Here is a 63,419-nt window from a genome sequence, read left to right as displayed (position 1 = left end):
GCCAACCGGGAATTTTCCCCTTTTTATATTATTTTCTCTCTCCTCCTCTCTCTCTCCTCTTCCTTTAATTCCCTCCACTTTCTCTATTTCTCTCATTTCTCTCCTCTCTCCTCTGCATTAATTACTTACTTCCACTCCTTTTCTCTCCTCTTCTCCACGTTCTCCTCTAAGGCCTTTAATGGCTTCCCCATTTCTCTCTTACTTCACTTCCACTCCTTCTCTCTTCTCTTGCCCACTTCTCTTTCTCTCCTCTTGCTTTTGTTTCGATCTTCTTCTCTCCCCACCCCTCTCCTGTCCACTCGTTCTCTCTCCTTTGTTCTATTTCCTCTCTCTCTTTTCCCTTACTGTTCAGCAACTCTGCAATTGCATGTATTCTTCTTTTTTTTTTTTTTTTCTTTCTTCCTTTTCTCTCTCCTGCTTCCTGTAATGGTTTCTTCTCCTTCTCTTACGGCTTCACTTCTTCTCTTTTGTGTGTTTCTTCTCCACTACGCAGCAAACAATCTTCCCCATTTAACTCTCTTAAGTCGGTTAATTATATAATATTTATAATGGGCTTGTGGGCCCGTTGTAATATCTTATGCAGGGCCCACTCTGAGGTGCTAATATTAGTATCCTCCGGGTTTCGAAAATCATGCTGATCATTTCCTCGTTTTCAGTTCAGTCTAATTCCACTATTGTGGGACCCACAAGCGATATCTGACCTTGACCACAATGACACGTTCACCCACAATAATAAAATAATAATAGAAAAAGATGCGGGGTATTACAACCGCCTCCGATGGCTAAGTCAGTCGGTGATCGATTAAGATCCCGTGCATGTGCAACATAGGAATTTGCTAAGAAAGTGTTCGTGTCTTACTGGAGGGGTGAGTCTTCGTTAAGTAGTATGCATGTTACCTTTTTTGTATACCGACAAGATCCCCCGACAATTGGTCCCCCTAATCATCCATAGGGTTGACCTTCCGTATGCGGAAGTGTTGCCATGTAGATCCACCGTGAATGGAACCTTCCATAGATGTTGTGTGATCAGACTGCCTACCCAACTGTGTTGCTAACTTTGTACCCGGTCAAGTCCAGACATAGTCGAGCGCATTCTTCCCGTTTCATGATGTAAAGTAATGTCATTCACATGTTGTTTGTCTGAGGTTCTTTAATAGTAAATATTCGAAAGAAAATAAAAGTGTAGCTCATAATTTGAAATTACAACATGCTATCTATGGTTGGCCTAAATTATAAGGCATACAATCCAACTGTAGTGGACATTGGAATGGTTGAATGTAAATTGTGTCTGTTTGTTGATTATTTAATTTTTAGATTGCTACTTTAGTTTTGCAATTGTGCATATCAACTCCTTTCAAATATAAAGATTCTGTAACTACCTTCGACAAGTTCTGTCACACCCCATGTGCTGGTCTCGGTTACCCGCCTGACAACCCGTGGGTGCGATCCGTCACGAGATCCATGGTCTTACCCATCAATAATAATATATGCAAGAAATAGATAATCAAGAGCAAGAGCAAGAGCAAGTTCAATAATTAATCAAAGGGGTTACAGGAGTCCAAATACTCCAATAAAGAATCAAAGAAAAGAATCAAGTTCAAAAGAATATCGAGTTCAACGAAGCAATAAAATAAGCTAAATTATCTTCTTTCCAGTTTCTTTCTCTAAAACTAAAGTCTTCTCTTCTAAAATAACAAGATATGGAGTCCTCTAGTTCTTCTTTAGGGACTTCTCAAAATGCCTTACGATCTGCCTTCATCGAGGATCAATGGCTACTATAAGCGCACTCCAAGCATCCGCAGGAGGCTTCGTGGACCACATCTCTGTCTCCCACTGACGGTGTCACATCCTCTGCATATGTGAAGTTCAACCATGTGGAACTTCTCCGGTTTCTAACAACATACTATGTCTGTGAAATTTAAAAATAACCGCAAGCACACGGTATCATGTAGCTAACGGGTCGATCTCAAGGAAATATGCCACTTATAATTCAACTTCTTAATAGTAATGCGAGAGTGGAATGATTCAATTTTTGTTAACTAATTAACTAAACCAAACGATCCTAATTTATACGTCTAATGCAATCAAATTGAAACGAAAAATAAATTAAACACAATCAATGCATAAATAAAATACAGGAAAAAAATGCGAACAATAAAAATAAAAAGGAAAAGAAAGTAAAACCAGTTAGTATGTTAAAGCAGTCACTAAAATTTAGTTCATAGCTAAAATATAGATGCAACACCACCCGTCACTAGAAGCAGAGGCACGACTGTAGGCTTGCTCCGGTTATGTGGTCCGAGATGATGAATGAATAGGCAGAAAGTAAATAACATAAAATAAATAACAAAGCAATAAACAAAGCAATAAAAGGAAAAGGAAGCCTTCACCAAAGAGAGGCACGACTGTAGGCATCTCTGATCAAGGATCCAGGGGAAGGGAGAACAATAAATAATGCTGAAAGTAAATCCTAAATTAAGAATATGGAGGGGAAGATAAAAGCGGGAATGGAGGGAGGAGAAAAGATTAATAAAGAAGGTTACTAACTTGCGAATTGAACAAACGATTCGAATCTCAACCAACCCTAACAACTAGATCTAGATCTAGAATGATCTAAATCTACAATTGCTAGACCCAGAGAAAAACGAATCTAAAAAAATTGAAACTTGAACTTGAAGCTTGAACTTGAATTGCATTACATAAAAAGATTAAACCTAAACATTGAATCTAGAAATTTAAATCTCACTAATGCAAGCAAAGAAAACTAGAGAAAACCTAAATAAACTGAAGAGAGAAGAAAGAATGCTTCTACTAAGCTCTAGAACCTCTTCTCCTTTGATGGAGTATGCTCTCCTTTTATAGAGTTTACATGAGATATGAAGCACGGCTGAATTTGAATAAAACTCAGGGTTTCTATCTGACTCAGCCAATTAGGGTTTTGACGTAGTAATCGCGCCGACTTAGAGAGATCAGATGCATAATTCCACCAATGGATTTGAGGTTTAAGTAGTCATGAAGCTCTCCTCCAAAAATCAGCACGATCAGACATCGGATGACCGTTCGATGAAGGGTTTGATCGAAACTGGACAGAGGCATTCAAAAACGGGATTTTTCCTCTTTTTCTTTCTTTAATTAAATCCAAGATAGGAGATAAGATATTGAGGTATGCAAAGACTTTTTTCCATTTGGACTCTCTCAATAATATCTCTGTAGATTTGATTTAAAATCGTAGCCGTATATCAAATTTGCCTTCTTTATCTCTTCAATATTTCGGAGTTGGCCCATAATCACACATCTCTAGCCCATCATGCTCCAGATCAGGCCCATTTTAGCATTTGAGGATTTGAATGGACTTCTTGACATGTAAAATAGCATGATTCAAGCCCAAAACTCCAAATATTTGCTTAAATTTTGAAAAGTCATAAAATCTGCAAAAACAACATAAAACCCAAGGTAACTCCACTCTAAGCATATAAAATGCATGCTTTATGCCCTAAGATTTCACACATAAATGTGCTTATCAGATTCCCCCACACTTAGACTAAGTTTTTCCTCAAGCAAAAATTAAAGAAAAATACAAATGCAGGTAAGAAACTAGTGCAACAAAATAAATCCTAACTCACTTTCGTAGGAATCACGGTTACACTTAGCATGTGCAACAGGCCTTTAAACCACTAGGTTACCCCTAGAGGACGAGTTTTGTCTCGTGGATGTTTGCAGTGAATGTACATCCAAAAATTCCAATTTTAGCTCAAAATAAAACATTGCAAATTCCAACTCTAACAATTGGTAAGTATTCATACAGGATCAATAGCTATAACAATTTTTCTCACCATTGATTTAAGATCCCCCACACTTGAACTTTATTACCCCATATTGATTCTTGAGACTTAGCATATATCTTAATCAAAGACTCACCTTATATCTTTCAAGTACACATCTCCTTTAAGCAAAACCACTCATAAAGTAAGGGGACCAAGGACTAAGGTTTTGAAGTATTTTTGACCAAACAATTTTACCAAGGCATTGATGACACTTGTATTTTTCTCTCTCTTTTCTTTTGAGTAGTGAACTTTACATTACTCCACTACGATTGGCTTGTATGACATGGTGGAGCAAACACCAGAAACCCAAGTTACTTTGTTTTGTAGCTTTGCTTTGCATATGCCCACATAGACAGTGATGCGAGAGTTCTTTTCAATAATCTCATTCCTAAGAGTTTCGATCAAGTCACCTCGATTCCTGAGTCGGAGTGCCCTGTCTAGTTCCAAGGAATTCAACTTTTACTTTCTACTCTTCTTCTTCTTCTTCTCTCTTTTTTTTTTTTTTTTTTTTTTTTCTTTCATGTCATAGACAAAATTGATCTCAACTTCTAGCCAAAGAAACAAGGACCCACAAAACTCATAGATGGTCCAACGCCTTAAGTTAAGGGCCTTTTATTTTTCTAAGGAAAGTCTCATCTCAACATATATACAAGTTACCTTCCTCTCAACAGGGTTTTTATGTGTTCATGATGGGTACCAAAATCACTCTCATTTCACACATCATAGCAATTGAAAGAGTATGTATACTAACCAAAAGTCAAAGTTAAAATCTACAAAGAAGCTATACCCCCCCCCCCCCCCCCACACTTAAGTAATGCAATGTCCTCAATGCATGCATGCTAAATAAGGAAGACAAATGAGGGGTATACCTTTAAGTCAAGATGTGCTTATCATGGGAAGCTTTAGTCTTACCTTCAATATCAATGTATGATGGGGAAGGCACTCCAAATAAGAAAAACCTTGAATCGAAAAATCATCTCTAAAGATCTCAAGAAAAACATTCACAATGTTAAAGAAAATTCTCATCATACGTTGAGGTTCTCTAGAAGGTTTTGCATTTTTCATAAGATGAATATGATATTGTTCAATGGAAGAGCTAAGACCTTTGACATTAATGATAGACCAACTCAATACTTCTCTATTATCACTCAATAGTGTGATCAACTCTTCTACTTTGTCAGAAGTTAAATCAAAGACAACAATGACAGGAAGAGGATTATCTTGTCCCAGGAAAATATACTTCAAATTAGAAAGCAATTCTTTCAATTCTAGCTTTGGGGGGGGGGGGGTCAATTATTGAGGGCTTGGGAATGGAGATGGAGATGGATAGATGTTTAATAGGCTCTAAAGGTGTGTGAAAATTTAAGACTTCAGAAAAGAAAGTTTCACTATCATCATCCAACATATCCATACATTCTTGAAATTTAGAATCAAAATCAATCTCAAAGTTGGTAATCACATCATTAGGAAAATCAAAAGATTCCTCAAGCATATTGATCTCTTCTTCTATTTGTGGTTGTTTCCCTATCCTGAACATATTAAACTCTACAGTTTGATTTCCAAAAGATAACCGTAAGGGGTCATTTCGAACAATTGATTAATGCATTAGTAGTAGCCAAAAATGGTCTTCCTAAAATTATTGGGATTTCATCCTTGATTGAAAAAGGTTTAGTATCTAGCACAATGAAATCAACTGGAAAAATAAATTCTCCCACTTTTAGTAAAACATCTTCAACCATCCCTTTAGGAATCTTAATTGACCTATCTGCCAACTGAAGAGTATTTCTAGTTGCTTTCAATTCTCCCAGTCCTAGTTGCTTATAAACATGGTAAAGCAAAAGATTCACACTTGCACCAAGATCAAGTAAAGCATGTTCAATGTGTTTATTGCCTATGACATAAGCTATGGTGGGGCTTCCTGGATCCTTATACTTGGCTGCTATAGGTTGAGTAATTATAAAACTAATGTTACTTGCCAAGAACGCCTTTTTAGGAATGCTAGTGATTCTTTTATGAGTGCATAAATCTTTCAACACTTTCGCATAGGCAGGGATCTGAGATATGGCATCTAAAAGAGGGATATTCACTTCTACCTTTTTGAAGACATCCAAAATTTTCTCCATAGTTGCAGTCTTCTTCTTATTCACTAGACGACTAGGATAAGGAGCCTTAGGAACATAAGGATTCTCATTTGAATTTGCTCTTTTCTCATAGTTTCTAAAGCAACTGGCTCATCCTCAACTTCTATGAGTTCCTCAGACAATCTTTTATTAGGAGATACTTAAACAGTCTCCTCATCACAGTGGTCACTAATCTCGCTCTTTTCATTAATATGTGACTCACCTGTTAAATACCCTTTCCCACTTCTCAATGCAGACACAAAATTAATTGAAGCTAAAGAAGAATGGGAGGATTCAACTTGGTTGACTTGATTTGATGGTCTTTGTTGAATCTGAATCCTAGGATTTAACTCAGGTTGGCTAGGCATTTTACCTTTTTCTCACTCAGACAAAGCACTTGCAAGAGTGGAAATTTGTTTCTCCATATTATGCATAGAAGTCATGAAGGTGTTAGAACGTACTTCCATATTCTTCTCTAAGGAAGAGAGATGAGAAAACTCGGAATTGTTACCTCTGTTGAAACCAGGTGATGATTGATTTTGTGCAATGTGAGGCATATGAGGCACAATAGGTGGATTGACAGGTCTAGCTAAATTGGCATTCTGGAAATTTGGGGCTTGAGGGAACTGGACATTTGGATTATGAGAAAATTGGGCATTTTGCTTTTGAGGTGCACCAAAGTGATTTTGTGTGGAATAATTGCTTAATCCATTTTGGTTTTGCCCTTGAGACCATAAAAAGTTAGGATGATTCTTCCACCTAGGATTGTATGTGTTACTGTACGGGTTTGGAAACATTGCACTGACATTCTCATGTTGGCCTCCAGAATAGCTAGGACATTCCTCAATTACATGTGTAGGAGATTGACACCATGCACACATAGCAATAGATTTGTCAAATAAATGTGCTTGACTTGGTGGTGGTGGTGCAACTTTAACTACCAAAGTCTCTAACTTTTTCAAAAGACTATCTATTTGTGCTTCCTTATGAACTTGGCAATCAACAAAATATCCCCTACTAGTCCTTTTAGATTCTTGGGTTGACTCCCATTCTCTAGTTCTATCTGCTAGGTCTAAAAGTAATTCCCAAGCTTCGAAATCATCAGTGAACGATGTAAATCCTGTGGGGCACATAGATTCCAAAAGTTGCTTGCTTTGATAATCGATACCCTCATAAATTATTTGACATAAATGCCATAATTCTATACCATGGTGAGGGCATTCTTGGAGAAGGCTTTGAAACCTCTTCATTACCTTAGCAAAAGACTCATTGGGTTTTTGACGAAATTGAAGAATATCATTTCTTATTTTATTCGTCTTAGATTGTTCCCATGTGATAATGCTATCCCTAGGTAAGCTATAAAGCCACTTTTTAGCTTGATCCTTTAATGCAAATGTAATGAACCATAGTCTTACGGCATCATTAGTGAGTTGTTGTACCTTCATAAGGACACAAACCTCCTCAAACTCCCTAAGAAACAAATATGCATCTTGATCAGGTAACCCATGAAATTGGGGTAACATAGACAGATAATGAGATTTGAGCTCAAAATTATTACCCCTCACTTTAGGTAAACGTATACAGGAAGGTTGTGCAGATCGGGTTGAATAAAATCTATCCCTAAGACTCTTAAGTGGAGGTGGTGAGGTAGACCTTCCATGGTCAAGTTAGACACTTAGACAATTCTATTTGTAAAATCACGAGTCCGACACACATGCACTAACTCCCTAATGCAATTATGACTCTTATGAAGAATGAGATATATATATATATATATATATATATATATATATATATATATATACATATATATATATATATATATATATATATATATATATCTCCTCTATTAAGCATGTACTCTACCTTTTTCGAAATCTTTTCTGTCCTTTTCATCCTTATAATTTTTCTAAATACCAATATGTTGTACTATTTGTTATTTCTTTGTTATTTTTGCGGATATTTGGCATTTTAGTCATGATTATTATTAATTTATCATTAATTTTAACTCTCACATAATTTATCTCTCGATTTCCTCTCACCTCTTTCGTCTCTCGTCGTATTCCCTCTCCTTCTCCAACTCTCTCTCAAATCCCACTCTCTCCGAGACCTCTCTCATCTCTCTCAGTTTGTCGCTCTCTATATCCCTCTCCCTCTCGCTCTCTCGATCTCTCTCTGATCCTTCTTGATCTCTCCGAATCCATTTATTTGTTCTCTCATTGCGGAAGATAATTAGGCCGCGTGGTGAGAGGGATGATGGGGTCACCGCTTCCAAGTATCTACCATGGTGGTGGTGACTGGTCGGGCATTCGCAAGTTTGACACTTCTTTTGTTTGTTTTCTTATGTCGAATCTTCATGGTATCTACTACCTCCTAATTTATGTTAGCTTCGGAATATCTCGGTGTTTTTCTCAACCTAGATTCAATTTGTCTGTATTCTAATACATCCAATCAATCGTTTTCCCTCTCTTCGCTTTGAAGTCGACATGCTTTGGGAGGATGTGCCAAGAAAATGCGGGTTGTTAAGTGTTTTCAGGTATGCAATCAATTTGATCACTCTTGTATATTTTTGAATTCTCCTCAGTATAGGAATCAGTGCTTGGGAGGCGGTTTATATCATCGAGCCGGGAGGTTGGGTGCACGAATATCGAGGAGTTGGTCATCCGGGCACTTGTTGCCTCCATGATACACTTGGTGGAACATTCCTTTTACCTCGGATTCCTTCATAATCTTAGTGGGGTGTTTCTCTTCACAACACTATCGGGTTCAATACATTCATCACTTGGTAGGTGTCATTTGCTTAAGACCCTTGATTTACCTTCCTTTTGAGATGGATCAATATGGCGGTTTTAGGTCGACATGTTGCGAGGATGTGCCTGCGGGCTGTCGTGTTTTCAAGGTATGCAATCATTTGATCTCTCCTATATATTTTTGAATTCCCCTCGTTTTTGTGGATGATGTTGGAACTTGATGTGGAGTCAACTTCGATCTCATGGTTCGGCTCTTCTCCGCCGTGTTTAGCAAGGTCTCCCTCTTTTTCTCTAATTCAAAATTCAAATTCAATTCAATTTAAATGGCTCGTTACCTATTCTCCCTTAACTCTATTCCTCTTCCATAATTTTCTACATCTATTCTTGTTGGTTTTGTTGCTTCATGTTTGTTTCGGCGCGGCGGTTTGGTATGCCTCCCTCTTTGGAATTCAAATTCAATTTACATCTCTCTAGGTCCTTATTGTCTCTTTGCTAGGTATTCTAAATAAAATTGGCATTCATTGCATAAGAATTATAAAACTAATAAAACAATAATTGATTCCTATTTATGTGCAAATTTAGATATATTTGCTTTAATAATAATCATCTTTATCTCTTCGTTTTTAGTTTTGATACTATTTCCGTACTTACTCTCCCTCTCACGTTTCCGATTATTCCTCACCTCAAACTTGATTATTTATTTCAATTGTCTTCTTTCTTAATAAAATTTTATTTCGTTTATTGACTCGATATTTTTTCTCTCATATGGCCGTGCATTTGCCGTGTCTTACTTTACTAGTATATATATATATATATATATATATATTAATAAAAATAAATTAACTAAAGAATAAAAGAAAATAACAAAAGCGAAAGGAAAGTAGTGAATTTCCCACCACAAAGATTGAAACAATGATTCCAAAGCTGGAAGGTTGCCGTATAGCCGGGACAGCGCTATAGGTTTGACACAAGGGAATCCGTATAGTCTTCGGGGCCACCTACAATCGAATCCCGGGGATTCCGCGAAAGTGGGGACTACTATACGTTTTTGTTTCTACTTAAGTTAAGAGTAATATCTTTGAATTTTTTATTTTTTATTTTTTTTAAACACTTCGATTTACCTAAGAATGAGAAAAACAAAGTGGACCAATACCTCCCCGATAACGGCGCCAAAAACTTGCCTGTGAAAATAGCATGATTCAAGCCCAAAACTCCAAATATTTGCTTAAATCTTGAAAAGTCCTAAAATATGCAAAAACAACATAAAACCCAAGGTAACTCCACTCTAAGTGTATAAAATGCATGTTTTATGCCCTAAGATTTTACACATAAATGTGCTCATCATACTACCATCTGTGTAGTTTAATATTTCAGTTTTGAAATGTCACAAATCAAATTTTCAATGCAATTCGTATCTTTGAACACCAAACCTCTTTTGAATGGGGGACATATACAGGTTACACAACAATACCATCAATTCAAAAGGCTTTAGTTCAAAACCAAGTGAGACCTCCTAACACTTAGAAAAAATTTCAGAATTTTTCTAAGTATGAGGCTTTGGCTATGCCCGAGTGAGACCTCCTAACACTTAAGAAAAAATTTCAGGATTTTTCTAAGTATGAGGCTTCAGCTATGCTCGAATAAGACCCCTGGCATCGATCCAACATAGAGACCCCCCAGCATTTAGAAAAATTCTTGGAATTTTTCGAAGTATAGGTCTCTGATACACCCGAACATTATTCGTGAGATAAAGGATTCAATGAAGAGTCATTAAGGAAAGCATGAAAAGAATGATTTTAAAGACAATGGAAAGAAAAAGGGGGGAAAAATTTTTCATTGATACTTTAAAAGGCCAGAAGGGGCCAACTCTTACAAAATAAAATAAAATAAAAATAAAATAGATACCAAATGCAGTTGGTAGGAAAAAGGATCTGTTCGGTCTTGTACATGGCTCAGGTTCGGGATTCTCTAGAGGCTCAACAGTCATGACTTGTTCTTGAGGAGGGACCTGATTTTCTTGTACCACTTTGCCCTTGGGAGAAAAAGGAGGAGAGTCACTTAGATAGAACTTGACATTCGGGTCAGTGGCTAGAGGATCATCCTTCGCTTGGGCCCACTCAATAAGTGGCTGGCTTCAAAGAATCAAAAACTTCGGATGATAGACTTCCTCGAAGGGACTGGTGTCAAAGGCTGGGTCGGCTATAAGAATTGCCTTCCAGACCTCGTTCGCCCGTCTCCGAAGGCCTAAGCGTTGAAAGGGACCAACAATTCATTGAAAGGCTTTCTATTCAGATACTTCCGAATGCAAGCCTTCCTGGCCTCAATAGAGATATGTTTGGGCTTAGAAGGTTCAGCTCAAGCCAAGAGATCCTCCTTCTCCTTCATCAGATTTTCAATCTTCTTTTCTGCCTCCATCAGCATCCCTTGAAGGCTTGTCACCTCCCGACCAAGGTCGCCAATTCTCCCTGACAACGACCTCCAAATCTTTACCGGCTTTCCCAAACTTCAGGTTCTCCTCTTTGAGCTGTAAGCTCTCCTCCTTCAGCTGAGTAATTTCAGCCCCCCTCATCCTCACCTCTGCTTCCTGCCGCTTCGACCGAGAGCTGAGACTCCCGATTCGAAGCATAGCCTCCATCTGTTGGTGGAAGCTATCTGCATTTACCCTGATAAAAGTAACAAGGACAGGCAATCGAGTTCGGGAAACTCAATACACTTAGGATTTTCATGGAGAAGAATTCAAGAAGGATCACTTACTTGACCGAGGAATTAACCAATCCCTCATCGCTGATAGACTTGAGGTACTTACTATCAGCAGGCATTTGGGCGAATGTGCCCCACTACAAAGCCTTCTCGTAATCTTGGGTGACACAATCAATCGCCTTCAGCTTCCATGGGGGTATGTAGACCTCCCCTTCCTTAGTTCCCATTCGTTGTTTTTTCGATGCAGCGTCATCGGTGAGGTTGTGTCTCCTTTTAGTAAGGATGACCTCGTCATGGGTGGATTCTTCCACCTCCACATGAGCCTTGCCCTTTCCCAACCCCTCAATAAGAAATTTCAAGACCCCCTTCGGGGCTTGCGCAGTAGACTTCGGTGAGGGGGCAGCAACACCCTCGAGCTCCTTCCCCTTTACCTGATGATTTCGATCCTTTGCTGCCTCCATGCCTCTGGCAGCTAAGGCTTTCACTGCCTTGGGGTTATATCTTGGAGGCACTGCATGATAGAGAAAATGGAGTCAGCAAAACATGTACGATAAACAACTCAAAGTAAAATCTAGCTTAACAAAGCTATAAACAAGTTTGGGAGCTCACCAGGGGCTAGACCCCACATCTAAAGGACAATTCATACTTCATCACTAGACCATGAATCTCCTAACACGCCTTGATGGATTTAATCTTCTTGATGGTGCTTTCATCATCAGGAGTTAATGGAAGAGCCTGATTCGCCTGGATGTTGAATCAAGCCAATTTCAGGCAATTGGGAAATTGAGCTCAGATGGTGGCGCTCGGCAAAAGAAGTATCGATGATGCCTCCCTTATGATTGGAGGGACAGGTACCATTTTAATTCGGTCTTGTGACACTTGGAGTGAAAAACCCAACCTTGAGGGTTAGATTTGCTAACAGAATAAAAATGAGAAAATAAAGTAAGGGAAGGTTGAACTTCTAGTTCGAAGTAGAGCCCGAAAAAGCCTACGATGTGACGCCATCTATTTGGGAGGAGCATCCCTTGGCAAATCTCCTAGTGATTCAGAATCTCAAAGAATAAGGGGGAGAAGAACGGGAACCTAACACCACTTTTTAGGGTGTCTAGGTAAAGGGAAAACTCCTCGAGAGGGTTAAAGTTAACCCTCTCGTTTAGATTGGGAACCCGAAGGAGATATGACGAGGGCATCGAGTAATGGTCAACAACAGATTCTAACTCTTCATTAGTGAAGTGGGAGACAAAGAAAATGGGGCCTTGGGCTGGTCTCCTAGATGGTCGGGAAGCCTTGGCTACTGCTTTGGAAGACTGTGGTTTTCGGGAATAGTAAGGCAAGGTATTCCCTAAGGGTTCCCTAGGGTTTCATTTTGGGCCCATGGAGGCGAGCCAGCGATTGGTAACCCTATCTATTGGGTTTGGGTGTCTTGTATTTTGTGGGTCCATGTAATTATGGTTTTGGTTGTGTTTGTAATTGAAACAGGGTTTGGGTCAATTACTAGTACTGGGGTAAAACTATAATTACATTGGGATTAGGGTTTTAGGTTTCCCTATAAATAGTCTCTGTGGGATAACCTATAGGCATCAATCTCTGTAGGAGATTGGGGAATCAATCCCTGTAGGGGATTGGGGTACCCATCCTGATAAGGATGGAGGGCAAGCAAAGGGTAGCACTTTGTGAGTGTGAGAGTGGTGTGAGGTTTCCTGGAAATAGTGAAACTCTTTTTCTCTTTGGTGGACGTAGGCATGGTTTTGCCGAACCACGTTAAATTTCCCTTGTGTGCTTTGCTTGTGTTCTTCTCTGTTCGTAGTTGTGCATCCATTATCCCTAACAAGTGGTATCGAGAGAGATTCGTTGGATCGTCGTTGGAAGTGTGCGAAGATCCAGGAAGATGATAGGTGCCAGGAGAATGGAGAATGTTTCGACGGATTGATCGAAGTGGAAGTGACGGATCAAGGAGATTTCGCTCTGTTGGTATTGATTTTGTGAGTTCGTATGGAGATCAATGGTGAGGTTCTTTCAGTTGATTGATGGGTACGAAAGCTACAGATCAGGTAAATTGTACAGGCTTGCAGGGAGTGTTGAAACAGGTGGAGCTCCAGTTGACACTTTGGCAAGGGGTATAGTAGACAGAATTTGCAAGTTGTTCAAGCACAAAACAAGGGCAAATTTGGAAAGAAGTGAGTGACTTTCGCTTTGGATTTGGTGAGTGGCAGTGATCTCTCGGAGCCGGCTGTGACAGGAGGGATGGAGCCACGTCACGTCGTATAGCGGTGATGAGCTGTACGAGACACCCCAGGTGGGGGTGTGTGCCATGCTAGTTTAGTGATGGCGATAACAAAGCATTCCTGGAGGGGATGTGGGTCATGCGTGTATAGCGGCGATGAGTTGTACGAGACACCCCAAGTGGGGGTGTGTGCCATGTTGGTTTAGTGATAGCGGTAATAAAAGCATTCCTGGAGGGGATGTGGGTCATGCGTGTATAGCGGCAATAAGCTGTACAGGACACCCGAGGTGGAGGGTGTGCACCATGCTGGTTTAGTGATGGTAGTAACAAAAGCATCCCTGGAGGGGATGTGGCCATGCTATAAGGTGTGGTGGATACACAGAGATAGGTGATTGCAGAGAGACACCATCAACGGTTTTCTTCAAGGTGGTTTGCAGAATTCAAGCCAAGGAGGAGATTGTTGGGTTTGGGTGTCTTGCATTCTGTGGGTCCATGTAATTATGGTTTTGGTTGTGTTTGTAATTGAAACAGGGTTTGGGTCAATTACTAGTATTGGGGTAAAACTGTAATTACATTGGGATTAGGATTTTAGGTTTCCCTATAAATAGTCTCTGTGGGATAAGATTGGGGAATCAATATTTGTAGGAGATTGGGGAATCAATCCCTGTAGGGGATTGGGGTACCCATCTTGATAAGGATGGAGGGTAAGCAAAGGGTAGCACTTTGTGAGTGTGAGAGTGGTGTGAGGTTTCTTGGAAATAGTGAAACTCTTTTTCTCTTTGGTGGACGTAGGCATGGTTTTGTCGAACCACGTTAAATTATCCTTGTGTGCTTTGCTTGTGATCTTCTTCGTTCGTGGTTGTGCATCCATTATCCCTAACACTATCACCTTTGTCACCGGATAACTCAACGAAGGCAGAGGGGGTAGGTTGGTCATCGGAATCCTCTCATCCAACGATATTACCGGCAGAATCATCATTGAAAGTTTTACCACTATCCATTACAGAAAAAGAAAAGGATTTTTTACTAAAAGGAGAAATTAAAATCCCAAAAACAGAGCCCCGAACCCAAAAGAGCAAGCAAAGAAAGAAAGTGAAAGAGACAGTAAGGAAAGATTGAGGAACTTACTTGTTAGAGCTTACTAAAGAAGAGTTGAAACTTGAAGATTGAAAAGCTTGCAAATGTAGAGTAAATGTAGAAAAACCTCACAAACAGACAAGTTTGCAAATGAGAAGGTAACAGTTGAAGTCTGGAAAAGTTTAAATAGGCAAAAGCATTAGATCGTGTACGGTTGAGATGCATCTAGTTCAGCGGTCGAGACCGAGCGACGTTTCGTGATTTGATCCAGTGGATGTGATTAATCCAATCCAACGATTATGAAAGGTTGTCGATTCCTTGGAAGTAATGATGATTATGGCTGATAGAGGCCACGTGGCTTAAAGGGAACGAGTTACGAGAAGTATGGACAGCTCGAGATGTACCGCTACGCAGGACAGTGCAATAAATGCGATATTTGGAGATCGGAAAGATGTTTGGCCTTCTATTTACCTCGTTTCAATGGTCGTAATCGGTAAAAAAAGCAAACCAAGCCATTGGTTATCCCGACCGCTTGGCCTGGGAGGCTCATGATGATGATGAGATACGCTGGGTCGAGTTCAACCATGATCGGGTCACGATTTTTGGTTGAAAATGGGTTCAACCACAGTCGGGTCAAGAAACCCGGTTGGGGTCGGGAGTTTAGATTAGTAACTAACACGAGGATAAAGGGACTTTACGGTGATGAGGATAAGCATGATCCCGAAGAATTTGGGATACATGATCAAATTATAAATAGTAACTACCATTATACGAAGTGGACGATCGTGTTAAGAAAGGTAACTAACTACCTTCATCTCCGGAAAAAAGGTTAAAACCCTAAGATCAAATGGCCGCCAAGAGAAAATGTGATTGAATCCAACGGTCGGGAATGAAAGGTAAATCCTATAAAAACTAAAGGGTTGTACACAACGAAGGTATCTGAATCGTTTCCCTCCATTATCATATTAAATCTAAGCTCTGCATCTAGCCAAAGCTATGTGGTATTTCACTTTCTAACTTAACCTTCAGAGGTGGCTGCCCGATCCTGCGGTCGGCCCACATCTAATTCTATTTTGCAAGCCAACTTCAAGGAATCTGAGGATTAAACCGATTTTGGACGCATCAATATCACTCACCGCCTGCAAGGTCGTCTTCTCCGGCAACGAGGGGCTTCGCTAGACATCTTCCCTGCTGCTACCTTCACCATTTCCTGTCACCTGTGAGCCTTCAATGGGAATCTCCTTAGCTAGCTTCATCAATCTTCCATCAAGCATAGCCACCCGGTGTTCTGCACCTCCCTTGGGTTTAGGAGCCAAAGCACAAACTGCATCCTCTGAACAGCCATGACCACACCAGTGAGCCTTTTCTCTTCAAATGATCCAACACACCTGTTGTTATTGTGTCCCAACGGGCCACAATAAAAACATACACGAGGGAGTTTCTTGTATTTCACCACCACTTTAGCCGAGCCTCCTTCCTGGCACCTTATATTGACAGTGAATCTGAGAGGTTTGCGGATATCCACTCTAACACGGACTCTGAAAAATTGTGTGTTTTTCCCAACTTGAGCTCCTTCTACCTGAAACATCTTCAGTTGGGTACCCACGTTCTTCGCGACCATGAGCATTATCTTACCCTCCAGAAGCTCCTTTGGTATCTCATTTATTTGTATACAAAATTCCGAGTGCAAAAAATCCCATTTCTGGTCACTGTTCCATCTCTCCAAAACCATTAAGTTGTTCACTACCATCCAGGGACCCTCCTTAAGCACGTTCTCAAGATCCATCACATGCTAAAAAGAAAATAAGAACTTCCTATCCTCCACAGCAGTTACATCAACAGGGAAACAAGGGTTCCAAGCTTTAATCACACCTTCAATGACAGGTTGCTTCCTAAGGGATTTCTCTTCAACGATAAGACCCACGAGCTTGGAGTTCCATTGTCTATATAAGGAAGCAACCTCCTCCTTTTTAAGAATTACATCTTCATCGTCATCTTCATCATAGTAACCTATTGGGGTGGAAGGGTTGTTGACGATATTTTTGGAGAATGAAGCCCTCTGGTTAGGGTTAGGAGTGGTGAGATGAGTGGGTGATGGGAGAGGAAGAAGCAGAGGTTTTGGGTTCAGTGAGGCGTGGAGTTTAACCAGCAACATATTGCGATGGCAAGAAATGACGACATTAGCCGGAGATAATCACTCCACAGTGGAGGAGCATTTCAGAATGGTTGTTCAGTTTCACGACACCAAGATTGTTTTGGACACTTGCTTCTAAACATACCTAAAAATCCAATAGTTGTGTATCCTTGTTTTCTCAAGCATTCAATCATTGAATTGAATTTTTTTTCTCTATCTGAGTGGAGGATTCAGTCTTTTGTATAGTTATGGCACAGCAGATTTTATCCAAGGATGACGGTCTTTCTCTAACCAAAGGAAAGTCATGTAAAAGAGAGCGGCTGCATTCTATTCCTTCCTCCTAGGGCATGTTTGGTTGGTTAGGTTGTCCACAATTTCTATTCCTGATGGACAAACTGCGGTTCAGGTTGTCCATGGTGCCACACGGGCTTTTAGGAACCTTTGGAGGGATTAAAAAAATGCAGCACGTCGTGTGAATTCTGATACACATCCACAGGCTTGCAGTCTACCACGGTGCCACCCAAATTTATAGCCGGGACATCTTCTGATATGCTGTAATGCAAGTTATCAGGTATCCCGTTCCAAAGGTGCGCTTGGGTTTACTGTTAAGGATGCATTGAACCAACCAATTCATGCTGTGTCAATTCAATGCGTTTGCCATGGTGTACAAGTGGCTGAGGCATGGGTGACAGTCCTCTAGGCTTTGCAACATGTCTGCTAACTTGGTTATGGGTCCATTTTGGTGGCCTGTTTGCGGTGGAGTTTCTTTGACAACAACGTATTGCTTTTGGTCGTGAGTCAAGGATGGTCTTAGAAGATGTCATAGAATGATTTTTACCATGTTCCAACAGGAGAAAATGGGATTGCTGACTCCCTGGCTAAATTTGCCCTTTAGTGTCGTGTATGACAGAAGGGTCACTAACCACTCCATGCCTCCAAGGTTGGTGGGTCTTTACCATCTATAAGTTTGTCACAACTATAAATGATTACCATTAACACCCCCACCCCCTTTTCTCTTTTCCCAAACACAAAATATAAAAAATAAAAAAGGATCAAAGTTCCAACTGATTGGCATTATCCAAATGGTGCCATAACAAAGGATATTTATCCCCAACCAAACCGTTACATACATACCAAATAATTAACCTTGGGTTTAAAATCCAAAACATCTTCAGAAACTCATGTTAGAAACCATGTTATTCAAAGTATGAAGATCACCCTCATCAAAAAGGGAGTAAGACTCCATCCAGAAATATTGTCAACCAGATATCTCAACAATATCCTTTACATACACCAGTCCTCAAGAGTTATTGAGAAGTAGATAATGCATGTATCTCCCATCTGTACCATACAACCAAGACCTGAGTTCAAGGTTTGTATGAAACAGCATAAAATCGCATCAGCCTTTGTGGGTACTTTATTCAGTTTTCTGGGGGGCACAAATCAGAAAATAATCAGTCTAGAGTATGGTGAGGGTAACATACTCTTTGCACAAAAGGAATTATATTGGAAGTGAGCCACTATCAAAAATAGTATCTGTTCCAAAAACAATGATATAAATAACTTCCAACAATGCATCACAGCTTCCACTTATGGTAATCGCTACTGTCTTGTAGTAAGTTAAATGCTAACCGAAAAAGTAAATGGGTATGAAGCTAGTGAATAGCAATTCCATCAATCTGGCTACTACCAACCAGCAAGTGTGGACAGCAAAACAGTATACAAGAAATTACATCTCAGTGCTTTAATACTAGAAACAGACCCATCTGGCTAAAAGATTATTATTGCTGTACTTAAGGTGAAAATATTTTGAATTCAGGTCATAGAAGACCACATTATATAGTTTGTAGTTCTCATCATATGCATAATTGTGATATGAACCCTGATTAAATTAGTTCAGTCCCAAAGTAAACCTGCTGAAGTCCATTTGCAATTAAAATAAAATACATCAACTGAGATTTACCGGTGCACACTCACAATTTAATTTGAATTATCTTCCAAGTGGGACCCTGTAATGTTGCTAACTCACCCTTAAAATTAAAACACATATAACAGCAGCACAGTTCCAGTGAAATGTAATTCAAACAAATTAGTGAACTTAATAAGTCAAAATGATACAGAGATAGATTCATCTGACGTCCTAATGCTAGAACAGTATAATTGAAAATTCAAGCTTAAAATGGATATCATATGACTATAGCAAAGCTATTGTTGACTGTAGATCTAAATCTAATGATATCACAACAGGCTACTTAGAAACCAATGTTAGGAAGCAATTGTCTGAAATAAGGAATACTGATAAGACCCTGCAGTTCCCCTCTAACCTTCGGCTGCCTCATATGGCAACCCTGATATATCCAGCACTGGTATCCTCCTCACCAAAGCAATTCACTCAATGTAACTGAAGTAACTAAATAAAAATAAAGCAGATGAACCATGGAAATGACATTGCAATGTAAACATGGGAATGCTCAACTATCCCTTAACGATCATCAAATTTCATTACAATATTCTTACCAAAATAATTATTCATTACAATATCAAACCCCTTATACCAATATGAAAATCCTCCTACTGCTACCTATAACTCACCCCAGTTCACTCACCTGAGAGTCCTCCTCTCACCGCGAGCAAGCTTGCCCCAAAACACTATCCAATTCTCCCCCGTTCCCTTCTCTATCCTATTTCCCTCATATAACCCAAGACAAATCCTAATAGACTAGCAACCCCACACTTTACACATAGGACAGCATGGGAGAGGTTGCTCCCGAATAGGATTTTGCCACCTGTCCCTATAGCTGATCCTGTCCCCCACATGTATGGAATTAATCTCCTATAGCTCCCCTACCTCTGTACCCTCAGCTTAGGGTCCTAAAACATACTTGCAATTATACAGTCTTAACCCTTTCTGATAGATTGATGTTTCCAAAAGTTGGCTTTGAAGCTGCCAAAATGACACTTTTCAATGAAAAAAAGAAACAGGAGCTGGCAATATATGCGTTAAGGCCTCAATTTCCGTAGTGGCGGGATGAAGGAAAACTAGCTCAACTTTCTCCATTAGTTTCAAATAAGCATAGCCATAAGCCATGTACCATCTTTTTCGTAGTAGCCATGTACCATCTCTTTTAGTTTTCTCAAATCTAATTAAAATATAACCAACTGACTGAGAAGATAGAGTAAGTGTGGTACTCCTTCGTTTGAAGATAGAGTGAGTGGTAATTCACAATCAATTAGATGTATGAGTAGTAAAACAACACACAAAGCCAAGTGCTGGCCAGAAACACAAGTTTTAGTTGTTCCTTGACACAGGTTAACAGGATGCATATTCACACAAAAAAAATTAACAGATGTAACGGTGTTCCCAGATCTGATAAATGAACTTGATCAGATTATCATAGCCTTCTATAAACAAATGTTCTCCACATTTTAGGATATGACTTATCATAGGCCTTGTTTATCCACTTTGGCTATTGCTACGCTTTCAGTTTAGATCAGTAATGAAGGAAACAATGGGATTAATTAACTGCATTCTTCACTCTTAACCTTGCTCTGTATGATTACTGAATAAAATTGTTCTCCAGAAGACCGATCAATTCAAGAGAGTGGGGGAAGACGATCGATAAATCCATGGTGCTATAAAGAACAAGCGTAACATAATGAAATGCTAATATAGTGTACCTTCGCCGCTTCCTCTGCAGCGGCTTTTTCTTTCTCGGTCTTAAGCTTCAGTTTCTCCATCTTCTCCTTCTCCATTTTCTTTATGAAAAAAATCAAAGGAAATCACCATAGAGAACAGACGTAACCATTAAAATTAGTAAAAGAACCAGAATGAAACCAATTACAGAAATGAACGCACAATAACAGGATTACAGTACCTTTATGTAGATATTTTCTGCAGCCTTTTCTTCTTCCGACAAAATCTTGCCCTTGCTATCGCTGAAGTAACGAGGCAAACTACCTCCTCGCATCGTAATCAAAGGAATACGCCTCACGACAGATCCGATCGCCATTGAATGAGTTTTAAGCAAGCGGTAAACTACAAGAAATGTAAAGGACGAAAGTTGGATCCGCCGAACCCTAGTCTGTATAGCCTGAGTCGGGACAGACCTTTCACCTGGAATAAAAATAAAAGAGGAGATGCAACGCAATTTTTTTTTTTTTTTTAATTTTAAATACGCGATATTTTATATAGTGGGAGCCGTCCGCATTGATGACCTCTTCTTTCAAGTAAATTTTTCATTTAAATTTTTTTTTTCTTGTTTTATTTTTAAAATTGCTAAAATTTTTGTATAATATTTTGAGATTTTTTTATCAAAACTTTATTTTCAACTTATTTTTTCTTCTTAAAATGATTTCTATGATATAACTTTGCTAATAATTGTAATGTGACCATCTAGTGTGTTTTTTTATCAAATCATGTAATTTTTTCCTCTTAAGATTTCTTTCCATATATATTTTTTTATTGTCTATTATTTCTTTGCCTATTTTTTATTGAAAATTTTGATATTTTAATAATTAATTAGTTATCTTTAAAAATTAAGAAGGGAAAATCTTCTCCAAAATTCTATCATTCCATCAATGATTCTTGTTTCCATTTCTCTATTAGAATCTTCGATAAAGAATAAGAATATATTGAGAAGTTAATTAAAAGAAAGAGAAAAAAGAAGAGAATAATAAGAAAAAAATATAGAACCACATAAAGTGTCCATTGATTATCTTATTCTTTGTTTTTATTCAATTCTTTATATTTTTATTTTTATTTAAATTTATAAAATTTAGATAATTAATAATTACCTTTTAAGAAGAAAATTTTCAAAATTTTATGCCAACCTTTTAAGAGAAAGTTGTCTTCAAATTTTATGCTTTCTATGATTTTGGTTTTCTAATTTTTGTTTTAATGAAATTTCAATTCTATTTATTGTTCCCCAAATTAAAAATAAAAATAAAAATATTTTCTAAATTTTATTCAACCCCTAGTGAGTTTAGTTTCATTCTAAATCTAAAATTTTATATGAAAAAATTCTTACGAAAACTTTGAATAAATTTTTTTGGTACCTTGAATAATTTTCTTAAAAAATGTAATTTAATTACTTTTATTTTCTTATGGATTTTCACTAATGCTCTGGCTCCTGCTGGCTTTGTGGGTTCACATGAGTATTTTAAAAGTAGCAGAATGGTTTTCACTAATGCTTTGGTTGCTGAAATCTCTCCTCCTCTCCGATACATATCTTGGGGTCGCTCTCTTTTTTGTGCTCTCATGTGCATATTAACACTGTATGTTCTCTAGGCCCCTCTATTTATACATTCTTTTATATTTTCAAATGTAAGTATTGGAAACAGTGAAAAAAATCAAAATTAACACTTCTTATGAGTCTGGTTTTGTGTGAGTTCTTAGTAGATATGCCTGCTGTTGGTGCTAATTTTGCCGATCACCTTGAACCGCCACCTTCGCACCAAACTCCTCAGATCTCAATTGATCTAGTTGATTTGATCCTTCAGTTAGTCTCTCGTTCACTGATAAAATGAAAACACACCGATTAGAAACGGAGCCGATCATTTTGATCGGTGTCGCGTCTCCGACGATCTAGTTAGGTTTTTGAAGATAGTTCTTCAGAGCTCGAAGGAGCTTCTGAAGTGTTTCCATGGAGTAAACTAAGCAAGAATCCAGTGTTCATGATCTGAGAGACTTACCCTTCTCGAATTCTCCTTTTCCTTTTATATGGATTTTCCCGCTAGTAATACTTTCAATCATGATCGTCGGATCATCGCTCCCTCTTGAATGGTGTTGATCATCTTTTCTTTTTAATCTCGAGTGAACCCATAAGTTCCTTCATCTCATCAATCGAATCCGGTTAAACCTGATTAGACCGGTACAAACCGGAAGTGGATATTTTAGCCACAACACAAGCCCCCAAGCCTGCTGATCAGGTTGGACTTACATGAGACTCTGATTAGCAGGTTTAAACCTGACCATCAAAATCATCCATCATACCCTGTTCAGCTCTTATGTCTTTTCCCAAGGTACTTTTTGATTTCCAAAGAACTATGACGACAAGTCATCATTAACTTGAAAGTTGATTTATGGCTCTCCCCCATATAAAATCATAACTTTTGTAATTGTAGAACCATCTTGCGTGATTATTACATCTCTGTACTCAGCCCCCAAATTATCCTGTAAACCGGCTGAAATCTCTTTTTTGTCAGATCTTTCACAAATTCTTAGATATAACTTTTCATCTTCCTTAACGTTATCGCCGCTTGATCATAAATTTTGTCTCTTCCCCACTTACACTCATCATGTTCTCCCTTACTTTTCATATATCATCCTCGTATTCTCAACCGCAATTTCCCTAAATTCACCGATTGATTCTACGCGTCGGTTATGAAAAGTAATGACCCTTGATCTTGGAACATTGTGTATTTCCCCCCATTTTTCAAGAAATCTCCTTTCGCCTCTCTTTGTTCTTTATATATTTATCTGTCAACTGTCACCTGCTCTCCTCCGTACTCTGTCCTCCTCCTTCGAGAATATCAAATATACTTATTTGCTATTTTTCCCTATCACTTCTCCTCAAATTTTATCATTCGAGTTTTCTTCTTCCTTTCCTGCTTCCACCATGGATCCTACTTCCAACCCTTCAGCACCCAGTACCTCCACTCAGTCCATTATTCCTTCAAGCATCGAACGACTAAAAGATATGTCTGGTGCCTCCTCTTCTCATCAGAATCCTTCAAATTGGAAACCCTCTCCGTAAGCTCACGACAAAGCCATCATTGTTTATACTCCTGTAGACATGTCCAAGGAGAAGATGGACCCAAAATATGTAGGTCCCGAGTGGTATCCAACCAAGGTAAAGAAATCTCACCTGGCTTCTTATTTGGAAAGCTACCATTTCCCTTTTGACGCCAGAATATGGGTTCCTGAACCTTTTGACCGACCTTATACAGTTGATCCAGGAGTCATCACCATTTACCTTGACCATCTCGATTCAGGTTTCAGAATTCCTTTGATCCCAATAGTCTAGTCTTTGTTGGATTATTATCATATTTGTCCCTCTCAACTCACTCCAAATAGTTGGAGATTGATTTTCTGCTTTTTCGCCTTCATTCTCTGAATGAAACGCACCCCTTCTGTCGATCTTTTCAGGAAGTATTACACTCTGAAAGTATCCCGCGAACACGGATACCTTCACTTTGCTAGAAGAACCTGTATTGCAAATGAACTGGGTAAAGAATCCCAGATTTTCATTGACTCTTCTATTCCCCATGATAACAAACAGTGGCGAGAAAAGTATATTTTTTGCGCCATTCCGAATCCAAATTTCCGCTTCTGATGGTGTTTACACTCTTTGAACTCCCTGTCCCCTTTGAAAGTGCGTCCAGAACTCAATGAATATGACCGAGAAACTTGGGGTTTGATTCCTACTAGAACTCCAATTGACGCGGTCGACTTAAAAACAGATGCAGGCCTAATTAATCACGGTCTCTTCCCAGGTAAGGATAATAATAATGATATACCTTTCCTCTCTTTACCACTACTTTTCCTTTAAACCTTGTCTTCATTTTATGCATCTACAGAAACTGTTGCTCGTCCAATTCCTAGTGTCGCTGAACTTCGAAGAGTTGTCTTAGAAGAAAAAAAATCTAATTCAAAAGTTGTGAAGCCCTCCAAGAAAAGAAAGCACACCGCCCTCCGTTCTTCAAAAAGAAAGTCTACTGAGAAGGAAACTTCCCCTGGTCAGAAGAAAGTTGACCAGACGCCAGAAGGTTCCGTCAGATTGATGTTCAAATCGTGAAGACTGTTGCCAGTAAAACACCTGGTCCCAAGATGAGGACCTCCAGAACTTCCAACACCCTGAGATGTAGACTTCGGTCTACAAGTCCAGCTTCTGGCTAGGGGTTATCTTGTTCCAAGAATAAGAAGAGAAAAGAATCCAATTCTGTTCCTATTGAAGCCCCCAATGAGGAAAACAATCCTCCCGAAGAAATCCCTGCTATCATTGAAACTAATGTTGAAGTAAACAGAGAACACACACTGCCAGACATATCAACTGAGTTATCCCATGACACTTCAATCTTCCCAGAAAAGATGGCTGAGGATGAAGGTCAAGGTAAGGAAATTTTTGACTATCCTCTTGAGCATCTGAAGAAAATCGCTGAAGATATATTAATTTATGCTGCATGTGTATTATTGAGGAAATTGTTGATCAATTATGTGATGTGAATGTTGATGTGTCCAATCCTCCCCTGGAAATTGTTGCCGAAGAAAATGTTTCTGCGAATGTTTCTTCTACTTTTGTTTTGCCTTTATCAAACCCTATGTTGGATGATGTCGTTTCATACATCAATATACCCCCTGTTCTTGAAGAAAATAACCAGAATGTTCTTCAATCCCTGAAGTTACCCCTCCAGAAAATAATGCTGCTCTTCATGAAGCTCATATGGCAATTGATCCCCATATTGATCTTGGAGATCAAGAAAATATTTTTATGCAAGATGATTCAAATGATGCTGCCATAAATGTAGATCTTCAGAATGTGACTGAAGTTGCTGATCTCCAACCAATTCCTGGTCAACCAGATGATACCTTGAGTGTTGCCGACTCAGGAAACCCTTTCAACCCTGAATGGCTTTTGAAAGAAAATCATACAACCAGCCGTAATTGGGAGGTTGCCAGAGAATGGGGAACCAAAGGCAGAATTCCTCGTGACAAGAAAGAAACAGCTCGAATGTCTGACTTTGACCTTTACTCTCATGGATGGGGGTAAGAAACAAATCTTTATTCTTTCTTCATTAAAACTGATTTATTATTGATTTTATATATTTATTCTGTTTGGTTTTTATAGATTAATCCACAGATGTTTTGGAACTGCTTTTAATGCATTTTCTGAAGTATTGGAGAGGGAAAAAACTTTATCTCAGGAAAATGACAACTTGATTAAGAGGAATTTTGAGCTGGTTAATGAGGTACAAGAACTTCGAAGAAATTTGAACTCTTCAGAGAGAAAATTAACAGCTGCTGAATTCAGAGAAATAGATTTGATCAATGATTTGGATGATTTGCAAACTGATTATCAACTCTGTTCTAATCATTGTGCTGATTTGCAGGAAGAGGTTTCCATGTTAAGAGATGTTGTTTTGAAATATATGAATGAGCTTCTGCAGCTCAAGATGTTAAAGAATAATGCCCTTGAAAGGGCCAGGATTGCCACTGCTGAGAGAGAGGATTTCAAGGAAAAGTTAACCAGAGCCTTCGCCTAGTCAAGAGATGTTGAAAAAGAGAAGAATGAACTTTTGGAAAAGTTCGAAAAAGTTGAAAATTTGAACACAAATTTGGAGTTGGCTCAGGAGTACCATGTTAAAGCTTTTAACTCAATTTTATAGGAAAAGTCTACTTTAGAAAATTAAAATGATAGTTTGGGATTGAGACTCTGCGAGGTTGCATCAGAAAAAGATAATCTTAAGGTTTCTTTAGGCTTGATTTCAAAGGAAAAAGAGAATCTACATGCTCTTTTAGATGAGACTCTCAGATATAAAGCCTTAATGCATGGAGATAGAAAGAAGACAATTCGAGGTAGAAAAGAAAAGAATACAGAATGAAAATCAGATTGTCCTCATTTCAGTTACCTCATCTATGAAGGAAATTGGAGACAACCCAGCTTTCCTCGGATTTTGCTAGAGTATGGTAAAGGACTGTTCTGACCAAATCTTCTCGGAAATCCTTAAGATTCACTCCAACATAGATTTCAAATTGTTGCCTCCAGAATTTCTCCAATCTGGATCATTTTTTGATCTTAGGAATTTGAAATACCCGAACTCTGATAGCTCGTAAGAAGATGATACTGATAATGATGATAATGAGTCTTCCAGTTCTGGCCATAATCATTATGCTAGTGACCTAAATGATGATGATGATTCACCCTCCCAAGATGATGAAGAAGTTGCCGCTGATGATGCTGCAGATGTTGATCCGTTTGCAAGTTCAAAAATTTAAGAAAACATTTCCTTTGCTTATCAATTTACCTCTTTTTTTTGTCAACCTCTTTAGTATATGAGGTCTTTGACTTTGTCCATCTTTTACATCAATAGAATTTTCTTCTTTCTTCTTTTGCTCCTTTGGGCTTTGACAAAATAGCACTTTGAAGAGATTCTTTATAATATTGGCTATCATCTTCAGGCCATTGCATATCTGATTAGATATACAATTCTGACCAAACCTGCACCCTTCATTAGCTTCTGACGAAATATTCTTGAAGAGAATACAACTGATGAAGCTTTTATAACCGATCAGATATTCTTAGATAATGGCTCGTAGAAAGTCTTTGAGCTTTTGATTAAAATCCTCCACATAATCTGCTTTGTGAGTAATTTTATTGATTAGCTCCATTGTTTTCGATCAAAAGGCTGCCTTCGAAAGATGGCTCCTTGAGCCTGACTTCGGAAAGTCGGAACCATCCTCGGAAGGAATGATCCATGATTAAGCTAGCATGACCTGGCTACTTGAGCCTGATTTACGTAAAGTCGAGACCACCCTCGGAAGGAATGATCCGTGATCAGCTTCGGAAAGCATGACCAGGCCTCGAAAGGCTGGCTACTTGAGCCTGACTAACAAAAAGTCGGGACCACCCTCGGAAGGAATGATCCGTGATCAGCTTCGGAAAGCATGACCAGGCCTCGGAAGGCTGGCTACTTGAGCCTGACTTACGAAAAGTCGGGATCATCCTCGGAAGGCATGATCCGTGATCAGCTAGCATAATCAGGCCTTGGAAGGCTGGCTACTTGAGCCTGACTTCAGAAAGTCGGGATCACCCTTGGAAGGAATGACCCTGGATCAGCGTTGAAAGGCATGATCAGACCTCGAAAGGCTGGCTACTTGAGCCTGACTTCGGAAAGTCGGGATCACCCTCGGAAGGAATGACCCTGGATCAGAGTTGAAAGGCATGATCAGACCTCGAAAGGCTGGCTACTTGAGCCTGACTTCGGAAAGTCGGGATCACCCTCAGAAGGAAAGACCCTGGATCAGCGTTGAAAGGCATGATCTGGAAGACTGGTTCGCCAAAAATATCTTTTGAACTAAATGAAGAAGAATCCTTTGATGACAGCGATTAATAAGATGATTTCTTCAAGAATGCCAGAAAATCTTGTTTCCTTTCCATTGATAATATTTCTTGAGATGAATTACATTCCATGGTCGTTTCAAACTGCTCCCATAAGCATCCTTTAGCCAATATGTATTTCTGCTTACAGTTTTTGTCACCACATATGGTCCTTCCCAGTTTGCAAAAAGCTTTCCACAGTTCCTTGGATCTAATGCTGATTTATTTCTCAAGACCAAATCTCCCACTCTAAAAGATTTAGGTTTGACACGAGTGTTGTAGTACGCCGCTGTTCTCCTTTGGTATTCTATATTGCGGTATAAAGCTCTCTCTGACTTCATCTAAAAATTCAAGATTTGCCCTCAACCCTTCTTCATTAGTCATCGGATCAAATCTTTCTGATCTGTTTGATCCCACCATAACCTCCACTGGAGCCAATGCCTCAGACCATATGCTAGTCTAAAAGGCGTTTCTCCCGTCAGTGTCCTGACTGTAGTCCTATACGCCCATAGTACATGAGGTAATTCATCGATCCATAGGCTATTTGCCTCATCCAGTCTCCTCTTTATTCCTTGCAGAAGTGTTCCTTTGGTTACCTTGATTTGACCATTGCATTGAGGATATGCCACAGATGAGTGTTTGCATTCAATGTGATAATCTGCACAGAATTCTTTGAATCTTTCATTGTCAAATTGACTTCCATGATCTGTCAGTAAAATCTTCGGCAGACCATATCTGAATATAACATGGTTTCTAAAGAACTTCTCAATTTGATTTGTGGTAGTCGTAGCTAAGGCTTCTGCTTCCACCCATTTTGTGAAATAATCAATTGCAGCTACCACGGATTTTTTTCCTCCGGTTGTAACAGGAAATGGACCTAATAAATCCATTCCCCACATAGCAAATGGAAGGGGATTGAGTATTGATGTCAGTTGTTTTGTTGGCTGGTTCTGAATTGGTGCATGAATTTGACATTGATGACATCTCCTTACATACTCAATTGCTTCAGATTTCATGTGTGGCCAATAAAATCCTTGTCTTAGAACTTTATAAGCTAAAGCCTTCCCACCTAGATGACTTCCACAGATTCCTTCATGGACCTCTGCCAAAGCATATTGTGCATCAGATGGTCCCAAACATTTCAAGAGTGGCCCAGAAACTGTTCTTTTATATAATAGTTCATTCTTTAGAATAAACTTAGCAGTTCTTCTTTTCACAGTTTTCGCCTTTTCTCTATCCTCAGGAAGAATACCATCTTTAAGATACTGTATAATAGGATCCATCCAAGATATTTTTGCATCAATTTCCATTATCTTTGGCTCTGAATATGCTGGGATATCCAGCTCTTCAAAATATACAGCCTGCGGTAAAGAAGTAGATTTTGCAGAAGCTAATTTCGCGAGAGAATCTGCTTCATTGTTTTGATTTCGGGATATTCTCATGATCGAGAATTGTGAAAACCACTCTTTGCACTCCCACACCTTCTTAAGATAACTGATCATCCGATCATCCTTCGCATCATACACTCCTGTAACTTGCCTAACCACCAGCTCGGAATCACTTCTTACTTCAATGTTCTGTATACAGAGGGATCTGGCCAGCCGCAAGCCTGCAATAAGAGCTTCATATTCTGCCTCATTATTTGAAGTGTGAAAATTAAATCGAAGTGCATTCTTAATTACAAATCCGAATGGACTTTGTAAAATCACCCTGCTCCTGATCCCTGAGAATGACTTGATCCATCCACATGTAAAGTCCACCCAGAAGACATCTCATTGGAATCTTTTTCTTCCTCTGGTAGTGAAATACTTTCAGCAATAAAATCAGCCAACACCTGTGCCTTTATCGCAGTTCTGGGTTTATAATCTATATCATGTTCTCGTTAACTCTCCCCCCCATGATACCATTCTCCCCGCCAGATCAGGCTTATGCAATATTTTCTTTAAAGGCCAGTTAGTAAGAACAATAATTGGATGAGCCTGAAAATAAGGTCTAAGCTTCCTGACCGCTATTATCAAAGCTAAAGCCTGTTTTTCAAATTCTGGATATCTAGATTTTGCATCTAACAATGTATGACTTACAAAGTAGATAGGATTTTGAACAGTACCTTCTTCTCAAATTAATACTGCGCTTATTGTCGCCTTCAAAGAAGATAAATATATCTGCAAGATCTCTCCTGGCTTTGGTCGAGATAGAACTGGTGGACTGGTCAGCCTCCTTTTTAATTCTTCAAATGAATTCTGACAGTCCTTTGACCATTTGAATTCGTTAAGTGCATTTAAATTTTTCAACGCCTTGAAGAATGGTGCGCATTTATCTCCTGATTTTGATATAAATCTGCTTAATGCCGCAACTCTTCCTGTTAAACTTTGGATTTCCTTCATACTGTTGGGTGTTGTCATATTCAAGATGGCCTTGATTTTCTCTGGATTCGCCTCAATACCCCTCTGTGTAACCATATAACCAAGGAATTTACCAGACAAAATCCAAAACGCACACTTTTCAGGATTGAGTCTCATTCCATTCCTTCTCAGTACATCAAAGCACTCCCATAGATCAGTGAGATGATCAGATCTGAATTGACTTTTTACAAGAAGATCATCTACGTAAACTTCCATATTTTTTCCAATCTGATCAGCAAACAACATATTCATTGCCCTTTGATACGTTGCACCAGTATTTTTTAATCCGAAAGGCATAATCTTATAACATTAGCTTTCCCGATTCGTCATGAATGCTGTGTGGGGTTGTGTCACACCCCACCCGTCGGTCTCGGTTACCCGCCCGACAACCCGTGGGTGCGATCCGTCACAAGATCCAAGGTTTTAGTCTATCAACAATATTTAAGACAAATAAAGATAATCAAGAGCAAAGACTATTCAATAACTGAATTAAATGAATTACAGGAGTCCAAAATACTCCAATGTCAATAAATAAAGGAAAGAAATAATGAATAAAATGGATAAAGGTTTCAGCGGAAGTAAACAAAAAAGGTTATATCAATTTCTTCCCAGTTTCCTTTTCTAAATCTAAAAAATGTATTTCATGGATCTTAAGGTAAGGTGTTCTCCAATTCAACTCTATTTGCCGAGCAAACTTTCTGACCACCCTCCGCCTTTGATCATCAATAGGTGCGATGAGCGCACTCCATGCAGCTACAGGAGCTCCCGCACATGCTATTTCCATCTCCCACTGACGGTGCCACATCTTCTTCATACAGGATGGTTCCTTCATAGGAAACCAGTCCATCTTCCTGTAAAGTTCCTTCTTCTATGCAGGCTAATAAACAATACAAAATAAAGACGTGAGTTCTAGAGAACTCAGTAAGAAACAATCAACATCCCATCAATATATCCAACAATGCCAAGATACATGAATAATATAAATGAATGAAAAATATGAATGATACTATGATTTCTAACTATGCAGGTCTTTAATAGTTGACATGCTTTAAGTTATACACTAGCCCTCCTCTGGGTAAGTCTCATCACTCTGATCAGGCAAGGACTAGCTACCTCTGTAGGGATCTTGGGAAACAGGGGAAAGTCCACACCTGACTCTTTATTCCATGGCTGGGGGTTAAGTCAACACTCTCTTCCCACGACCATTGGTAATGAGTACTGGCGCATGTCGGGGTTTCTAATCCAATGCAAGGTCATATTGATTACATGTCTACATGAAGTCCAGATACATCCCCTATGGCACCAACCAACTTGGTTCAGTATCCTTTGCAACCTAGGAGAGAGAATCCTCACGGACTGGATACCTCTGTTGGACTCCACTCCTTAACCCTATGGTCATCCACATATTATTGGGGCGGATGCTCTCATGATTCCTCACGACACCCGGTCCGATCCTTGGACATCCATGAGCCCAACCCTAACATATGCAACCCTACCATTTATATGACTAACAGTGGACCACCAAGTCACATCACTGTCATCACGGGTCACTCGGTTTCAATCCCCCTACCTAAAGGGTAGTAGCATGTGGGGTACCTAACCATGCAATCTAGACTCTACCTAAATAATGCCATCAAATAGTAAAGACAGTGCTGGAGACATCAACAGGCATGTGTCCCATTCCATAGCCTCTTGATATCCCTAGCTAAGATATCCCAAAATAGATACCTCATCCATCAGAACCATATACCAACTACCATCAATCCATAATATCCATAATCAACACAATATGTATATAAGTAAGACAAACAGCAGTAAAGTAATATGATTTCTATATAAGACATATAAACAACAGCATATATAAAGAAATATGATTTCAAAGATACACTAGATTAACATATTATAAGTCTATTCAAGAGATAGGATGAATTGTCCTTACCTGCATATAATAAGATTGTCCGTAAAATGAAATCCGATAACAATTATATGACTTTTCTTTCAAACAGTGGTTACCTAAATACAGGGTTACAGTAACATATAAGTTAAATGAATCAATTTGAATCAGAACCAAAAACCATTTGGTCTCTGTTTACCAGCCGGTCGCTTGGGCCGGTCGCTTAGGTTGAGCGACCGCCACTAGTGACCGCCCCAAAAACAGTGAGTTTCAATCCGAAACTCAGGCTTCTGATTACTCAATTTCAATATGGATTTCGAGTAATCTTGACCTAAGTCTCGAATCAAACACTCCCTAAGCCAAAAGGGTGAGGGAAAACTAACCATTACCATCAATAGATTACCCATAACCCTCCCCTTGACTGGATTAACCTTCTCACGGAAACAGGGTCTTGTTTACGGTTAATCCATCTCAAGTAGATGAAAAAGAGAGTTAAAAATATCCAAGGGGCTAATCACAAAGACGAGGGAAAAGGGTTAATACTAATTTAACGGACAAAGAGGGTAAAGAACGAAGGATTAATTCAATACCTCACGCCAGAGAGTTAGAGAAGGAAAGGACTGATCTTCCAAGTCACTGCCAGCACTCCAGAGACTCTTTCGGATCTTCCCCGCAGCCGTCTAACCTCCCAAATAAGTAACCACGAATAAAGTATTCGTTAATTAGATGAAGGTTGCCTTTTATAGAAGTCAGGGGGCAAACTAGGGCAAAATCCCCGAAAACGGACCGATCGGGCGGTCGGCTCCAGTGGTCGCTTGGTTTGATCGACCGCCACTAGCAACCGCCCCCATGTAATTTGCCATACAAGGGTGCTTTTGCTAGGGGGTTGATAACCAAGGCCAACCTAGCCCTAAAGAAGAGATGGGGGAGATCTTACCTTCATTCCGGACATCTCCGAACAGCACTTGACTTTCAGAATTCCAAAATCCAACCAAGGCAGGCTCTTCAGATAAAGGATCCAGATCCATGGATCATGGGCTTCAATCCGGACACTCCACAAGTTCACCCGACTAGACCTTCGGGTTCTCGGACCTGGAATACGGATCTAATGTTAGAAATATGGGGGTTGTTACAGGTTGGTCCTCCTTTTTCATAAGAATTTGATTATAACCAGAATAAGCATCCATAAAACTTAACATTTGCTGACCTGACGTAGCATCGATCAACTGATCAATTCGTGGCAAAGGATAACAATCCTTAGGACATGCCTTGTTCAAATCAGTATAATCTACGCACATTCGCCATTTGCCATTATGCTTCTTCACCATTACCACGTTCGCCAGCCATTTAGGACATTCAATTTGCTCAATAAACTTAGAATCTCTGAGCTTTTCCACCTCAATCTTAATCACATCATGCTTTTCTGATGAGAAATTCCTTCGCCTTTGTTTCACTGGTTTGATAGATTTGTCTATCCAGAGACAGTGTTCTGCCACTTCTCTACTTAAGCCTGGCATATCCTGTGTTGACCAAGCAAAGACATCTGCATTTTGCTGAAGAAATTTTTTTAACTGGTCCTTGTCCTGATTGCTCTGATTAGCTCCAATCATGGTTCCTCTATTTGGATTTTCAAGGCCGAAACAAATTCTCTCCAACTTTTCTACTGGTTCACCTCTTTGAATTTTTTCTTCATCCCTGTTATCCATGACCTCCATAGTAAGAGCAAGAGCTTTACCTTGTGCCTTTGAATCTTTCAAAAAAGTTTTTCAGACTTGCATTCTCCAATACCTCCTTCAGTTGGGAATTTAACTTTCAAATGTCTCGTCGAAACTACAGCTCCAATAGCATTCAATGTTGGTCTTCCCAAAATTATATTGTAGGTTGACAGACTCTTTATCAACAAAAATTTAGTAACCGTAGTTACTGTTTGTGGATGTGTTCCCAATGTGATTGTTAACTCCACAGTTCCTTCTACCGAAGTAGATTCTCCAGAAAATCCGAATAATCTTGTCCCACAAGGTTTTATCTTGACCGCATCCAACTTTAACCATTGAAAGGCTTCATAAGACATGATGTTTACGGAAGACCCCGTATCGACTAGAACCCTGTGAATATCCTTGTTTGCCACCTCAATGACTACCACAATGGCATCATCATGTGGTTCCTGAATTCCATCCATCTCCTCTGTGAAGACTATCTCTTTCATCTTTTTGATTCTTTTAGGAATAACATGAGATTTGACAACATTTACATACCTGGCATGTGCCTTAGACTTTGAAATTGAATTCAAATCTAAACTTCCCAAAATGATCATGACAGGAGATTGCTTCTGTTGAACTTGCTGGCTTTCCTGATGCTTAGCATTTTCATCTGAGAGTTATATTGAAAATCTCCCTTCGGCTGATCTTCCCTTGTTGGTGGCTGGTTATTCCATCTTCTTGGCTGATCAGCAACATTTCTCCGGTTACCTCCATTTCTCCTTTGAACGTAATGATCCAGTCTCCCTTGACTGATTAATCGTTCAATCTCATTTTTCAAAATTCTGCAATCATCAGTATCATGACCATGATCCCTGTGATATCTGCAAAATCTGTTTGGATTCCTCTCATCTGCCTTCGCTATCATTGGTAATGGCCACTTTACAATTCCTTGATGTTGAATTCGCATCAGAATTTCCGACCTTCTAGTATTGAGAGGAGTATAATTTTCTTGGAATGGCCTCAGAATATCCCTTCTGAATTGACGATCAGTACCATTTCTTGGAAAATTTCTGTTATTCCTTCGATCCCCTCGATCAGATCTCATGACTCCATCCTCTTTCCTTTTTCCTCCATCGCCATCAGTCTCTTTCCTCGCCTGAAGGATGTCTTTCATATTAGCATATTGATTACAGCAACTTGTCAACTCTGCAATATATGCCGGTTTGTTCATGATCAGGAATTCTAACAAATGATCGTCCGTCAGTCCTCTGAACATAGCATCATATGCTATTGCTTCATTCAAATTCTTAATCTGAATTGATTCTTGATTGAATCTTTTCATACAACTTTGAACTGACTCTCCTGATTTTTGTCGAATTGCAGCCAAATTATCAACAGTTTTGCTACTCTTCATACTACTTTGGAACCTCGACAAGAATATTTTCGTCAAATCTTTGAAATCTCTAATAGAATCTGGTAATAAACTGAAGAACCAAGTTGTTGTAGAACCTTTCAATGAAGATGGAAAGGATCAACATTTTAATACATCAAAGTTACCTGCTAGCATCATAACAGAATTGAACTGAGCCAGATGCACCATCGGATCTGTGCTTCCATCATACATCGTGAATACCGGAAGTTTAAAACTGCGCGGCAATGGTGCTGACATAATATCTTTAGAAAATGGATTTTGATTTATCACTTCTTCCACTTTTTCTCCATTATCCTTGTTTGCCAATCGCTGAATTTGATCGTCCAGGATACGAAATCTTTTGTTGATTTCCAATCCGTGCACTTCAGATTTGCTACCTTCTGACCTCCTTGTTTCTCTTTTATCTCCCCGATCTCCAAGGCTTCTACTCTTTTTACTTTGAATATGACTTAATTGATCATCCCTGGATGATCCTTGGGCTTTAGATTCCAGAGGAATATAATTCGGATCTGCACTTTCTCCTGATCCTTCTTTGAGAATTGATCTTCTTTGGCCTTCTGTTGACCTTTGAACATGAGGATTCGGAACAAAGATCGTCTCAGCTCGAGAAAGAGTTCGAGATCTTCTAGCTGGTGAGATCAGAACAATTCCTTCCGGATGAATTCCAATTTGCTTTATGAACGTTCTCATCAAATTTTGAGTTTCTAGGATTTGATGTTGCATACTTTCGAATCGCTTAGTAATTTGATTCGGATCCAGTTCCTGATGAGATGCCGCCAATGCATCTGCAAGTTGTTTCTCCTGTCTTTCGAACATCTCAGTAGGATGAGGTGAACGATCTTCAGTCATTCTTTGTCTCTACTGAGTCTGCATCGTCGGAATTTGTGGTACTGGAACCGTTTCTCTTGTTTTCCTTTTTGGATTTACTCTCCTTGGTTCCCTCTGGCTTGTTTCTGCCATTTCAGTCGGTAATACCTCCTCTCGCTCAGGTGATTGAGCCATAACCTCTGCTTCAAACTTGTTCAAGTTATAGTTGTTCCCACAGACGGCGCCAAAATGTTGGTGCTAATTTTGCCGATCGCCTTGAACCGTCACCTTCGCACCGAACTCCTTAGATCTCGATCGATTTGGTTGATTTGATCCTTCAGTTAGTCTCTCGTTCACTGATAAAATGAAAACACACCGATTAGAAACGGAGCCGATCGTCTTGATCGGCGTCGCATCTCCGACGATCTAGTTAGGTTTTTGAAGATAGTTCTTCAGAGCTCAAAGGAGCTTCTGAAGTGTTTCCATGGAGTAAACTAAGCAAGAATCCAGTGTTCATGATTTGAGAGACTTACCCTTCTCGAATTCTCCTTTTCCTTTTATATGCATTTTCCCGCTAGTAATACTTTCAATCATGATCGTCGGATCATCGCTCCCTCTTGAATGGTGTTGATCATCTTTTCTTTTTAATCTCGAGTGAAAACCCATAAGTTCCTTCATCTCATCAATCGAATCCGGTTAAACTTGATTAGACCGGTACAAACCGGAAGTGGATATTTTAGCCACAACACCTGCTAAATCAACTAGTTAGCCATTAATAAATCTGATTTTGTGTTTGGAAGAGCTAGGTGTTCTGAATATTCTCCAAGCTCCTGCAGAATATTTGAAACCCATCATTTTCTTCAATTATTTTGTTCCCTTCTCTAGATTTCTTGAAGTTTGGTAGTGAGTCCTCTACAGCATAACATCTATACCATTAGTTCTGGAAAAACTAAAAGGAGAAAAAGAATAACATTGCTGAGAGCTCGAATGCTTGAGGTCTCTAGGGAGGAAGCTGAGCGCAAACGAAAGCTTGACGAGAGGTCCAATTATAGGTTGGCTATCTGAAATCCATTAATTTGTCATCCTCTCTTGTTAATTTCTTCATTGCTTTTTTTAGTATTTCGTCCTGCAAGTGCCCATTTTTTGCATGCCTAAAATTAAAAATGTAGTAACTCTACTGGAGTTTAGTACGCTCACACTATTAAGCAAGTATGTCTTAGTTGTGATGCATGGGAGGGTTAAAGCTTGCAGTGTTATTCAAGTTCTTCGTATAGAGGAGGAAATTGTTCTACTTGTTCTTTGATATTTATTTTTGTTTATCATCATTTCTGATGGGTAGGCACAAACAAGTAATGTTGGAGGCTTATGATCAATAGTGCGATGAAGCTACTAGAATAGTTGCAGAGTATCAGAATCGTCTTCAAACTACGTTAATCATGTTGGCTTGTGGGCTTAATTAACACTGGTCTTTTATCTGGACCCATATTCATTCAAGATTTATTTAGGGGTATTATTGACCTTAACTATTGTTGGATTCTACTAGGAGTTCGATTAGAGTTTGTATTCATGTAAAATTCTATTTCTTATTACCCAGGTAAGGGTATTTATGTAATAGTGTACTTTCCACTTAATTATAAATAGAGGGCTTGAGATCATTGATCACTAAGCCATTCCATCACAATCTACTTTCTCAACATAGTATCAAAGCCTAAGTTCGATTATGATCTTTTTTTTTTTTTTTTTTTTTTTTTTTTTTTTAAAATCCATCGCAAACCATTACAATTGGGTTTACTATTGTTCTTCGGTTCCGACAGGACCACCCTTCTTCTGAATTCTTTTCTACATTAGTCGGAGAAAAGAAGATAACCACGACCGCCGCTGCTTGTCGTTGCTGCATCGCAAACCTCATGTTACTAAACTTGTCGCTGCTGGAAATTCTTTTCAGTACCGTCTCGAGGGAAGATAATAACAAAAAAAAGAGGAAAGCAGAAGAGAAGAAGCTACTCCTGCTTTACTACACTACTGCTGCTGCTTCCTGCTTCAAGAACAGATTCACAGTTGTTGGTTGCTGCTCCCTACTCCTGCAACTGCTGCTTCTAGCTCCAAGAATAGAATTGCAGCCAACAGAATACAAACAGTTCTAGATCGATTGTCTGAATCGCAGAATATCGATCGTCTAATCACACCCAAATCATAGAATATCGATCATCTAATTACAGTGAGTTTTCTCTGGTTTTTTCTTCCTGAAACTCTTCGTCTCCGTCAAATTTTTTCATCTGATTCTTTCTTTTGAACCTTGAATCAAGCCCTAACTTGTATTGAATCAAGCCCCGACTTGTATCGAATCAGTTTCCCCCCTTAGCTACTATTATATTTGCTCAAAAATAGGAATAAACATAATATGCTGGTTGAGGGGCTTCTTTGGTAAGTTTACTTTTTCCCAGGGACCTAATTGCAAATTCACATAATTTCAAGGGTTTAGTTGTAAATTCAGATAATTCTAGGGGTCTATTTGTAAATTCAAATAGTTTCAGGGACCTATTTGTAATTTCAGCCTTTCCAGGGACTTGTTTGTAAAAGAAGAAAAAAAAGAAGAAAAAAAAAAAAAAAAAAAAAGAGAGAAGGAAAGAAAGAAAGAAAAGAAAAGAAAAGAGAGAGAAACATAGTGTTTATATGCATTTTTGAATTGCGGTTTGGCTATTGCATTCTGCGACGTTTCAGGTTTTCAAAGGGTGAAGACTGAAGAACTGCAGACAATCTTTTCAACATGGCAACTACCGATGGTACTACTGCTCCCACTGGCCCGGAACATTATCCCACTCTTCATCCTCTTTCGGTAAGATTTGATGGAACGAATTATTTGATTTGGTCTCGATCTGCTTACCTAATTATTGCCGGAAGAGGACTTGTTGGACACATTAAGGGCACCACTATCAAACCTACTACCACAGGCGTTTTACAGGATAAATGGATCTTGAATGACTCTCTTATTATGTCATTCCTTTTGAATTCCATGCTTCCAAATATTGCCCGTGGATACCTATTACTTGATACTGCAGCCCAAATTTGGAAGGCTACTACTGAAACATATGGACAGTTGGGGAATGATGCACAGGTTTATGAGCTATGAAAGAAGCTTCATGAGACTACCCAAAAAGAACTGACTGTGTCCCAATCACTACAAGAAAAAGGGCCTACGACGGCATTTTGAAAAGGCCGCCGTAAGTCTAAAAGTGCCGCTGTAAACCTTTCCTGGCATTTCAAAAACGCCGCAAAAAGCGCCGGCAAAAGTACTGCCGTATTGTTACCGCAGCACTAAATGCAAATGCCGGTAATGGTGACTTACGACGACACGTTTACCGGCGTTTTCTAAAAACGCCTTTAAAAGTGGTTTATTGCGGCGTTTTCTAAACGTTGTTGTAGGCAATTTTTGCCCGAGTTTTCTAAAAACGCCATTAAAAGTGATTTATTGTGGTGTTTCCTAAACATCGCCGTAGGCTATTTTTGTTGGTGTTTCCTAAACGCTGCCGTAGGCTATTTTTGCCGGCGTTTTCTAAAAACACCGTTATTAGTGCTTTTTTTAATTAAAAAAATTGATCTAAAAAGCCAAATTCAATTTTACAAATGAAGATCCAATTCCATCAATCCAAATTCAATTTTACAAATTCAATTAGGACAATATTAGAAGCACTTCATATCACTGAAGATATACATTCGAGGGGAGGTAGCATACATCATCTAAAATCCTTGTTTAGAGTCTGAAACAAATGCTAAGAATTTCAAGTACCACCACATTGATGGCTAAACCAACCTAGTCATATATACATAGAGACCCAAGTAAGGTCCCTAACATATGATGCATCACTCCTTTTCTTGCCTGCAGTGCTGCTTGTTATGCTTGCACTTCAATCGCACCATCAAACATTAGTCTAGTTCCTTGTGGTCTTGATATATTGATTCAAATTCAGCTTTCCATGCTTGATCATCATTTGGAGATGCGGCTACGAAGGTGTTGTGGACATGAACTCAGTCAAATACTGCTTAAGTACTTTATGTGCAGCTAGTTGTGGTGGACCCAAATCTTCAACACTACTGTACTTGGAAGATGAAGGAGAAGATATTTCCATAGACAGATTTTCATCAAGAACAAAAGGGTCCCTAAAGAATATATCAAGAAGTTTTGATAACCTTCAATACAATGCCATCGCTTGAAGATCCAGAAGCTATATGCCCATTGCTGTCAACACAAATAACTCCCACAGTATCTATAATGTGGTCTTCTTCAGAAGCATTCAACTCAGATTGTTGACCTGTCCCACTGTTGGTTCCTCCAGCAATATCATATGCTTGAACTTCTACTTATGCAAAACAACACACATATGATATATCACTGACAAATAATAATAATAATGTCTCTATTTGATCAGTTTCTGTAGTCATCTCCAAGGAGGTTGTATAAAACTCATCAAAATATTCCTCAGGTTGGAATAGCTGAATTATCTAATATATCCTACATCAAATCCCAGCTAGTGAATACAAGAGAAAAAAAGGCATGCACAGTGCACGACGCTCCCACCAAAGCATGGCCTAATGAGAGTCATAATGTGCATTACCCCCACTTTAGCGAAGGGGCTGTTTCTGTCACATCCACCCAGCCGGTACCCTACCTGGCATACCCAAGTGTGTGATCTACAGCCCCGAAGATCAAGTATCGAGGTAATCAACCTCCTACATAGACAATAACATAATCATGAACATAAATAATCAATGTGCAAAGTATAAATAAGAGATCCAAATAAGGAAGGAATAAAATCCAATATCATCAGAGTACGAAAGACAATCAAGATGTCAAATTCATAAAGTAAAGTGAGGCGAAAATCTCACTCTACCGACAGCTGAATAGTAGTTCAAAAAGTAAAGGAAAAGGGATGAAAACTAATCCTAGTAGCAAGTACAATGAGTAACTAAATTGTTCTCAATCTTATAGACGACATCTCTATAAGTATAAATCTCAAAAATGGCGCAAGGGCGCTTCCACTCTATGGTCAGACTAAGCATCGTACGCAGCATAACCACCCGCGGAATCTTCAGTGTAACTGTCGTAACCGCAATCACCTTCCTGGAGATATGTCTCTTCTCCCTGCACTTCTTCGTACGAGTAGTCATGATACTCAGAACCTGTAGAGAAATCTAACAATACATAGCACAAAAGAAGTGAGTTTCAAAAGAAACCCAGTAAGGCAGTTAATCCATAATAACATAAATAGCAGGATTTCAAAGCAAAGTAAGATGCAATATGATATGAAACATATGATGCAATATGATTCTAACACTATGTATGCTGGTCTCTATTGGCAGACATGCTTTAAGTCATAGCACTGTACTTCTTTAGGAAGGTCTCATCACACAACGCCTTTTGGTAGTGGGTCCGGCATCCCTCGGGACATTCCATGGCTGGGGTTTAGGTCACCGCTCTCTCACATCACCATTGGTCTAAGTACTGGCACATGTCAAGGTTAAAGCCTAGCCAAATGCAAGTCTTCTACTTAGTCACATCAACTCAGATCCAGATACGTCCATTCCTCGCCCCTGGTGATCCTTTCCGGTATCATTCACACTAGAGTCCTCATAGTCCCTAACTACGGACTCATCAACCCTATTGGTTATCCACATATGGTAAATGGGAAGCTCTCACGTCCCCTCACGGGTTGGTTACCGGTCTTGAGCACCCGTGAGCCCAAGTCTATCCATATGCAATCCTCCAATAAATGGCCCCCACAATGTGATTTCTATCCTCTCACGGGTTGGTTACCGGTCTTGAGCGCCCGTGAGCCCAAGTCTATCCATATGCAATCCTCCAATAAATGGCCCCCACAATGTGATTTCTATCCTCTCACAGGTTGGTTACCTGTCTTGAGCGCCCATGAATTCGGTCTCAATACCCTTCCGACTAGGGTCTGATATAACGGGACATCCTAGCCAAACACTACTAGACAGCCCTAGATATGTCAACCAACAGTTTAGGAAGGTGTCCAAAGGGCATCTCTGGAAACATCCCATAATATTCCCGTAGGTGTCCAAGGACAAAAGTGTCAAAAGGACACCCTCCCCTTTCCAAACCATACCTAATCATTCACAACCATAAATCATTTATATCACAAATATAGTAACTTCTTTTATGGAAAGAAATCGATAACAACATCCAACTTGTATATAAATGGTAAGTAAATCATACGTGAACTAATTAGCATAAACAAGTAATGTTACTGTAATCAAAGTAGTTGCATCAGTATTCAGCCAATATAAGAATCTATTTATAGAAGTAAATCAAAGAAATTCAAATATGGAAACTAAATCATGCAATCTATGTAATTATGGAAATAACTATCCTTACCTTAATTATTTCGCATAGGATCTTGGGGATCAAGTAAGATCTTGTCTAAACTTGGAAAGAAAGTCCTAAACAAGTATATATAACATATTAGGAAAGATACCTAGAAGGGAAGAGATCAAATCATCCAAACCAGACCAAATATGAGGTTGCTGTCCTCATTGGTCGATCGATTGGTCTACTGCCTCAGTCGACCAAGCAGTCGACCAACAGAGACAGTGACTGATAAAAATTAGAGATTTCTGATTACAAATCCGAATTTAGTGATTCAAAAGGACTTCAAACAAAAGGGAATATGCAAGGATAGTATGTTGGTATATAGGGGACTTCAAAACCCTAATAATCTCAAGTCTTCAAGTTACAAATTAGGAAACAAAAACTTACCATAATTAGATCAATCATGGTTCTTGAAGAAATCATAGAAAAATCATGGACGAGAAACTATAGGATGATGGATTACTAATCTGATAAAGGATTCATGGAAAGCATGCATAGATCTTCTAGAAAAATAGATCTAAGAACGAAGAACATCAATCTAAAAAAGGAAAGAGGATGAATACATGGTTTCCTTCAAAAGCGAGTGATGATCTTGATGAAGATCATCCACCAAGCTTTAGATCCTTAGGAAAAGAGAGGAGATGAGTAGAGTGATGGTTGCAACAGAGATCCAACATCATCTCTACTGTCCTCAAACAGAAAAGGAAAGAAAAACAATGGAGAATCAAAGATGAAGCATAAAAAAAGATGGTCACATACCTTTCTGTGTAAATGCAAGAGATTTGACGAAGATCCGTCAAGAAAATCACCAAGGATGTAGAGGAGATGACTTGAGGAGGGCTCTGGTTTGTTCCAAATAGTTTGGAGGCACAAAAGACGAATTAGATTCGAAGTTGGGCTTAAATAGAGAAGCCAAGACCTAATTCAACAAAACAGGACCCATTGGTCAATTGATTGGTCGACTGGCCCAGTCGACCAAGCAGTGACTGGGCCAGTCGACCAAGCAGGACAACAATTCCAAAACAAGGAAATGAAGGCTCAAATCAAATCCAAACATGAAGGGGTTTTGCACACACACCAAGTGGCTTATCTAGTAGATAGAAATGCCTTCGAACCAAGTCAGAGAGTACTCCAAGTCCATCAACTAATTCCATCTTCAACAGGGTGCAGTTTCCATAAATGGAACACTAACATCAACACTCATGGATTCTAAGCCAAACACCAAGTCTTCCACTGAGGTGGCCCATAGTTGACTTCTTGCCTTACTTCGGGTTGTTGGACCTACAAACAACAGGGTTTCTGGGTCAAGGTTAGGGCTGGGTGTCACAGTTTCCAAATTTGAATCCATGACCACTTGGTTAAAGTGAAGCAACCACACTGTTGCACCAAGACCCACCTCCAACGGAGACCCATATTTTCAAAGAGGAAACAATTCTTCCTCAACCAATAGATTGACCAGAATGTGTCACCCAGACCAAGAAGTAGCATGCAAAGGCAAATTAATATTATGCTGAGTTGTTGTCACGCCCTCCCAGCCGGTACCCTATCTGGCATACCCGAGAGTGTGATCCACAGCCCGAAGATCAGGTATCGAGTGATCAACCTCCCACATAAACAATAACATAATCATGAACAATCATAATAAAAGTGCGGAAGATAAATCATAGAACCAATAAAGAAAGAATGAATCATAAATGAATCAGAATAATAGATATAATCAAAGTATCAAACAGATAAGTAAAGTGAAGCAAAAATCCCACTTTACATCCAGCGGAAAAGTAGCTCTAAAGAATAAACTAGACAAAATCTAATCCCAGTAGCAAGTACATTGGGTAACTAAATTGTTCTCCACTTTATAGACAACATCCTTGTAAGTGTAAATCTCATAAATGGCACAAGGACGCTTCCACTCAATGGTCGGACTAAGCATCGTACGAAGCATAACCACTCGTGGGATCTTCAGAGTAATTGTGGTAACCGCAATCACCTTCCCGGAGATATGCCTCTTCGCCTTGCGCTTCTTCATAGGGACCGTCATAGTACTCGAGACTGCAGGATAGTCTAACAACATTGTACAATAAAGGAATGAGTTTCAAAGAAACTCAGTAAGGCGATTAAAAATCCATAATAACATAAATGGCGAGGATTCCGAACAAACATAAATGCAATATGATATGAGACAAACAATGAATGAATGAATCTAACCCTATGTATGCTGGTCTCTATTGGCAGACATGCTTTAAGTCATAGCACCGTACCTCTTTAGGAAAGTCCACTCACATCCTCAACCATTTAAGATATCTTGGATTCTCTCACGGATCATTTCACCGGTCTTGAGCAGCCGATTGGTAATGGGTCCTTCATCCCTCAGGACAAACCTTGGCGGGGGTTAAGTCAACACACTCTCTCACAACCATTTGGTATAAGTACTTGCGCATGTCGGGGTAAAACCTAGCCAAATGCAAGTCTTCTACTTAGTTACATCAAGTCGATCCAGATACGTCCATTCCTCGTCCCCGACGATCCTTTCCGGTATCCTTCACACTAGAGTCAGCGTATCCTATGGCACCGACCAACTACTACTACGGACTCATCAACCCTATTGGTTATCCACATATGGTAAACGGGAAGCTCTCACGTCCTCTCACGGGTTGGTTACCGGTCTTAAGCGCCCGTGAGCCCAAGTCTAACCATATGCAACCCTACCAATAAATGGCCCCCACAATGTGATTCCCGTCCTCTCACGGATTGGTTACCGGTCTTGAGCGCCCATGAATCCCCATTGCTACCACGGGTCGTTCGGTCTCAATACCCCTCCGATTAGGGTCCGACATAACAGGACATCCTAGCCAAACACTACTAGACAATCCTAGATATGTCATCCAACAGTTTAGGAAGGTGTCCAGAGGGCATCTCCGGAAACATCCCATAATATTCCCGTAGTAGTCCAAGGACAGAAGTGTCAAAAGGACACCTCTCCTTTCCAAACCATACTTAAGCATACACATGCATCAAATCATATCATCACATATATGGTAACTTCATATATGGAAAGAAATCAATAATTACAATCACTTGTATAACATTGGTAAGTAAATCATACATGAATCAATTTAATATGAATAAGTAATGCTACTGTAATCAAAGTTATGCAACAGTAGTATATCATTGTAAGAATCTAATTTAGGAATCATATCTATGATATTCAAATATAGAAACTAGATTCATGCTATCTATGTAATTAAGGAAATAACCATCCTTACCTTTTATAACTCGCAAAGGAATCCTAAGAAATCAAGTAAGATCTTGGCAAACTTGAGAAGAAGGTCCTAAACAAGTATATACAACATATTAGGAAAGATCCCTAACAGAAAAGATACCAAAACATCCAACATAGACCAATTACTGGAGTTGCTTGTACTCATTGGTCGAGTGGATTGGTCGAGTGGTCCATCGACCAATCAGTCGACCAATGCAGACGATAACCTAAAAAAAACAGAGTTTTAAGATATGAAATCCGAATTTGGTGGTTCAAAAGGGTACTAATCAAGGGGTAGACTACATCAGTAGTATTCTAACATATAGGGGACCTCAAAACACTAATCCAATCAAGATATCAAGATCCAAATTAGGAAACAAAAAGTTACCATAATTAAATCAATCATGGATCTTGATGAATTTGAAATAGAAAACAAAGACAAGAACAATAGGAGGATGGATCATTGCTTTCGGTAATGGTTTCATGAAAACATACATAGATCTTCATGGAATATGGCTTAGAAGCATAAATCTAAATAAGGAAATAAAACCTACCATATATGTAACTACCATGCATCATGAAGAACACATAGTATGGTAGAAGAGAACAACTAGAAATCTATAGATTATGGATCATGGAAAGAAAACACAGTAATTAACTACTAACATGATCAACATAGAAGATCCAAAGAGATCAGAATTCAGATTAGAATTTTAATCAAAGATTAGATCATGGTTTGATCATGATTCCTTCAAAATCTTGCAATGATCATGGTTAAGATCATTGTTCTAGCCTCAAATCCTTAGGATGATCATGAGAACATGTTCAGAGATGTTTGCAATAGAGAATGCAGCATCTCTTCTACTGTCTCAACTCAAAAAGGAAAGAAAAACAAAGATGGAGGAGAAGAAGAGAGAGTAGACATACCTTTTGATGCAAAAAGAAGAGTTTCGACGAAGATCCGTCAAGAAAACACCAAGGATGCAAGAGAGATGACTTGCAGAGGTCTTTGGTTCGTTCCAGAGGGTTTGGAGGCAGCAAATACGAAGTGGACTCGAGATTGGACTTAAATAGAGCAAGAACAACCTAATTGCCAAAGACAACACTCATTGGTCGAGTGGATTGGTCGATCGCCCATCGACCAATCAGTCGACCAATGCTGACAGCAAGACCAAAACAGGGAATTGAAGGTCCAGATCAAATCCAATCCTAAAGGGGTTTTGCACACAAGTCAAGTGACTTACCTAATAGGTAGAAATGCCTTCAAACCAAGATAGAGAGCACTCCAAGTCCGTCAACTAATCAGATCTTCATCAGGATTCAGTTTCCATAAATAGAACCTCATCATCAACTTTCATGGATTCAAAGCCAGACACCAAGTCCTCTACTGGGATGGCCCAAAGCTGACTTCTTACTTTACTTCGGGTCATCGGACCTACAAAAAACAAGGTTTCCGGGTCAAGGTTAGGGCTGGGTTTTACAGTTGTAATCTCTTTGGCAAGAGTTGGATCATTATGGGGATTATCACCCCACTAATCCAGATGATGTGACTACTTATAGGAAGCACGTTGATAAGATTTGGGTATATGACTTCTTGGCAGGTTTGAATATGGAGTATGATCAGATCAAAGTGCAAGTATTAAGTCGTTCTCCCTTTCCTACACTAGAACAATCTTATGCGCTTGTTCAGTGTGAGGAAAGCCATCGATTTGCCATGCTTCATATTCCTATTATGGAGAAATCAGCCTTACAATCTGTTCGCACTAAATCTGATTCAGCTAAGGAGATTGTCAAGTGTGAGCATTGTCACAAACCATATCATACCAAGGCCAATTGTTGGAAACTGCATGGGAAACCTGTTGAATTTGAGCAAAAAAGAGCAAAAAGAAAGGGAAAACCAAAGGCTAATCTTTCTGAGACAGTTTTCGATTCTTCCTTTTGGCCAATTGTTGGTTTTTCATAGGATAAGTTAGCTACTTTGCGACGTATTCTGTAGTCTTCTACTGCCAGTATAGCCTCTACCACTACTTCCTCTACTACTCATACCAACTCCTACCTTGCTACTTCAGGTACAACTTTTATAGGTTTTCAAGTTTCTTCAATTTCTACTCCTTGGATCATTGATATAGGGGCCACAGATCATATAACAGGTTTATCCTCTTTTTTCTTATAATATTCTCCAACTTCTGGAAAGGATAAAGTTCGAATTGCTGATGGCTCCTATTCCTCCATTGTTGGAAAAGGGACCATTCAGCATTATCCATCACTTTCTTTGTCTAAAGTTTTACATGTTCCCTCTTTCTCTACTAACTTGCTCTCTATCAGTAGTCTTACACATGACTTGAATTGTAAAGTGACTTTTTTCCATCTTACTGTGTCTTCCAGGATCTGGTCACAGGGAAGGAGATTGGACGTGGTAAACTAAACAATGGACTTTATTTGAGCCGATTGGAGGATCTACTTCTGCTCTGACTACATCTTCTAATCTGGTCCATTTGGTAATATTAGACCTTCATCAGTGGCACCGTAGGCTAGGTCACCCCCCTCTAGGAACTCTTAAGAAAATATTTCTTGATTTGGTTTCTTCATGTAATTAGGATGATTTTTTTTGTGAAGCCTGCATTTTTCCGAAGCAGACTCATTCTACTTATTTACCTTCTCTTTATAATAGAAAATCTATTCCTTTTATGCTCATTCATACTGATGTGTGGGGTCCCTGCCGACGTGTGTCTATCACTGGCCATAGATACTTTATTACTTTTATTGATTGTAACTCTCGTTCTTCATGGATTTATCTTTTAAACCAAAAAGATGAGGTTTTTTGATGTTTTAGTGATTTTCATAATATGATTAAAACTCAGTTCAATGCCACTGTGAAGATCCTTTGCAGTGACAATGGCACAGAGTATATTGATGGTGAATTTCAGAGATATCTCTCTGACTCTAGCATAATACATCAGACCAGTTGTGTTGATACAGCTACCCAAAATGGGGTTGCCGAAAGGAAGAATCGGTGTCTTTTAGAGATACCCCGTTTAATTATGATTGATATGAATGTACCTGACCAATACTGGAGTGATGCTATACTCACTGCTTCTTACCTTATGAATAGGATGCCTAGTAGGATACTTGGTTTTAAATGTCCTAATGAGATTCTCCAGGGAGTCTCTTCTTTTATTATTCCCCCAAAGATTTTTGTATGTGTGTGTTATGCTAGAATCACAGCCCACAAGAGTAACCTGGCTCCCCGCAGCCTATGCTGCATATTTTTGGGGTATTTTGCTACTCAGAAAGGGTACAAATGTTATCATCCTCCTTCCAGGAAAACCATTGTATCCATGGATGTAATTTTTAATGAGTCTTTCCCTTACTATACACCTCTCCAGGGGGAGAGTCCTAAAGGAGAGGTGTTTTTTCCAACTCTAGATCTTCCTATCACACACCAACACAACTTAAGAGTTCAAGAAGAGTTACTTGACTAGGGGGAGACTTCGGCCAGTATACTTGAGGACTTTAATCCCCCCCCCCTTCATTTTCTGAACCATGTGAAGAACCTAGCCAGGGGGAGACTACTCCCGTGAAGCACACTATTGAGGTCTTTCAAAACCAGATTGATCAGAATAAGGAGATGCAGACTTATCAGAGGAAGAATTACAACCGACTAAAGCAGGTGGAGAAAGGTGACATGTTACCACTTCAGTCTCCTGCTCCAGAATCAGATTCTACTGTTCCCCTTAAGGTATCTTCTTCTGATCTTCCCATTGCTGTTAGAAAAGGAGTAAGATCTTGTACTCAACATCCCATAGCTAAATATGTTTCTTATAACTCTTTGTTTGACTCCTACTGTGCTTTTATATCCTCTCTATCATCTATATTTGTTCCTAAAAGTTGGCAGGAAGCCTATGCTGATAAGAGATAGAAGGCAACTATGGTAGAGGAAATGCAGGCAATGAAGAAAAATGACACTTGGGAGCTAGTTACACTTCCTCCAGAAAAAAAACTAGTGGGCTGCAAATGGGTGTTTGTGGTTAAACAAAATATGGATGGATCAGTCAACAAGTTGAAAGCTAGACTAGTTGCAAAGGGGTTTACCCATACCTATGGGATTGATTATCAGGAGACTTTTGCCCTTATTGCGAAACTAAACACTGTCAGAGTTCTATTGTTTGTGGCTGTGAACAAAGATTGGAACTTGCACCAACTAGACGTAAAGAATGCCTTCTTACATGGGGAGTTAGTAGAAGAAGTCTATATGGAAATCCCACATGGTTTCTTTGATGACAATACTACAGGGAAAGTTTGTTGGTTGAAGAGGTCAATTTATGAGTTAAAACACAAGCAAAGTAATGCTAATCATACACTACTTGTCAAGAAGTCAGGTACTAACATCACACTTCTCATTGTTTATGTAGACGATATTGTCATCACAGGGAATGATGGTGAAGAAATTCAAAAGTTGAAGGACTTTCTTGGCAGAGAGTTTGAGATTAAAGATCTAGGGAAGTTACAATATTTCTTAGGGATTGAGGTGGCTCGGTCAAAGAAGGGTATATTCCTATCTCAAAGAAAGTATGTCCTAGATTTATTATCAAAAGTGGGGTGTAAAGCAATTGATACCCCTATTGAAGCTGGAGCTAAACTTAAAGAAAAAGAGGGAGAACCAGTGGACAAAGGAAGATACCAAAGGCTGGTAGGGAAGCTTATTTACTTGTCCCACACCAGGCCAGACATCGCTTATGCCGTGGGGATAGTGAGCCAATTCACGCATGATCCATATTTAGCTCATAAGAAGGCTATTACCAGAATACTACAATATTTGAAGGGAACTCCTGGAAAAGGAATACTTTTGTCACCCACTGATAATCTAAAAGTAGAAGCATAAACTGATGCACACTGGGTTGGATCTCCAGACAGGAAGTCAATTTTAGGTTACTATACCTTTGTTGGAGGTAATCTAGTTACTTGGAGAAGTAAGAAACAGAATGTGGTAGCTTTATCCAGTACGGAAGCTGAATATAGAGCTATGGTTCATGGAGTTTGTGAGCTACTATGTTGAAAGGCTTGTTGCAAGACATTGGAGTCCAAGTTTCAAACCCTATGATATTATATTGTGACACCAAGGTTGCTAATAGTATTACTAATAATCCAGTGCAACATGATCGAACTAAGCACATTGAAATTGATAGGTTTTTGGTCAAAGGAAAGCTGGAACAAGGGCTTATCTGCATGCCTTTTGTGAGATCTGGAGACCAAGTAGCAGATTTTTTCACTAAGGGTTTGAAAGAAAGAGACTTCCTTCCTATTGTAGGCAAGTTGGGCATGAGTAATATCTATGCCTCAACTTGAGGGGGAGTGTTGGATTCTACTAGGAGTTCGATTAGAGTTTGTATTCATGTAAAATTATATTTCTTGTTACCCAAGTAAGGGTATTTATGTAATAGTGTACTTTCCACTTAATTATAAATAGAGGGCTTGAGATCATTGATCACTAAGCCATTCTACCACAATCTACTTTCTCAACAAATATTGTGGGAGTGGTTAAAGGTTAGGGTTTTATATTATAAATAGCTTCTTGGGTCTCCGTAACCGTCGTGCAATATATTTGGGTTTGAGATTGTTTCCACACACGCTCAAACGAAGGATTCCAGATAGTGAAAGGCTTCGGAAGATTAAAGGAGAGTAAAGAAGGAGGATCTACAACAAGAACACACTACAGGTATTTATTTATCTACGCTTCCGTGATTATATTCATAACACACACTTTAATTACCATAGGAATAATATAGATCTGTGTGGATCCAACAAATCAAGCTAGAGATGCTCAGAGGTCCAGTGTTAACTCTGCCTGCTATTGACGTAGTTGATGATTACCATTTGTGTTGGTGCTAAATTTGCCAAAGATCTTGAACCACGGTTTTAGCACCAAACCTACTCAGATCTGGCTCGATCTAGCTTGCTTAATCCTCAATTAGTCCCTCGTTCCTGAAAAATAGAATACCAGTGAGAAATGGAGCCGATCGTCTTGATCGGCGTCGCATCTCCGAATGATGAAGTCGATGTTCCAAAGCTCCAAAGAGCTTCTGAGGTATTCTAATGGAGTGAAATTAGAAAGTTTTAGCGTTCAGGTTGATTTGAGAGACTTACCCTTGACGAGTTCATTGTTCCTTTATATATAGATTTCCCGCCTATTCTGCTTTTAACTGTGACCGTCGGATCATAGCATAGGATTGGATGGCCATGATTAGGCCTTCTTCATAGTTCCTGGGCTGACCCATAGATTGCTTTACTTTGTTAGTTAAAACCAATCGAATCGTCATAAAACTGGAGCGAACCGGCCTGAACAGGGATTGGGATATTTTAGTCACAACATGAGCCCCCAAGCCTGCTGATCAAGTTGAACTTTTATGAGACTTTGGTCAGGAGGTTTGAATCTTTCTTCCAAGTAATTCTAGAATATTGTGCTCGTCATGATCTTGTAGATTTCATCAGAATCGTTCAACCAGAATAAAAAACTTTCTCCATATTTTTCTCTTTAAATGTCGACTCTTGATATCCCATGTTAGTCTTTTTAATATTTCTTCCACGTGGCAGAACTTTACTTGATCAATGTCCTGTAATTTTTCCAAGAAATTATGATTTTCAAAACTGCAGCCTCAGGTTTCCAAGTCATCATTAACTCGAGCGTTGATCCGTGATTCATCTCTTATTTAAGAATATAAAACTGTAATTTTCTCGAAAATCGAACCATCCTTTGTAATCATAAGATTATTTTGCTCAGCCCCCAAATCATCTTGAAGATAAGCCAAAATCTTTATCTGTCAGACCTTTTTATTCTTTCTTAAATATAACTTTTTGTCTTCTTTGACGTTACCTTCTCTTGCGCCGTTTGATCATAAATTTTGCTTTTTTCTAATGTACGGTTATCACATCTCTCCTAACTCCTTTTATATCATCCATGTGTTCAGCTACAATGCTTCTAAATCCACCGATTGATTCCACGAGTCGATTACGAATAGTTATAACCATTGATCTTGAAACATCGTATATCTCCCTCCATTTTTCAAGAAACCTCCTTCGCCTTACTTCGTCCTTTATATTTATTCATCCACTGCCTTTTGCTCTTGTTCATAATCTGTTTGTATCCTTTGAAAACAAGATATATTCATCCACCATTTCCGTTGCTCTTCCTGCGTTTACTTACATTCTGTGAATCTTCATTCTTACCTTTTCTTTTTTGCCATGGATTCTTCGATTACTCCTTCGGCACCCAACATGTTTGAGCAACCTGATACTCTTCCAAGTGCTGATCAAATAGAGAAAACCCTAAGTATTTTCTCCTCTGATCAGGTTCCCTCAGATTGGAAACCCATTCCTTATGCTCATGACGAAGTTATCGTTCATTATACACCTGTAAATACGTCTAAAGAGAAGAAAGATCCACGATATGCTGGTCTGGAGTGGTATCCAACTAAGGTGAAAAAATCTCACCTGCTTTCTTATTTGGAAGATTATCACTTTCCCTCTGATGCTAAGGTATGGGTTCTTGAACCTTCTGATCGTCCATACAATGCTGAACCTGGGGTTATTGCTGTTTATCTTGACCATCTTGAGTCCAGGTTTAGAGTTCCTTTGGTCCTCATAGTTCAGTCCCTGCTTGACTACTACCATGTCTGTCCCTGTCAACTTACTCCAAACAGTTGGAGATTGGTTTACTGCTTTTTTGATTTTATTCACAAAATGGGGCATCTTCCTTTTGTAGAACTTTTTAGAAATTATTACACTCTGAAAGTTTCCCACGAACACGGTTACATTCACTTTTCCAGAAGAACATGCATTGTGAATGAGTTGGGTCAAGAAATCCGAATTTTTACTGATTCCTCCATCCCTCATGACAACAAACAATGGTGACAAAAATATTTTTTCTGTGCCATTCCCAGTCCAAACTATCGCTCCTGATGGTGTCTGCACTCTTTGAGTTCTCTTCTTCCCTTGAATAAGCGTCTTGAACTTAATGAATATGATCAAGAAACTTGGGATTTAATTCCCACCGGAAAACCAATTGATGCGGCTGATCTGAAAACTGATGCAGGTCTTGCCAACCATGGTCTTCTACCAGGTATACAATGCTTTTTTTTTTTTTGCACTTTGACCTTTGTATTTTCCATTGAAACTGATGTCTACCAAGTTCCCAATATTTCTGAACTCCGAAAGGTTGCTTCAAAAGAAAAGAAATCTGAAAAGAATCCCGAATCCAAACCGAGGAAGCCAGTGAAGAAAAGAAAGCAATCCATCCCTCGTCCTTCTAATGATCAGGATGTTAAGAAATCTTCCTCGAAGAAAGCCAAAAGCTCCAAAAAAGATGTTGTTGAGGAGAAAATTCCATCTGATCAACAGGAAGCGGATCAGACAAAAAGAAATGAAGATGATGATAATTCTGATATTCGGTTTGTTAAAGTTGTCCCTAGTGAAACTCCGATTCAAAGAATGAGGATTTTGAGAAGTAGACTTCGTTCCATGGGTCCTTCTTCTGATCAAGAATTGCCTACTGCCAAAAAAGGCAAAAGAAAAAGATCCTCTATTTCTCCTCCTGTTGAAGTATCCCCTAAGAAAATACCAATTGAGAAAGAAAGTTCTGTTGAAAAAATTGTTGAAGAATCTCTTGGAAAAGTTGCTGAAGAAACCATTGCTCCTGAAAATTTTGCTGGAAATGAGGCTCTTCTTGCCCCCATGATATTACTGCTGCCCCCTCACAAAGAACAGTTGAAGCCGAAAATCAAGGTAAGGAATTTTCTAGTTACTTTCTTGATCAGCTGAAAAAAATAGCTGAAGAAATTGTTACATATGCTGCAGGTAATATTATTGATCAAATAGTTGATCAATTGTTTGATGAGAATAGTTCAGTTCCTCCTCATGAAGATGAATTTGAAGAGAATATCCCCATGGATGTTCCTGACAATGATACAATACTTGTTCATGATCCACCTGCTCCAAATTTCATTTTACCTGCCCCTGTTCTTGAAAATACTATTCCAGATATCAATGTTGTGCTCGACATTGCTGAAGAGAATGTTCCAAATGCTCCTGAGAATGATGTTTTAAATGCTGCTCCCCCTGTTTTAGTTATGCCAATTGATCCCCCCAATGATCTTGAGAATCAGGTAAATGTTGCAGCTGAAGTTGTTGACATGCAAGTTGCTTCTAATGATGCCGTTGTTGATGTTAATCCCCATGAAGTAGTTGAGGCTGCCGATCCTCATCCAATTGGTCCTGAGCAATTAGATGATGTCCAGACTGTTGCTATCGGGGATCACTTTAACCCTGCTTGGAATTTGAAAGAGAACCATATGGCTAGCTCTGCAATTAAGGAGGCAGGAGATAATCCAGCTTTTCTTGGATTCTGCAAAAATATGGTGAAGGTTTGCTCTGATCATATCTTCTTTGAAATTCTAAAAATTTGTCCTAATGTTGACTTCAAGTTGCTTCCCCTTGAGTTTCTTCCTTCCATAAATTTTTTTGACCTCAAGAACTTAAAACATCCTGATTCTGAGAGTTCTTCAGAAGATGCTGAAGATGAAACGAAGCTGTAAACTCTGAGAAAGAAGAAACTGCCAGCTCTGGTTATAGTTATTCTTCCAATGATGATGAGGAGCCTTTTCCAGAAGATGATAAAAATCTTGTTGGTGACAACAATCCTCCAGTTGACCCAGATATTTAGAAAAATGTTTTCCTTTGTTTTTGACATACCCCTCCTTTTTTTCTTTTGGTAAACCTTTTGATGAACTGGCTCCGCTCTTGTTGATCTTTCTGATCTTCTTTTTCTTTGATCAATAGAATTTCCCTTTCTTTTCTTTTTGCTCCTTTATAGATTAATCTCTTTTGATTGTCAATTTGCTTTGTGAAACATGAAGTTCTCATCCAATTTTGACTAGAATTTATAATTTTTGCTTTTCTTTGCGAAATAAGAGAAATGGCTGACGAGAACCTCAATAGATGATTAGATGCTTTCTGTCCTTAGATAGCAGTTGAAGAGAATCTTAGCAACTTGTATATATAATCTTCAATATAATTTGCCTTATAAGAAATCCTCTTGATCAGCTCCTGAAAATATGATCAAACCTCAAAAGGCTGCCTTGGAAGGCTGGCTACTTGAGCCTGACTTACGGAAAGTCGAGACCACCCTCGGAAGGAATGATCCTTGATTAAGCGAGCATGACCGGGCCTCGAAAGGCTGCCTTGGAAGGCTGGCTTCTTGAGCCTGACTTCGGAAAGTCGGGACCATCCTCGGAAGGAATGATCCATGATCAGCTTTGGAAACATGACCAGGCCTCAAAAGGCTGGCTACTTAAGCCTGACTTACGAAAAGTCGGGACCACCCTCAGAAGGAATGATCCATGATCAACTTCGGAAAGCATGACCAGGCCTTAGAAGGCTGGCTACTTGAGCCTGACTTTCGAAAAGCCGGGACCACCCTCGGAAGGAATGATCCGTGATAAGCTTTGGAAAGAATGACCAGGCCTCGGAAGGTTGGCTACTTGAGCTTGACTAACGGAAAGTCGGGACCACCCTCGGAAGGAATGATCAGTGATCAACTAGCATAATCAGGCCTCAGAAGGCTGGCTTACAAGAGCCTGACTTCGGAAAGTCGGGATCACCCTCGGAAGGAATGATCCTGGATCAGCTTCGAAAGCATGATCAGAAGGCTGGTTTGATGAAAAAGACCTTTTGGATGATTGCAGAAGAATCTTTAGGTGATAATAGTTGATAGAAATAAATCCTTCAAAAATATTAGGAAATTTTGCTCCCTTTCTATTGATAATACTTCTTGAGGTGAACTACAATGCAGGGTCGCCTCAAATAGCCTCCATGAATATGTTTGAGCTAATATATGTTTTTGCTTACAGCCTTTGTTATCACATATGGTCCCACCCAGTTTGCGGAAAGCTTTCCACAATTTCTCGGGTCTGATGCTGATTTTTTTCTTAAGACCAACTCTCCAACCTTAAAAGATTTAGGCCTGACATGAGCATTATAGTATGCTGCTGTCCTCCTCTGATACTCTATATTTCAATACAAAGCCTTTTCCCTAATCTCGTCCAAAAACTCTAGATTCACTCTCAGTCCTTCTTCATTGGTTGCTGGATCAAACTTTTTTGTTCTTTCTGACCCAACCATCACCTCTACTGGAGCCAAGGCCTCTGATCCGTAAGCCAACTTAAAAGGTGTCTCCCCTGTTGGTGTTCTGAATGTAGTTCTGTATGCCCATAACACATGAGGTAATTCGTCCACCCATAGACTTTTTGCTTCATCCAATCTTCTTTTGATTCCTTGTAAGAGAGTTCTGTTAATTATCTCAATATGCCCATTGCATTGAGGATAAGCCACAAAAGAATTTTTGTACTCGATGTGGTAGTCTATGTAGAATTCTTTGAACCTTTCATTATCAAACTGAGTGCCGTGATCTGTTAACAAGACCTTAGGCAGACCATATCTAAAAATGATCTTATTTTTGAAAAACTTCTCAATTTGATTTGTCGTAGTTGTGGCCAAAGCTTCTGCCTCCACCCATTTTGTAAAATAATCAATTGTAGCTACCAAAAAATTTCTTCCTCTAGATGCAATAGGAAATGGACCAAGTAAATCCATCCCCCACATTGCAAATGGAATGGGATTGAGAATTAAGGTCAACTATTCTACAGGTTGCTTCTGAATCGGAGCATGACTTTGGCATTGATGGCATTTTCTTACGTATTCAATTGCTTTAGTTTGCATCCATGGCCAATAGAATCCTTGTCTCAAAATTTTATAGGCTAAGGCTTTTCCACCTAGATGACTCCCACAGATCCCTTCATGGACCTCTGCTAAGGCATATTGTGTGTCGGATGGTCCTAAACATTTCAAAAGTGGCCCAGAAATTGTTCTTTTATACAACAGCTCATTCTTTAGAATAAACTTTGCAGCTCTTCTTTTCAACGTTCTAGCCTTTTCTTTATCTTCAGGGAGAACATCCTCTTTAAGGTACTGTGTAATAGGATCCATCCAAGACACCTCCATATCAATTTCCATTATTTCTAGCTCCAAATATGCTAGAATATCCAACTCTTCAATATACACAACCTGTGGCAGAGAAGTAAATTTTGCCGATGCTAACTTAGTCAGAGAGTCTGCCATTGTGTTCTGATTTCTGAGTATCCTCATAATTGAGAATTGTTGGAACCAACCTTTACAATCCAGCGCCTTCTTAAGATAACTGATCATCCTATCATCTTTTGCCCCATATACTCCTGTAACTTGGATGACCACCAGTTCAGAATCACTCTTAACTTCGATGATTTGCACACATACGGATTTGGCTAACCGCAACCCCGCAATAAGAGCCTCATATTCTGCCTCATTATTTGAAGCACAAAAATTAAATCGAAGAGCACTCTGAATTACAAATCCGGATGGACTTTGTAAAATCATACCTGCTCCTGATCCCTGAGAATGACTTGATCCGTCCACATGAAGAATCCAACCAGCAGATAACTCATTAAAGTTTCCCTGATCTTCCGGCAGTGAAATGCTTTCAGCAATAAAGTCAGGCAGGACTTGTGCTTTTATCGTAGTTCTGGGTTTATAGTCTATATCATGTTTTGTCATTCTACTGCCCATGACACCATTCTCCCGGAAAGGTCAGGTTTATGCAATATTTTCTTTAAAGGCCAGTTAGTAAGAACAATAATTGGATGAGCCTGAAAATGGGGCCTAAGCTTTTTGGCCGCTATTATCAAAGCTAAGGCCTATTTCTCAAATTCTGGATATCTAGATTCCGCATCTAACAATGTATGACTTACAAAGTAGATAGGATTTTGAACTGTACCTTCTTCTCGAATTAATACCGCACTCACTGCCGCCTTCAAAGAAGATAAGTATATCTGCAAGCCTTCTCCTAATATTGGCCGAGATAGAACTGGCGGACTGGTTAGCCTTCTTTTAATTCTTCAAATGAATTTTGACAGTCCTCTGACCATTTGAATTCATTGAGTGCATTTAAGTTTTTCAACGCCTTGAAAAAAGGTGCACACTTATCTCCAGATATGGATATAAATTTGCTCAATACTGCAACTTTCCTTGTCAAACTTTGGATCTCCTTTATATTGCTAGGTGGTGACATATCCATAATGGCCTTAATTTTTTATGGATTTGCCTCAATACTCCTCTGTGTGACCATATAACCCAGGAATTTTCCAGATGAAACTCCAAACGTGCATTTCTGAGGGTTAAGTCTCATTCCATTCCTTCTGAGTACATAAAAGCATTCCTTCAGATCATTGAGATGATCAGACTTGAATTGACTTTTTACTAGAAAATCATCAACATAAACTTCCATATTCCTCCCGATCTGATCAGCGAACAACTTATTCATTGCTCTTTGATATGTTGCCCCAGCATTCTTCAATCCAAAAGGCATAACGTTGTAGCAGTAGCTTTCATGATTTGTCATAAATGTCGTATGAGGTTGGTCCTCCTTCTTCATATGGATTTGATTATAGCCATAATAGGCATCCATAAAACTTAACATTTGCTAACCTGATGTGGCATTGATCAACTGATCAATCCGCGGCAAAGGATAACAATCCTTGGGATGTTTAAATCAGTATAATCCACACACATTCTCCACTTGCCATTATGTTTCTTCACCATTACAACATTTGCCAACCATTTGGGACATTCAATCTGCTCAATAAACTTTGACTTCCTGAGCTTTTCCACTTCAACTTTGATTGCATCATGTTTTTCTGATGAGAAATTTCTCCTTCTTTGTTTTACCAGTTTAGCAGTATTGTCTATCCAAAGACAGTGCTCTGCAACTTCCCTGCTCAAACCTGGCATGTCTTGTGCTGACCAAGCAAAGACATCCGCATTTATTCGAAGAAATTCTTTCAACAAGACTTTATCCTGATTGGTCTAATCAGCCCCAATCATGATCCCCCTATCTGGATTTCCAAGATTAAAAGAAAAAATTTCTAATTTCTCCGCTGGTTCTCCTCTCTGAATTTTTTCCTCGTCCCTATTATCCATAATTTCAACAGTAAGGGCAAGAGCCTTACCTTGTGACTTGGAATCTTTCAAGAAAGTTGTATAGCTCTGCCTTGAGGTTTTCTGATCAGATATGCATTCTCCAATGCCTCCTTCAGTTGGAAATTTCACTTTCAAATGCCTTGTCGAAACCATTGCTCCAATAGAATACAAAGTTGGCCTTCCCAGAATTATATTGTACACTAACAGATTCTTCATCAACAAAAATTTTGTAACTGTAGTTACTGTTTGTGGATGGGTTCCCAATGTTATTTATTGTCAACTCCACAGTCCCTACCACCGAAGTAGACTCTCCAGAAAACCCAAATAACCTTGTTCCACAAGGTTTTATCTTCACAGTATCCATCTTCAACCGTTGAAAGGCTTCGTAAGACATAATGTCTATAGAAGACCTTGTATCAATTAAAACCCTATGAATGTCTCTGTTTGCCACCTCAATGACAACAACGATGGCATCATCATGTGGTTCTTGAATTCCATCCATCTCATCCTCCGTGAAGACTATTTCCCTCATCTTCTTAATTCTTTTGGGAATAACATGAGATTCAACGGTATTGACATACTTGGCATGAGCTTTAGACTTTGAAATTGAGTTTAAATCCAAACTCCCCAAAATGATCATGACAGGAGATTGTTTCTGTTGAACACTTTGATTTTCCTGATGTTTGGCATTTTCATCTGGAGAATTAGATTGAAAATCTCTTTTCGCTTGGTCCTCCTTCACTGGTGTTCGGTTATTCCACCTTCTTGGTTGATCAGCAACATCTCTCTGGTGTCCTCCATTTCTCCTTTGGACATATCGATCTAGCCTCCCCTGATTGATCAATCGTTCAATTTCATTCTTCAAAATTCTACAATCGTCAGTATCATGACCATGATCTCTATGAAATTTGCAGTATCTATTTTGATTTTTCTCTTCTGCTTTTGCTATCATCGGTGCTGGCCATTTCACAAATCTCTGATGTTGGATTCGCATCAGAATTTCTTATCTTCTGGTATTAAGAGGAGTATAATTCTATGGGAATGGTCTTGGAATATCTCTTCTAATTTGACGATCAGGACCATTCCTCGGGTAATTTATGTTATTTCTTCGATCTCTCTGATTAGATCGCATAGCTCCATCTTCCTTCTTTCTGCTCCCATCACCATTAGTTTCCTTCCTGGCTTGAAGAATATCTTTCATGTTAGCATATTGATTACATCGTGTTGTCAATTTTGCAATGTTCACCAGCTTGTTCATAATCAGAAATTCCAATAAATGATCATCCGTCAAGCCTCTGAACATAGCATCATAAGCCACCGCTTCATTCAGGTTCTTTATCTGAATCGATTCTTGATTGAATCTCTTCATATAACTTCGAATTGATTCCCCTGACTTCTGGCAAATTGCAGCCAAGTTATCCACCATTTTGCTACTTTTCATGCTACTCTGGAATCTTGATATGAATATCTTTGTCAGGTCTTTGAAATCTCCAATTGAATCCGGTAGCAGACTGAAAAACCAGGTCATTGCCGGACCTTTCAATGACGATGGAAAGAATCGACACTTCAAAACATCAGAGTTGCCTACCAACATCATAACAGAATTGAACTGAGCTAGGTGTTCCAACGGATCTGAGCTTCCGTCTTACATTGTAAACACTCGAAGTTTGAAGTTATGCGGCAATGGTGCTGACATAATGTCTTTGGAAAATGGATTTTGATTCATTGCTTCTTCCACTTTTTCTCCACCGTCTTTATTCGTCAATCGCTGAATTTGATCGTTCAGGATACGAAATCTCTTACTGATTTCAGATCCATGAACTTCAAATCTTCTGCCTTCCGATTTCCCTGTTTCTTTCTTATCTCTCCGATCTCCAAGAGTTTTACTCTTTTTACTCTGAATTTGGCTTAAACGATCATCCTTAGACTATCCCTGATCTTTCGACTCTAGAGGAATGTAGTTTGGATTTACACTCTCTCCTGATCCTTCTTTGAGAATTGATCTCCTTTGATTTTCTCTCGACCTTTGCATCCGAGGATTTGGTACAGAAATCGCCTCAACTCAGCAAAGAGTGCGAGATCATCTAGCAGGCGAGATCAGAACACTTCCTTCTAGTTGAACTCCAACTTGTTTGATGAATGATCTCATCAGATTTTGCGTTTTGAGGATTTGTTGCTGCATACTCTCAAATCGAGCAGTGATTTGACTTGGATCTGGCTCTAATTGAGAAGTAGCCAGTGTATCTGCAAGTTGTTTTTCCTGTCTTTCAGAAATTTCAGCAAGATGAGGCGAACGATCTTCCGTCATTCTCTGGCTTCGTCGAGTCTGCATTGTTGGAATTTGTAGCGTTGGAACTGTTTCTCTTGTCCTTCTCTTCGGATTGATCCTTCTCGGCTCCCTCTAGCTTGCCTCTGCCATTTCAACCGGCAATGTCTCCTCTTGCTCAGGCGATTGAGCCATGACCTCTGTTCTGAACTTGTTAAAGCTTTTTCCCACAGACGGTGCCAAATGTTGATGCTAAATTTGCCGAAGATCTTGAATTGCGGTTTTAGCACCAAACCTACTCAGATCTTGGTCGATCAAGCTTGCTTAATCCTCAATTAGTCCCTCGTTCCTGAAAAATAGAATACCAGTGAGAAACGGAGCCGATCATCTTGATTGGCGTCACGTCTCCAATGGTCTAGTCAGAATGATGAAGTCGATGTTCCAGAGCTCCAAAGAGCTTATGAGGTATTCTAATGGAGTGAAATCAGAAAGTTTTAGTGTTCAGGTTGATCTGAGAGACTTACCCTTGACGAGTTCATTATTCCTTTATATATAGATTTCCCGCCTATTCTGCTTTTAACTGTGACCGTCGGATCATAGCATAGGATTGGATGGCCATGATTAGGCCTTCTTCATAGTTCCTGGGTGGACCCGTAGATTGCTTTACTTTGTTAGTTAAAACCAATCGAATCGTCATAAAACTGGAGCAAACTGGCCTGAACCGGGATTGGGATATTTTAGTCACAAAAATTTGAAAGGTGATAAAGAGGCAGTGTACTCTCTGTCAAGGGAAGTAATTCTTTAGATGATGTCATTCTCATTGAAACGACTCAGGAAAGGGATGTCCGGAAGGTTGTGAATTGCTTGCTGATCATATGATATATGTAATTCTTTCCCAGCTTATAATGGGAGTGGCATTCATCTGAATCTGCATTTATAAGTTGCCAAGTTAAGTATTGATTTTGATGGGGAAATCCCAGCCGATGTTAAGGCTGTTGTTTTGAATTGCCTAAAGAATCCTCCTCAACTGCTTCAGGCAATTACCACTTACACTTCACATATGAAAACACTGATGAGTAGAGAAATAGAGAAGATTGACGTCAAAGCTGATGCTGAACTCTTAAGGTTTCATGTTTCTTTGTCATTCTTCATTGGTTTGTTCATCTGTTACAGTTTGTGATACGGAGAGATTATGATCAGACCGGGTTCATACCTGGTCCGACCCTCGACCCCGGTCGAGACGAAGAGAACCGACTCGCTCCCGAGCGAACCGGATCTAGAAGAT

General features: G+C 39.3%; 1 long non-coding RNA gene across 1 annotated transcript; it reads right to left on the bottom strand.

Moving 5' to 3' along the window:
• Positions 1 to 17,861: 17,861 nt before the first annotated feature.
• On the bottom strand, positions 17,862 to 20,967 carry LOC149024203 (uncharacterized). The gene is made up of 3 exons (XR_016171606.1): positions 20,705 to 20,967; positions 20,508 to 20,585; positions 17,862 to 18,258 (listed from the first exon to the last, which is right to left on the bottom strand). It is a non-coding gene; the product is annotated as an uncharacterized LOC149024203 (long non-coding RNA).
• Positions 20,968 to 63,419: the final 42,452 nt, after the last annotated feature.

The sequence above is a fragment of the Hakea prostrata genome, chromosome 2 (genome assembly GCF_041222555.1).
Source record: "Hakea prostrata isolate BN-2017 chromosome 2, UWA_Hpros_2, whole genome shotgun sequence".
NCBI lineage: Eukaryota > Viridiplantae > Streptophyta > Magnoliopsida > Proteales > Proteaceae > Hakea > Hakea prostrata.
This window is presented reverse-complemented; position numbering and strand designations above follow the sequence as displayed.